Below are 72,089 nucleotides of genomic sequence, written 5' to 3' on the forward strand. Positions count from 1 at the left end.
ACACTACAGGCCAGAAGAGAATGGCAGGATATCTATCAAGTGCTCAATGAGAAAGGCTTTCAGCCAAGAATACTATATCCTGCTAGACTGTCATTCAGACTAGATGGAAGCATCAAAACCTTCTCAGACAAGCAACAGTTGAAGGAAGCAACCATCACCAAGCCTGCCTTGAAAGAAGTTCTGAAAGGTTTCCTATAAACAACCAGACCACCACAAATAGAACATATATCAAAACACTCTAAAACTCTACAAGAATGGCGTTAAAATATCTTCAATCTTTGATATCAATAAATGTCAATGGCCTGAATTCACCTATTAAAAGACACAGAGTAGGAAGATGGATCAGAAAACACAACCCAACAATATGTTGTCTACAGGAAACTCACCTAACGCAACAAGACAAACACAGACTTAAAGTGAAAGGATGGAAAACTATCATTCAAGCCAATGGCCCACAAAAAAGGGCAGGAACAGCTATTCTCATATCTGACATGATAGACTTTAAAATACATAAGATTTAAAAAGATAGGAATGGACACTACTTAATGCTCAGAGGATCAGTCAATCAAGAGGACTTAACAATTATTAATATCTATGCACCCCATGAGAAGCCATCTAAATACATCAAACTTCTACTGAAAGAGCTACAGCAATATATTAACAGTAACACAATCATAGTAGGGGACTTCAACAACCCACTATCTCAACTTGACAGATCATCCAGGAAGAAAATCAGTAAAGACATAAGGGAGCTAAATGAAGAGATAGATAACCTAGAACTATTGGACATTTTCAGAGTCATTCAGAGCAAGTTGTGGTATATATACACAATGGAATACTACTCAGCTGTAAAAAATGGTGACTTCACCGTTTTCAGCCGATCTTGGATGGACCTTGAAAAAATCATGTTGAGTGAAATAAGTCAGAAACAGAAGGATGAATATGGGATGATCTCACTCTCAGGCCGAAGTTGAAAAACAAGATTAGAAAAGAAAACACAAGTCTAACCTGAAATGGAATTGGAGTCTTTTACCAAAGTAAAAGACTCTGGGGTGGGTGGGTGGGTGGGGAGAATACAGGTCCATGAAAAATGATGAATGAAATAGTGGGGGTTGTATTGCTAAATGGGAATCTGGGGAATGTTATGCATATAAAAAAAAAAAAAGAAGTAGAAACGCAAAGCAGAAATTGACTGAGTTTGGAGTATGGCACCAAAGTAAGAAAGCAGAAGTATACTAGAGTTTGCAGTGAGTACCTCCCTAATACTTCCTCTCCACTTTTCCAAGCTTTGGGTCCATGATTGCTCAACAATTTGTTTGGCTTTGTATGTTAACTCTCTTTTCAGTCACCAGGTTCCAGGTATCATCAGGATGCCGACCAGACTTCCCTGGATTGAAGACACCACCAATGTGTCCTGGAGCTCAGCTTCCCCAGAGACCCATCCTACTAGGGAAAGAGAGAGGCAGACTGGGAGTATGGACCGACCAGTCAACGCCCATGTTCAGCAAGGAAGCAATTACAGAAGCCAGACCTTCTACCTTCTGCAACCCTCAATGACCCTGGGTCCATGCTCCCAGAGGGATAGAGAATGGGAAAGCTATTGGGGGAGGGGGTGGGATATGGAGATTGGGCGGTGGGAATTGTGTGGAGTTGTACCCCTCCTACCCTATGGTTTTGTTAATTAATCCTTTCTTAAATAAAAAAAAAAACAATAATAACTATAACAACAACAACAACAAAAAAAACAAGGGCAACAAAAGGGAAAAAAATTTTTTAAAGTTGGTGTATTTCACCAAAGTAAAAGACTGGGGGGTGGGGGGGAGAGTACAGCTCCAAAAAGGATGACAGAGGACCTAGTGGGGGTTGTATTGTTATGTGGAAAACTGAGAAATGTTATGTACAAACTATTGTATTTACTGTCTATTGTAAAACATTAATCCCCCAATAAAGAAATTTAAAAATAAAAAAATAAAAAAAATAAAAAAAAAAAAAAAGAAAAGATAGGAGGAGTGAGGGCAAGAACCAGACATCACTCTGGTACATGAGCTGCTAGGGACTGAACTCAGAACCTCATGCTTGAGAGTCCAATGACTCATGCACTGAGCTATCTCTCAGACAACTCTATTGATTCATGTTTTAAAATAAATTATTTAAAAAACTTTTTAAAAGCATCTATTTATTTTCCCTTTTGTTGCCCTTGTTTTTTTATTGTTGTTGTGGTTATTATTATTGTTGTTACTGATATCGTCTTTGTTAGATAAGACAGAGAGAAATGGAGGGAGGAGGGGAAAACAGGGGGGAGAGAAAGACAGATACCTGCAGACCTGCTTTACTGCCTGTGAAGTGACCCCCCCTACAGGTGGGGATCCGGAGGCTCCAACCTGGATCCAGGATCCTTACTCTGGTCCTTGCTCTTCTTGCCATGTGTGCTTAACCTGCTGCGCTACCGCTCGACCCCTTTAAAAACTTTTTAAAAATTATCTTTATTTATTGGATAGAGACCGCCAGAAATTGAAAGAGTAGGGGAAGACAGGGAGAGGGGACCAGGCAGTGGTGCACCTAGTTAAGCGCACATAGAACTAAGCACAAGGACCCACACAAGGATTCGGGTTCAAGCACCCAGATCCCCACAGGCCGTAAAGTAGGTCTGCAGGTGTCTATCTTTCTCTCTCCTTCTCTATCTTCCCTGCCCCTCTCAATTTCTCTCTGTCGTGTCCAATAAAATGGAAAAAATGGCTACCAGGAACAGTGTATTTGTAGTGTCAGCACTGAGCCCTAGTGATAACCATGGAAGCAGTAAATAAATAAAAATAAAAAATAAAATAAAAAGGGAGAGAGAAAGAGACACCTGCAGCACTGTTTTGATACTCATAAAGTTTTCCCCCAGCAGGTGGGGACCAGGATCTCAAACCCAGGTCCTTGTATGTTGGAATACGTGCACTCAACCAGGTGCATCACCACCTGGTCCCTCCCTATCCATTCATTTTTTAATGAGAAGGAAGGGTCGGGTGGTGGCACAGCCAGCTGAATACACATGTTACCGTGCACAAGGATCCTAGCCCTACCTGCAGGGGAGAAACTTCCCAAGCGATGAAGGAGTGCTACCAGTGACTCTCTGTTTCTGTCCCTCTCTCTATTTTTTTTTAACCAGAGCACTGATCTGATGAGGGGGGGTTGATCCTGGGACTTCAGAGCTTCAGGCTTGAGTCTCTGCATAACCATTATGCTATCTGCTTCCACTGTCCTCTCTTTCTCTATTTCCCCCTTCCCTATCAACTTCTGTCTTATTAAAGAAAAGAGAGAGAAAAATGGCTACTTAGGAGCAGTAGATTTGTCTCATAAGCACCTAGGCCTAGTGATACCCTAGGTGGCAAAAAAAAAAAAAAAAAAAAATCAAGAGAGTGATTAAGAGAGAGAGAGAGCAAAGAAAAGAGGGGAGAACTAGAACATCACTCTGGACATACAAAACTAGGAACCACATGCTTGAAAGTTCACTATACAGTTCACCACCTCCTGGGCTACTTCCTTGTTTCTTATTGTTGATAGAGATAGAGAAGGCAGAAAGAGAACATGAAAGAGACCACAGTAGGCTGAGAAGAAGGCATAATGGTTATGTCAAAGAACTTCAAGGTGGGGGGAATGGACGGTAGCACAGCAGGTTAAACACACATGGTGCAAAGCACAAGGACTGAATCAACGATCCAGGTTTGAGCCTTCAGCTCCCCACCTGCGGGGGGGGGGGGGTTTGCTTTGCAAGAGGTGAAGCAGGTCTGTAGGTGTCTTTCTCCCTTTCTGTCTCCCCTCCTCTCTTGATTTATCTCTGTTCTATCCAGCAACAACAACAGCTATAATAACAACCACAACAAAGGCAACAGCAAGGGCAACAAAATGAAGAAAACAGCCTCCAAGAGCAGTGGATTCATAGTGCAGGCACCAAGCCCCAGTGATAATCCTGGAGGCAAAAAAAAAAAAAAAAAAAGACAGCTTCATGCCTAAGACTCTTCTAGCGTTTACCCTTCTTCCGTAGCGAGTCAACAGCGTCAGGTTGAGCCTGATGTAAAGTTTCGAGACCTCCTTTGAATCTGGAGAGGTGGCAGTCGTTGACTATGTGGGTCATAGTCTGTCTGGAGCCGCAAGGGCAGTTCGGGTCGTCTCTGGCTCCCCAGCGATGGAACATAGGGGCACACCGGCCATGGCCTGTTCGATAGCGATTGAGGAGGGCCCAGTCATAACGTGCTAGGTCAAAGCCGGGTTGACGCTTGCAGGGGTCTGTGATGAGGTGTTTGTTCTTGACCTCAGCTGACTGCCAACTCTGTTTCCAAGAGTCTGGAACAGAGAAGTTCAGTGTAGGCGTAGGGGACCAGATTGGGTGACGAGACGTCAAGCGTTGGACAGGGTGGGCGAAGATATCCGCGTATATTGGCAGGTCCAGTCGAGCGTAGACGTGGGAAATGAACTTAGATGATGCCGCATCCCGACGAATATCTGGCGGGGCGTTGTTGCTAAGAACTGGCAGCCATGGAACCGGGGTGGAACGGCTGGTTCCAGAAATTATCCTCATGGAAGAATATAATTTGGAAGACTCTGAAGTGTCAGGTTTGATCCCCAGAACCACCATAAACCAGAGCTGAACAGTTCTCTCTGTATCTCTCATTCAAAAAAAAAGACCACAGCACCCAGACTTCTTTCAGTGTGTGGAGGCTGGACTTAAGCCTGGGTTGCACACATGGTATAAAAGAGCATACTCTCCGAGGGAGCTATTTTGCCAGTCCTCTTTGATACTTCTTCCTTTTATTTTTTTAATAAATATTTTTTTTATATTTATTTTTATTTATCCCCTTTTGTTGCCCTTGTTGTTTTATTGTTGTAGTTATTAATGTTGTCATTGTTGTTGGATAGGACAGAGAGAAATGGAGAGGGGAGGGGGAAGACAGAGAGAGGGAGAGAAAGATAGACAGCTGCAAGACCTGTTACACCGCTTGTGAAGCAACACCCCTGCAGGTGGGGAGCCAGGGCTTGAACCAGGATCCTTAAGCGGGTCCTTGTGCTTAGCGCCACCTCTGCTTAACCCGCTGCACTACAGCCCGACTCCCACTTCTTCCTTTTCTTTTGATACTTCTTAGATACTAAGTATACTTCCACTGACTCTTCCACTCTTCCTTGAATGTCCCCTTTGCCCAGATATCTTTGTGACTGACTCATTTCCTTCAAATGTTTACTCAAGTCACCTCAAATAAGCCTACTCTGACTCCCAAGTGTATAACTGAGATGTGGCACCACCCCTTTTCCTGATTTCCTCCTCTGCTATCATATCCCTCTAACAGACTATAGAATTTACTAATTTTTAAAGTATTTATCTTAAGGAGACACAGAAAGATGATAGATATACAGATAGCTCTGGCTATAGTGGTGGTGGACCTCAGAGCCTCAGGTATGAAAGTTTTCTGCATAACTATCATGCTGTCTCCCTTGCTGGACCTTTAACTTTAAGAAAATATTTTTCAGGGAGTCGAGCAGTTGCACAGCAGGATAAGCGCACATGGCACAAAGCGCAAGGACCTGCATAAGGATCCCTGTTCCAGCCCCTGACTCCCCACCTGCAGGGGAGTTGCTTCACAAGTGGTGAAGCAGGTCTGCAGGTATCTATCTTTCTCTCCCCCTCTCTGTCTTCCCCTCCAAGCTCCATTTCTCTCTGTCTTATTCAACAATAACATCAATAACAATAATTACAACAATAAAACAAGGGCAACAAAAAGGAATATATAAATAAATATTAAATTTTTTTCTGGGGGCAGTGGTGCACCTGATTAACGAACTCATTACAGTGAGTAAGGATCCAGATTCAAATCCCTGGTCTCCACCTGCAGGGGGAAAGCTTCATAAGTGGTGAGGCGGGGCTTCAAGGTGTGTCTCTCCCTCTCTATCTTCCCTGCCTCACAATTTCTCTCTGTCTATATCTAATAATAAATAAATAAATAACATTAAAACATTTTAAAGAAAACTTATTTTTTAAAAAACTTTTTTTTTTTTTACCTCCAGGATTATTGCTGGGGATCCATTCCTGCTCTACAAGTCCACTACTCCTGGAGGCTGTTTTTTTATTTGTGTTGCCCTTGTTGTTATTACTGTTGTTGGATAGGATAGAGTGAAATCAAGAGAGGAGGGGAAAACAGAGAGGGGAAGAGAAAGACACCTGCAGACCTGCCTCACCGCCTATGAAGTGATGCCCCTGTAGGTAGGGACCAGGGGCTCGAACAAGGATCCTTATGCTGTTCCTTGTGCTTCGCACCATGTGCGTTTACTCTCTCTGCTATTGACAGGCCCCCAAAACATTTTCTTTTAAAATTTATTTGTACTGCAACCAGGGTTATCACTGGTGTTTGTTGCCTACACAACAATTTCCTAGCTCCTGGTAACTGATTTTCTTTCCTTCTCCCAACTTTATTATTTTTTAAAATATTTATTTATTTATTTCCTTTTGTTGCCCTTGTTGTCTTTTATTGTAGTTATTGATGTCGTCATTGTTGGATAGAACAGAGAGAAATGGAGCTTGGAGGGGAGACAGAGAGGGGGAGAGAAAGATAGACACCTGCAGACCTGCTTCACTGCTTGTGAAGCAACACCCCTGCAGGTGGGGAGCTGGAGGCTCGAACCGGGATCCTTATGCTGGTCCTTGCACTTTGCACAGCCTGTGCATAACCTGCTGCACTACTGCCTGACTCCCTCTCCCAACTTTCTTTCTTTCTCTCTTTTTGTTGATAGATACAGAGAATATACACATAGGGAAGGAGGCGATGGGGGGGGTGACATAGAGAGAGACACTTGCAGCATTGCTTCATTGTTTATGAGGCTTCCCCAGTACAGGCACAGACGGGGGCCTTGAGCCTAGATCCTTATGCATGGTAACTTGTGCACTCTACCATATTTATTTTTATTAATATATATACATATATTAATAAAATATAATATATGTAATATAATATATAGCTGGGAAGATAGCATAATGTTTATGCAAAAAGACTTTCATACCTGAGGGACCAAGGACCCCAAATTTAATCCCTGGTACCACCATAAACCAGAGCAGAGCGGTGCAGTGGTTAAATATATGCATACATACATATATAAAGGAGGGCTGGGTAGATAGCATAATGGTTATGCAAAATACTGTCATGCTTAAGGCTCTCTGGTCCCAGGTTCAATCCCCAGTACCACTGTATGTTAGAATTGAGCAATGCTCCTGTTTTAAAAAAGAAAAAGCTAATAAAAATAATGATTAGTAACTTACTTAAGTGCTTTCTCTGTGTAATTTGCCATATATCATGATAGAAATGGCTAACAAGGGGGTCGGGTTGTAGTGCAGAGGGTTAAGTACAAGAACAGCTGGCTTCCCACCTGCAGGGGGGGGGTGGATTGCTTCACAAGCAATGAAGCAAGTCTGCAGGTGTCTATCTTTCTTTCTTTTTTTAAAAAATTTATTTCTTTATTGGGGAATTAATGTTTTATATTCAACAGTAAATACAGTAGTTTGTACATGCATAACATTCCCCAGTTTCCCATTTAACAATACAACCACCACTAGTGTTGTATGCTCTCCCCCTGCCAAGAAAATTGGTTCAGTCCTGCCAGTTTTCGCGGCCCGCTTGTCCCCGCCCCGAGGAACCCAGAGAGAGTTCCAGAGTTCCAGAGTTGGAGAGTGCTTGGCGCCGCCATGTGAGAAGGAGGCAGGAGAGTTTTGTTTGGTGATTAGTTTGGTTTAGTTTATGAATCGTTGTTCTTGAATAAAGAAATACAGCTTCCCTGCCCAGCCGTGTGTCCTCCAGTCTCTGTTACCCGCCTGTGAAGCTAGCCCGGCCAGCTGGAGCCTCCGAATTTTAACATCAAATGTTGCCCACGTGGACCTGACCTGCGCATCTCTCAGATAAGTGAAGACAATTTGGCTACCTATGTACTATGGCCTTCTCTTCTGCTTGTGAAGAGATCTCCAAAGGCCTCTGCCCTTTCTTCACGAGACTGTTTTGCTGTTTCTGGAACATTTATCTCTGGACCACTCTGTGGTTTCCACTCGCTCGGGCGAACTCAGAACAGCCAGCGGAGTCAGGAGGAGACAGTGGGCGGGAGGCGAGTAGCAGAGCTGCTGTTTCCACCTGGTTAAACAGCCAGCCAGCTGGCTGCGCCCAGACAACCCCGCGCACCATGCCCGCAGCCCTGCAGCCCCACAGCCCGCAGGAGGCTGACGCCAGCACACAGGAGCCCGACTCCAGCACGCAAGAGCCCGATGCCACCACAGGAGCCTGGTGCCAACACGCTAGAGCCCAATGCCAACATGCAGGAGCCTGATGCCAACACGCAAGAGCCCAAGGCCAGCCCACAAGAGCCGGCTCTCCACCGCGTGGCGCAGGGCACTGGACTCGTGATCCCTCCACACTGCTCGGCCACTGCGAGTAGGACAGCAGACATGGCAGGGCCATGGGGCAGGGCCGTGGCAGCCTATCATGGCCGCCACCCCAGGACACCTCGGCCTGCGCCTTCTACAAGGCTGGCCTGCCCGCCCTTGGGCTATGAATTCTATACAGATCCCGGACCTCCCGGACCCCTGGGCTCCCTGCTGAAACTGGGCACCCTGGCCGAGATCTCCAGCTCCGGTCTGAAGGCAGACAAGCTAGAGTACGCAGAGATTCGTGCAGAGATCGCAACCTGCAATTCCTTGAAGTGGAGCTGTGCAGGAGGCCACCTCCGGATGGTGACCCCCCCAACAACTAAGACAGTACAGATTTAAATTCGTGTTTAAAATGACATGTCTTCGTAACAAAGGTTTCTCTCCTTGTGTATTAATGACCATGTTTATGTGTGTGTTTAAAGTTTGGTAAACAGTAACTTTAAGGCTAAATTCTTACTAGTCAAAGTTAAATGAAAAAGGTTTTCAACGTAATTCTCATAAAGATAAAATTAACTTACATTTAAAGTCTGAGGTAAAAATTAGTTAACAATCAATATATTTTAACTAAGTTGGTCTAAACAAGATCTGCGCACACCTAGGGTGTGTCTCTATCTTGAATGGGTATAACAAAAGGTTAAATAGAGTTGTTGATATGTAAAACTCTCGATTACCTTCTCTATTAGAAATGGTAGATTACACAATGGCTATGCTAATTATTCTCATGCCTGAGGTTTTCTTTCCTGTGTACACCTAGGGTGTGTCTCCATCTTGAATGGGTGTAACAAAAGGTTAAAAAGAGGTTGTTATGTAAAAGTCTCAAATTCCTTCTCTATTAGAAATTTTAGATTGTGCTGTGGTTATGCTAATAACAAGTTTTGTTTCATAGTAAGTAAATTGCAGCCAGTTGCCTTTGGGACTCTAGGCCGTTCCCCATCCCCATACAAATGCCTGTCAAGGCAAGTACGCCCCCCAGAGGCAAGAAGTGTTTTTTTTTTTAAGCTGATAAAGTTTTATCCACAGAGGCAAAAAAATGCCCCCCCTCAGGCCTTCCCTTGGCAGCACACTGGTTCTTGTTACTTGCTTACATGTTTCTCCATGTTTGTGCCAGTTTCTTTTTTAAAAATGCCTGTATGATATAGGTTCTGTACACCCCACACCCCTGATACTGTGGTCATTTAGTTAAAAGAAAAGGGGGAATTGTTGTATGCTCTCCCCCTGCCAAGAAAATTGGTTCACTCCTGCTAGTTTTCACGGGCCCGCTTGTCCCCGCCCCGAGGAACCCAGAGAGAGTTCCAGAGTTCCAGAGTTGGAGAGTGCTTGGCGCTGCTGCGGGGGAAGGAGTCAGGAGAGTTCTGTTTGGTGATTAGTTTGTCTTAGTTTATAAATCATTGTTCTTGAATAAAGAAATACAGCTCCCAGCCCAGCCGTATGTCTCTGGTCGTCTCTGTTACCCGCCCGTGAAGCTAGCCCAGCCAGCTGGAGCCTCCGAATTTTAACAACACACTAGGTCCTCTATCATCCTTCATGGACCTGTATTCTGCCCACCCACCCACCGCAGAGTCTTTTACTTTGGTGTGATATGCCAATTACATTTCAGGTTCTACTTGTGTTTTCTTTTCTGATCTTGCTTTTCAACTTCTGCCTGAGAGTGAGATCATCTCATATTCATCCTTCTGTTTCTGACTTATTTCACTCAACATGATTTTTTCAAGGTCCATCCAAGATTGGCTGAAAACAGTGAAGTCACCATTTTTTACAGCTGAGTAGTATTCCATTGTGGAGGTGTCTATCTTTTTTCCCCCCTTTCTGTCTTCCCTTCCTCTCTCGATTTCTCTCTGTCCTATCCAACAATGATGACAGCAATAACAACAACAATAACAACAACAAGGGCAACAAAAAGGAAAAAATACTCTCCAGGAGCAGTAGATTCAAGTGCAGGCACTGAGCCCCAGCAACAACCCTAGAGGCAATAAATAAGTAAATATAAAGAAATGGCTAACAAATTCTGTTCTATATGTATTATCTCAATCAATCTTTATCAAGAACTACATGGAGAAAAAAAAATGCAGGGCTTAAAAACAGGCAGGAGAGACCAGGAGGTGTTACCACGTGCAAGGACCTGGGTTTAAGCCAACCCTCCCCTCCTCCTCACCTGCAGGGGGGATACTTCATAAAATGTGAAGCAGGTCTGCAGGTCTCTCTGTCTCATTCTCTCTCTCTCTTTCTCCCTCTCTCTCTCTCTATCTTATCTATCTTCCCCTCTCAATTTCTCTCTGTCCTATCAAATAAAATAGAAAGGAAGAAAGAAAGGAAGGAAGGGAGGGAGGGAGGAAGGGAGAGAAAGGATCAGGATTTGGATTAAGGTAATAGCAAAGTGGAGTCAGATGTGGGAATATTTTTGCAACTCCTTTTTAATATACCTTATTTGCTTTATTTATTTAAAAAATTATTAATGACATTATGGATAGATAGCATAATGGTTATGCGAAGAGACTCTCAAGCCTGAGTCTCCAAAATCCCAAGGTTCAGCCCCCCACACCACCTTAAGCCAGAGCCAAGCTCTGGTAAAAAAAAAAAAAAAATATATATATATATATATAGTGATGTAATATTGATCTACAAAATTATAAGATAGCAGGAGCACAACTCTACACAGTTCCATCAGAGTCTCAATCCCCAATCCCTCCACTGTAAACTACAGCAGTTCTCCCAAGATTGCAGAGCTGGGTTAACTGTTTCTACAGCTGTCTGTCTATATCACCCCCCCATCCCGCTTCATAGTCCCATCTTCTCTTCCTTTCCAAGTCACCTATTACTACACCCAAATGTCCCTCCCTTTTTCTTTTTCTCTTTCTAGGTCCTGATGGAGTTGGAATTCAGACCCCTCTGGCCATCTTCCCCCATCATTCCTCCCCCACTGGGATTATGGATCAAAATTATCTTTGGTGGTGTATTGCACCAAAAAAAAGACCCTGGGTGTAGGAGAGGGTCCAGGTCCTGGAGCATGAGGGTAGAAGATCTAGTGGGAGTTGAATTATTATGTGGAAAACTGAGAAATGTTACCCATGTACAAACTATTTTATTTTACTGTTGACTATAAACCATTTTCCCCAATAGAGAAATTAAAAAAAAAAAAAAAAAGAAATGCCGATAGAAACTTCTTTGGATTGCAGAAGTTCTGGCTTCTGTAATTGCTTCTCAGCTGGACATGGACATTGATAGGTCGATCCATACCCCCAGCCTGTTTCTGTCTTTCCCTAGTGGAGTAGGGATCTGGAGAGGGGAAGTTCCAGGACACATTGGTGAGGTCATCTGCTCAGGGAAGTCAGGATGGATTCATGAAAGGGTCTGCAACTTGGTGGCTGAGGCTGTGGATGTCTCAGTTGTAGCAGGTGAGTTTCGTTAAGTTCGATAGTTGTAGTTATTTGTTGTTTGGGGGGAGATCCGTTTTGTTCCCTGTTACTCCATGGCCACGGCTCCCAGAAGCCCTGTTTCATTTATTTTTAAATATTTAATTTTTTTAATGAGAGAGATACAGAGAGAAAGAGACACCAAAGCTCTGAATTATGATGGTGCTGGGGGTTACATTTAGGATCTGGAAACCTCAGACATGAGTCTTTTTTTTTTTTTTTTATAAAGTGGTAAGATTGACAAGACCATAGGATAAGAGGGGTACAATTCCACACAATTCCCACAAGAGTTCTGTATTCCATCCCCTCCCTTGAAAGCTTTCCTGTTCTTTATCCCTCTGGGAGCATGGACCCCGGAGGGCAGAAGGTGGAAGGTCTGGCTTCTGTAATTGCTTCCCTGCTGAACATGGGCATTATAGTCTTTTTGAGTAACAATTATATTACTCCCCTTGTTCCCCTCTCCCCCTTTTTTGGGTAAGGTTTATTTATTAGAGATTGGAGAGGAGAAAGAACTAGACTTCAGTCTGGCACATATGATGCCAGGGCTGGAACCTCATGCTCCAGAATCCAGCGCTCCACCCATTGTTCCACTTCCGGGTCTCCACTTCCAGGACTTAGGATCAACAAGATTAGGTGAAAGACAGGACCTGAGAACAGAGATAGATAGCATAATTATTGAAAGAGATTCTCATGCCTGAGGCTCCAAAGTCCCAGGTTCAATCCCCTGCACCACCATAAACCAGAGCTGAGCAGTGCTTTGGTATGAAGAAACGGGAGTCAAGGGAAAGGGACGAAATGACATCCTGGTTTTGACTGCTATGGATTAAAGAGTAATAAGGCCTAAGAGAAATATGAAACCCTAATTTGGGATGGGTTGGTTGAGATTGGATCATTTGTAGGACACTTCCATCTAGAAGGCAGGAACACAAGGGAGGGTTTTGAACCCTCCCTTGGTCTTGAAGAAAAGGTTTGAAGAGTTGGCATTGCCTCAGCACCAGAGCATAGGGACCCTGGAGACAAAGACCACAGGAACCTTCTTTGTCAGGGTGGTCCCTTTAAGAAGCGCGCTCCCAGCTTCTAGCCCGCCTTGTATGCAAATTGACGGCGAAGCAGGAGCGCGCGGCGGATACCCAGGACTGGGCTGCGGCGGTTAGTCCTCTCCCGGCCGCCATCGCCTCCGACATATTGCCTGCGGGAGCTGCGGCGGCGAAGCGGGTTGCGCTGCGGGAAGAGATGGGTGAGCAGAGCGGTCCGGCTTCGACCGGGGGACGGGCGGGTGCGGGGGCCGAGATGGCCTAGCTGCAGACTTCTCCCTGGCGCCGACAGGTCCCCGACGAGCGGAGAGATGAGGACGCAGAGGGACCCCGCCCCCCGCCCCGTCCTGCCTCTGCGGGGTGGGGCCTCCTCTGTGGGGGCGGGGTGAGGGGCGGGGCTTCTACAATGAGGGGCGGGTTTTCTGGGTTGGCAGCTGTGTGTAGGCGGGGCTTCTGGGTTGAGGACTTGAAGTGGGTGCAGAGTTTCTGAAGAGAGAGGAGCGCTGGCGTGGGCAGAACTTGGGCACGATGGTGCTTGTGTAGGACTTTCCGAGCCAGGTATGATAGTGTGTGAGCAGAGCTTTGGGGCTGGGGGCTGAGCTCCTAGACAAGTGCTTCTTGGAGACATTAAAAAGATTTATTTATTTATTTATTATTGGGCAGAGACAAATTGAGAGGGGAGGTGAAGAAAGAGAGAGAGAGAGAGACACCTGCAACACTACATCACCACTGCAGGTGGGGATCAGGGGCTTGAACAGGGGCCCTTGCTCACTGTAATGTGTGCTCTTAACCAGGTGCACCACCACCTAGCCCCATTATTTATTTATTTATTTATTGAATGGAGACAGAAATTGAGAGGGGAAATTGAGTTCTTGGAGGTTTGTGGGAAAAGCTTCTGAACTACAGCTAAGTAAGGTAAAGGAGTGACTTGGGAGAGCTGCTGTGAAGAGGTGTGAATATGACTGTACTTTTGACTGTGACTGGGGTGTTACCATAGGACCTTTGTGTAGGACACACACAAACACACACACACACACACACACACACACACACACACACACACACACACGTATGTATCGGGTACAGACAGGGAAATCCAGTGGGAGATAGGGAAGGAGAGGAAAAGAGAGACACCTGTAGTGCTGCTTCACCACTTGGGAAGCTTCTCCCTGCAGGTGGGAGCTGAGGGCTTGAACGCTGGTCCTGGCACATACTAAAGTGCCCTCAACCAGGTGCATCACCTTTCAGCCAATCCTTTGTGTAGGGCTTTTGTAAGTGAGGGGTCTGGGAGCTCGGACTAGACTGCTGAGCTTAGGAAAATAGGTTGTGGGTGCAGCTTTGCGGCCCGCAATCACAGCATTCTCCCAGAGCCCACTGTATGGCCTTATTCTGAGTCCTGATCATGAGTTACCAGGGTGGCCATTGTGCAGGTTTACATCCTGGAGGGAAAAACTGTCTCATGGGTAACTAGAATATTATGTACCAAGATTGTGCCTACAGAAAAAAAAAAAGATTTATTATTTATTTTTTTACCAGAGCACTGCTCAGCTCTGGTTTACGATGGTGTGGGTGATTGAATCTGGGACTTCGGAGCCTCATTCATGAGAGTCTCTTTACAGAACCATTATGCTGTCTACTCGTGCCCAGAAATTTGTTTCTTTTAAAGATATTTATTTGTTTTTTGCCTCCAGGGTTATCACTGGGGCTTAGTGATGACACTATGAATTCACTGCTCCTGGTGGCAATTTATCATTTTTATTTTTTGATTGGATAGGACAGAGAAAAATTGAAGGGAGGGGAAGATGGAGCCAGACAGAGAGACAGAAACAGAGAGACACCTGCAGACCTGCTTCACCGCTTGTGAAGCGACTCCTTTGCAGGTGAGGGGCCAGGGCCTCGAACTGGGATCCTTGCATTTTGTGCTATGTGTGTTTAACCAGGTAAACCTTCTGGCCCCTTATTTATTTATTATTTGATAGAGACAGACAGAAATTGAGAGATAGAGAAAGAGAGAGACAGACACTCGCAGCCCTGCTTCCTCACTTGTGAAGCTTTCCCCCTGCAGGTGAGGACCAAGGGCTTGAACCTAGGTCCTTGTGGCCTGTAATGTATGTGCTTAACCAGGTGTGCCACCACCTGGACCCCCTCTACAGAAATTTGTAGTATCAAAAAGTCACTCTGTACACCAGAGCTTAGTACCAAGACCCAGAGAAACTACCTGTGGTCCACATTGTTAGCTGAGTTTCTCAGTATGTGTAAAATTCACCTTGCTGGATTCATTCATAGTAGTGAAAAAGATAAGATTATTGACTTCACTGACTTTCCATTCTGTAGGAAAGACAGAGATAGCTCACCTGGTAGGGGACATGCACCTTGCCTTGTGCAGGACTGGAGGTCAAGCCTTAGCACCATATGGGAATGCTACAGCACAAGCAGAAGTTCTCATGCTGCATGCGTTCCCCCCCACACACACATATATTGTGAAAAAAGTAAGTCAGGAACATTGGAGGTGCACATGTGCAAGGCCTCAGCACCTCCCCCCACTCCCCTCCACACACAGTTAACAAATGAAGTTAAATGTCTGAGAGCAAATTGCTGTGGGGAGGGGAATAGTGGTGGGGCAGCCACTTTAATAGTGGTAGTCAGAAAGAAGAAAAAAAAGAGGGAAAAACAGTGGCTATACCAGGTAGAAATAGTAATAAGTGTAACTTAACTTTGGAAGAGAGGTCAGCAGCCTGGAAATGGTGCAGTGGCTAAAGCACTGGGCTTACATGCATGAGGTCCTGAGTTCAGTCCCCAAAGTGGCATTCACATGTACCAGAGAAATGGTCAGGTTTCTTTTCCATCTCTCTCTCTCTCTCTCTCTCTCTCTCTCTCGCTCTCTCTCCCTCGTATTTGATAAATAAAATACATTTAAAAGAGAAAAGGAGTGGTCCAGGAGGTGGTGCAGTGGCTAAAGCACTAGACTCTCAAGCATGAGGTCCTGAGTTCAGTCCCCTGCAGCACATGTACCACAGTGATATCTGGTTCTTTCTTTCTCTCCTATCTTTCTCATCAATAAATAAATTAATAAAATATTTTTTATAAAAAGGAAAAAGGAGAAAAAGAGATACCAGTTTGCTTAAAGCATGGAGGTAGAAGCAGAGAACGATAAGAAATGAAGTGGGAGAGATAGCAGCTAGAGGGGCCAGAGGTGGTGGTGCACCTGGTTGAACACACATGTTAGAATGTGCAAGGACCCAGGTTCGAGCCCCCAGTCCCTCCTGCAGGGGAGCAATTTTACAGGCGGTGAAGCAGTACTGCATGTGTCTCTTTTTCTCTTTCCCTTTCTATCACCCCCTTCCCTCTCGAATTCTGACCGTCTCTATCCAATAAATAAATAAAGATACTAATTTTAAAAAAGAGATGGCAGCTAGATGATAAGTCTGTAGGAGGAAGAAGTGATAAGAAGAGACCAAGTAACTGGTAACCAGTACCATTGATGTACTGATATATTCCTCTGGCTTGAAAAGCGACCTTATGTTGATCCCCACAGGAGGACGAAGAGGTCCCAATAGGACATCCTACTGTCGGAACCCTCTCTGTGAGCCAGGACCCTCAGGAGGCTCTGGTGGGGGCCACACCTCCAGTGCATCAGTCACCAGTGTTCGTTCCCGTGCCAGGTAAACCACCTCTCTGTCTCTTGCCCTTCATGATGGGTTGGTTCATGGGGCCAATGTGGACAGATCTCTCCTTTACTAGACTCTTTTATTTTATTTTTTCAAATATTTATTTATTCCCTTATATTGCCCTTGTTGTAGTAGTTATTGTTGTAGTTATTCTTGGTGTCGTCGTTGTTGGATAGGACAGAGAGAAATGGAGAGAGGAGGGGAAGACAGAGGGGGAGAGAAAGATAGACACCTGCTTCACTGCCTGTGAAGTGACTCCCCTGCAGGTGGGGAGCCAGGGTCTCGAACCAGGATCCTTGCGCTGTTCCTTGCGCTTTGTGCCATGTTCGCTTAGCCCACTGCGCCACCGCCAGACTCCCTACCAGACTCTTAAGATATGATATTCCAGGTACCAAATGGGGGCTTTAAGATCAGTGAGCCCCAGAAAAGGTCCAGAGGGTGGTTACTTGAACAAGTGCAATAGAACATAGTCAGTCCAAAGGCCTGGACTTACCTTCAACTGTGAGATGGACCTAATTATTCCTTCCTTTCTGAAGAGTGTTGGAAAGCCGGAAGACGATTAGAACTAGGAAAAGTGGACCCTATCCAAGGGTTCCAGGACTGGGGGAAGTAGGGGCTCTATAGTGGAGATGTGAGGTTTCTGCTGTCTTAGGGTTCAAAAAGACAACCGATGGTTAATGTTATCATCACATTATTTGGTAATTGGGTTAACTTTGAAAAGTCATTTTGTTAGGGTTTGCTGTACAGTATCCAGTATCTTTTATATAGCTGTGCTATTGGATGCTTCTATTCTACTTGGTCTAGGCTTTTGAGAGAGTCCGCATATCAAATACACAGCCTATATATTAAAAAGATTCAGTTTGTGTTTTGAAAAACTTTGAGACATACAGTTGATTTTTCCCCCTCATATTAATTAACTACTGATTTATATGTCTAATTTTGCTAGGAGTGTACATTAACACCATTTCCACCATCAAAAGACTGTGACCCATCCCTCCCACCCACTCCCACCCCCCACTGGCCCAGGAAGCTACATGTCTACCCCTCACCACAGGGTTTTTACTTTGGTGCCCTACTTACAATTTGATCAGGTCCTGCTTTTAGTTTCCCTTTCATATCTTCTTAGTCAGCTTCTGTTGATGAGTAGGATCATCCCATACTCATCTTTATCTTTATGACTTAGCTCACTTAACATAATTCCTTCTAGCTCTGTCCAAGATGGGTCAGAGAAGGTGGGTTCATTGTTCTTGATAGCTGCATAGTATTCCACTGTGTATATATACCACAGCTTTCTCAACCACTAATCTGTTGTTGGGCACCTGGATTGCTGCCAGGTTTTAGCTATTATGAATTGTGCTGCTATGAACATAGGAGTACACACCTCTTTTTGGTTGGGTGTTATGGAGTCCTTGGGGTATAACCCAGGAGAGGAATTACTGGATCATATGGAAGGTCCATGTCTAGCCTTCTGAGAGTTTTCCAGACTGCTCTCCACAGAGGCTGTACCAATTTGCATTCCCACCAGCAATGTAAAAGGGTTCCTCTGTCCCCACATCCTCTCCAGCATTTGTTGCTGCTGTCCTTTTTGATGTATGCCATTCTTACAGGAGTGAGGTGGTATCTTAGTATTGTCTTAATTTGCATTTCTCTGACAATCAGTGACCTAGAGCAGTTTCTCATATGTTTGTTAGCCTTTTGGATCTCCTCTGCAGTGAATGTTTTGTTCATGTCCTCTGCCCATTTTTGGATGGGGTCATTTGCTTTTTTGGTGCTAGTTTGCTGAGCTCTTTATATATTTTGGTAATTAGTTTCTTGTCTGATGTCTGGCATGTGAAGATCTTCTCCCATTCTGTGAGGGGTCTCTCTGTTTATTTAATAGTTTCTTTGGATGTGCAGAAGCTTTTCAATTTGATGTAGTCCCATTGGTTTGTTTCTGCTCTAGTCTTCCTTGCAATTGGGTTTGATTCATCAAAGATGTCCTTGAGGTGTAGGTGTGAAAGTGTTTTACCAATGTTTTCCTCTAAGTATTTGATTGTTTCTGGTCTGACATCTAGGTCTTTGATCTATTTGGAGTTGATTTTTGTTTCTGGTGAGATAAGGTGGTTCAGTTTCATTCTTCTGCATGTTACAACCCAGTTTTCCCAGCACCATTTATTGAAGAGAGCCTCCTTTTTCCATTTAATACTTTGGGCCCCCTTATCAAAGATTAGATGCCCATAGGTGTTGGGATTTATTTCTGGGCTTCAATTCTGTTCCACTGGTCTGTGTGCCTATTTTTGTTCCAGTACCATGCTGTTTTGATGATGATGGCTTTATAATATAGTTTAAGCTCTGGGAGTGTGATGTCTCCATTTCTGTTTCTTTTCCTCAAGATGGTTTTGGCAATTCTAGGTGTTTTCAGGTTCCAGATAAATGATTGTAGTGTTTGTTCTATTCTCTTAAAGAAGCTTGGTGGAACTTTGATGGGTATTGCATTAAATTTTTATATGGCTCTGGGGAGAAAATTCATTTTGATGATATTTATTCTTCCAATCCATGAGCATGGGATATCTTTCCATTTCTTGGTATCAGTTTCTATTTCCTTGAGTAGCGATTCATAGTTTCAGCATACAAGTCTTTCACTTCTTTGGTCACCTTTTTCCTAGATATTTGATTGATTTTGCTGAAACAGTAAGTGGGAGTGATTTCTGGATGTCTTTTTCAGATTTAGTGTTTGCATAAAGAAATGCCACTGATTTTTGTACATTGATTTTGTAGCCTGATACCTTGCTATATTGCCTAATAACTTCCAGTAATTTTCTGCTGGATTCTTTAGGTCTTTCTATGTATACTATCATATCATCTGCAAATAGTGAGAGCTTGACTTCTTCCCTTCCAATCTGTATTCCTTTGATTTCTTTCTCTTGCCTGATTGCTATGGCAAGAACTTCCAATACTATGTTGAAGAGTAATGGTGACAGTGGACAGCCCTGTCTAGTCCCCGATCTGAGGGGGAATGCTTTAAGCTTCTGTCCATTGAGTATGATGTTGGCTGTAGGTTTGCTATATATAGACTCCACTATCTTGAGGAATTTCCCATCTATTCCCATTTTTTGTAGAGTTTTGAGCATGAATGGGTGTTGGATCTTGTCAAAGGCTTTCTCTGCATCTATTGAAATAATCATGTGGTTTTTGGCTTTGCTTTTATTGATGTGGTGAATGACACTGATTGACTTACGGATGTTGAAGCAGCCTTGCATTCCTGGGATGAATCGCACTTGGTCGTGATGAACAATCCTTTTGATATGTTGCTGTATCCGGTTGGCCAAGATCTTGTTTAATATTTTGGCATCTATGTTCATCAGAGATATCTGTCTGTAGTTTTCCTTTTTTGTTCTGTCCCTATCAGCTTTTGGTATCAGGGTGATGTTGGCTTCATAGAAGGTAGAAGGGAGTATACCTGTTTCTTCAGTCTTATGGAATAGCTTATAAGTATGGGTATTAACTGTTTCCTGAAAGTTTTGTAGAATTCGTTTGTGAAGCCATCTGGTCCAGGACTTTTGTTGTTGGGGAGATTCTTAATAACGGTTTCAATTTCTTTGTCTGTGATTGGTGCATTTAGATTTTGTAGTTCTTCTTGGTTCAGTTTTGGAAGGGCATATGTTTCTAGGAATTGTTCCATTTCTTCCAGATTCTCTAGCTTGGTGGCATATAGTTCTTTATAGAAGTTTCGTAGGATTTTTTGGATTTCTGTGGTGTCAGTTGTGATATCTCCTCCATCAATCTTTTGTATGGTTCTTTTATTTTCGATGTGGTTTATTTCTGCTCTAACTATAGTGATTTCTGTCCTTCTGGTTGCTTTAGGGTTCCTTTGTTCCTCTTCCTCTAAGTCCTTGAGGTGTACAGTAAGGTCGTTCATTTGAGCTTCTTGGTGTTTAATATGTGATTGTATGGCTATAAGTTTCCCTCTCAGTACTGCTTTAGTTGTGTCCCAAATATTTTGATAGGTTGTGTCTTCATTTTCATTTGTTTCCAGGAACATTTGAATTTCCTGCTTGAGTGAGTCTCGGACCCAGTGGTTCTTAAGGAGTATGTTGTTTAGTTTCCAAATTCTGTGACTTCTAATAATTTTCTGTTTGTTGTTAAATGTTAGTTTTACTCCACTGTGGTCTGAGAAGATACTTGGGATGATTTCATTGCTCTTGAATTTATTGATTCTGTCTTTGTGGCCTAACATGTGATCTATCCTTGAGTATGTGTTATGTGGATTTGAAAAGAAGGTGTATTCCAGTTTTTTGGGGTGGAGGAGTCTGAAAATATCCAAGAGGTCTAGTCTGTCAATCTCTTCATTCAATTCTCTTGTATCTTTATTGGTTCTCTGCTTTGTTTGTCTGTCTAAGTGTGAGAGTGGGGTATTGAAGTCTCCCAGTATTATTGTATTACTATTGATGTATTTTTGAAATTCTTTCAGTAGGTGCTTAATGTATTTAGATGGTCCCTCATTGGGTGCATAGATGTTAATAATTGTTAAGTCTTCTTGGCTGATAGATCCTCTAATCATTATGTAATGTCCTTGCCTATCTTTTATTACTTTATTTAATTTAACATCTATCGTGTCTGAGATGAGAATGGTTGTTCCTGCCCTTTTTTGTGGTCCGTTAGCCTGTATGATAGTTTTCCATCCTGTCACTTTAAGTCTGTGTTTATCTTGTTGTGACAGATGGGATTCTTGCAAGCAGCATATGGTTGGGTTATGTTTTCTGATCCATCCCCCCACCCTGTGCCTTTTGATGGGTGAGTTTAAGCCATTGACGTTTATTGATATTATGGATTTAATGTATTGTAGTGCCATTGTTCAAAAAAATTGTTTGCTCTTATATATTGCAAGTATTATAGTGATGTTCTTGTTTATAAGAGGTCTTTTAGAACCTCTTTAAGGGCTGGCTTGGTGATGGTTGCCTCCTTTAACTGTTGTTTGTCTAAGAAGGTTTTGATCCATCCATCTAGTTTGAATGAAACTCTAGCAGGATATATTATCCTTGGTTGAAACCCTTTTTCATTCAGGGCTTGATAGATATCTTGCCATTCCCTTCTGGCTTTTAGAGTTTGAGTGGAGAAGTCTACAGATAATCTATGGGTTTTCCCTTGTATGTGACTTTTTGTTTCTCTCTTGCAGACTTCAGGATCCTTTCTTTATCCTTACTTCTTCTCATTGTGACTACGATGTGTCTTGGTGTCTTCAGGTCTGGGTTGATTCTGTTTGGGACTCTCTGGGCCTCTTGAATCTTGATGTCCTTTCTGTTATTCAGGTCTGTTATTCATCCTCTGTCTGACTAATCCTGTTTTCTGCTTCTGTTAGTCTGCTTTCCCTTGCCTCAGCTTCTTTCTTCATTACAGCTATTTCAGCTTTCAGTTCTCTAATTGCCTCAAGATAATCAGTATTTTCCTTGGGGGTCTCAACTGTTGTTTCCCTAATACTGCCATTCCTTTCCTTCAGTGTTGTTTTCATTTCTGTGATTAATAAGTTTATTATTGCTTGCATACTTTTCTTATCTATGGTTACTTCTGGCTGATTTGTAGTTTCTTCTGGACTCCTGTCTTCATTCATTGGAGTAGCAGTTTTATTTGTTTTTGATCTACCCATTTTTTTGATTTATGTGTTTCTTTTTTATGCTCTGTTGTTCCTCAGTTGTTGTGTCTTGAGTACAAGTAACACTGTACGAAATACCTTTATGACAATTGCACTCACCAACCTCAGGAATTACAGTAGCAACTGAAGCAATATTGAAGTAGTTTAATCATTACCAGTTAGCCAAACAATTTCTCCAGTCTGTGAAAAAATAGTAACCAAATCCCAGTGAAGAAAGAGAAAAGAAAGAAAGGATAGCAAGAATAGACAGTTATGCAAATCTACTATCCACTGTATACTCTAGGGGTAACAAGAGGGGAAAGTGAACTAGAGCAGAGATACACACATAGAGAGTCCACTCTGAGTCCGATTTCTTCCCCCAAATAATTCACAAATTCAGAAAGGCAAAGAAGAAGGAAGAAGTATATGACAAGATTAAAAAAAAAGAGAGAGAGACAAGAGAGAGAAAAGGGAAAAGATAAGAAAAAGAGCTGTAATTAAAGAGCAGTGAAAGGAAATTCCCAAATGTGTATCAGTGAATTCAAAAAAGCACACTGTTTGGTGGTGTGGGGGGCTTGGGGCTGTGACTTTGGAAGCTGTAGGATTAAGGAAGAAAGGATGACAAGAATGAGAAAAAGAAAAAGAAAAATAGAGAAAGAGAGAGAAAAAAAAAAGAAAAAGATAAGAAAAAGAACAGTCATAAAAGGGCAGTGAAAGGAAAGGTTTTTTTTTTAAGTATTTATTTTTAATTATTTAATTAGCTTGCGGGGTGAGGTGGGGGGCTTGACTACTAAGAAAGAAAAAAGGCCAGAGGTTTCAGAAGCATATAGACTTAGAATTAATGATACTCCCTGGTGGGACAGGAATTTGGTAAAGAAAAGGAGCTCCTAGCAGGGCATCCTGCTAGGAGCTGGTCCCCAGGGACTTGTTATGGGAGGGGGCAGGGAAGGAGGTATGCTTGAAAATTAAAATGAAGAAAAAAAATTTTCCCCCTTTTTTTCCCTACTCTAATTCTTAACCCAAATTGAGTTATAGTCACTCCCTTGGTGTCACCGCTAGGACCCCTTATTGGCTGGCCTGCTAAAGGCAGAAAATCCTACCGTTTCCAGGAGATGTGGTCAGAGCTCAGCCACTAGCAGCTTCTCAGTCCGCCATCTTCCGGAAACCCTCCCCCCCCCAAGCTTTTTTAAAGGATTTCTCAAAAATAAAAACTAGCTCCAAGTCCTTTTGATCCAATGAGAGCTGTACTCAAGATGTCCTCGCATCTGCCCTCAGGGTCGCAGTGGTCCCTGGAGACTCCCAAGAGAAAGCCCCCGAGCTACAGTGCTCCCTCCTGGTCCTCTGCCAGCCGCCCAGCAGCGCTCTGCAACCGGCCAAGGAGCCGACTTCCTTGGGTGAGGACAGTGCCTGGAGCACCCGCCTTGCTCGCGCCGCCTGGGAAGTCTGGAGCAGCCCACTCGCTAGTCCGCACCACCTCTACTCTAATTCTTAACCCAAATTAAGTTATAGTCACCTCCTTGGTGTCACTGCTAGGACCACTTATTGACTGGCCTACTAAAGGCAGAAAATCCTACCGTTTCCAGCAGATGTGATCAGAGCTCAAGCCACTAGCAGCTTCTCAGTCCGCCATCTTCCAGGAACCCCTGTTATATATTTTTATCTCCAATTCTCCTCCCTGCCCTTTTTCTGCTTATGTCTCTGTCTCTTTGCCCCTCTGACTTTCTTCTCTTTCTCTCTGTCTTTAGGAAAAGATTTCAGGAGTCAGGCTGTAGCGCAGTGGGTTAAGCGCAGGTGGCGCAAAGCACAAGGACCGGCATAAAGATCCCGGTTTGAGCCCCGGCTCCCCACCTGCAGGGGAGTCACTTCAAAGGCAGTGAAGCAGGTCTGCAGGTGTCTATCTTTCTCTCTCCTCCTGTCTTCCCCTCCTCTCTCCATTTATCTCTGTCCTGTACAACAACAACAACAATAATAACTACAACAATAAAAACAACAAGGGCAACAAAAGGGAATAAATAAATAAAAATAAATATTTTTAAGAAAGAAAAGATTTCAACTTCATCTTTCAACTTTATATTGAGATTTTTTCAGCAGTCATATTTTTCATCTCGAAGGCCTCTTTCTGGTGTTTGGGTTGTTCTCAGAGCATTCTGTGCTTGTTTAAATTTTTTTATATTTATTTATTTATTCCCTTTTGTTGCCCTTGTTGTTTTATTGTTGTAGTTATTGTTGTTGTTGGATAGGACAGAGAGAAATGGAGAGAGGAGGAGAAGCTAGAGAGGGGGAGAGAAAGACAGACACCTGCAGACTGGCTTCACTGCCTGTGAAGCAACTCCCCTGCAGGTGAGGATCCAGGGGCTCGAACCGGGATCCTTCTGCCAGTCCTTGTGCTTTGAGCCAAGTGTGCTTAACCCACTGCGCTACTGCCCAACTCCCGCTTGTTTAAATTTTGTCTCATATTCTCTCAATTTTGCCTCTCTGCTGGAGGCTCGCTTTTTCTGTTTATGATGCTAATTTTTTAAATTTGTTGATAAGTCTACTTTTATTAATGTCAGGGTAATAGTTTTCTAATTTACTAGTTTTCACAAGTAAATTCTCTTTTTCTTTCCCTATGGTCCTATTCCCCTATCATTTACCCCCTGGGAGTATAGACCAAAATTCTTTATGGGATGCAGAAGGTGGAAGGTCTGGTGGCTTCTTTAATTGGTTTCTTCTCTGGACATGGGTGTTGGTAGGTCAAGCCATAACCCCAATCTATTTCTGTCTTTCCCATGTGGATGCTAATTTTCTAAGTACAGTTACCTTCTTTGGTTACCCATTTATATTTAAAAATGAAGGAATAAATTCTTTCTTTCTACCATTATATATATGTGAGTGGGGAATCTGACTGAGTTTAAGTATGTGGGCAGAACACATTGACTGGCAGAATTTGCTCTAGGGTAGATGGTTAAGATAATAGTTGTGCGATCCAGGAGGTGCTGCAGTGGATAAAGCACTGGACTATCAAGTATGAGGCCTCAAGTTGAATCCCTAGCAGCATATGTACCAGAGTGATGTCTGGTTCTTTCTTTCTCTCCTCCTATCTTTCTCATTCATACAGAAATAAAATGTTAAAAAAAAAAAAAGATGATAGTTGTTGGGCTGTGGGCCTCAATAGCTAAAAAAGCAGTTGGTAGCGTGGGGGGTATAGCATGATGGTTATGCAAAGAGACTTTGATGCCTGAGGCTCTCAAGTCCCAGGTTCAATCCCCTACACCACTATAAGCCAGAGCTAAGCAGTACTCTGGTTAAAAATAAAAAATAAAAAAAAGCAGTTGGCAAGGACCTAGTGTTACTCGAGAGGTCACCATTAGGTAACTCAGTCCTCTTCAGTTTCTTTAAAGATTCATCCTTTAGGGAGTAGGGTGGTAGTAGAGCAGGTTAAGCTCACGTGCCGCAAAGCAAAGCACTAGGAAGGATCCCAGTTTGAGGCCCCTGCTCCCACCTGCAGGGGAGTCGCTTCACAGGCCTTGAAGCAGGTCTGCAGGTGTCTATCTTTCTCTCCCTCTCTGTCTTCCCCTCCTCTCTCCATTTCTCTCTGTCCTATCCAACAACAAGACAATAGTAATAACAATAAGAACTACAACAATAAATCAACAAGGGCAACAAAAGGGAATAAATAAATATTTTAAAGAAAAGATTCCAGCCTTAAGTGCTCGCTTTGGCAGCACATATACTAAAATTGAAACAATACAGAGAAGATTAACATGGTCCATGCACAAGGATGATATAAAATTTGTGAAGTGTTCCATATTTTTATTTCCAGTAAAATCATACACCCTTAAAAAAAAAGAATAATCCTTCAGGGGAGGTTTGTGAAGCTGTAGAAGAACAAAAGAACTAATTCTTATGAGTTAATAAAAATCTTTGAGAGGCCGGGTGGTGGTTCACCTGATTGAACACATGTATTACAGTGCGCAAGGACCCGGGTTCGAGCCCCTGGTCCACATCTGCAAGGGGAAAGCTTTACTAGTGGTGAAGCAGAGTTGCAAGTGTCTCTCTGACTCTCTTCCTCTCTGTCACCCCCTTCCCTTTTGATTTCTGTTTGTCTATCCAATAAAAAATAAAAATCTTTGATCTCATGTGTTTAGCACCGATTCTCACTTCTGCCTTCCATCAGATATACCCAACCCAGTTTAAATCGGATCATTTCTTGAGCCACCTTGGACAGCCCTCTCATAGCATATTGTAGACCTTCTTCCCCAGTTAGTGATTTCTAGATGCCTGCACTTAACTGTGAACTAGACTGGTTGGAATTGAGATGTGCCGAAAGAGGGCCAGGTGGTGGCACAGCTGATTGACCGCACACATTACACTGCGCGTTCAAATCTCTGGTCTCCACTTGCAGGGGGAAAGCTTTGTGAGTGGTGAAGCAGGGCTGCAGATGACGCTGTTTCTTTCCCTCTCTGTTTCTCCCTTCCCCTCTCAATTTCTCTTTAACTCAATCCAATAATAATTAAATAAAAATACTAAAAATTTTGGTCCAGGAGGTGGCACAGTAGATAAAGCATTGGACTCTCAAGCATGAGGTCCTGAGTTCAATCCCTGGCAGCACAGGTACCAGAGTGATGTCTGGCTCTTTCTCTCTCCTCCTATGTTTCTCACTAATAAATAAATGAAATCTAAAAAAAAAAAGTTATTAAAAATTTACAAAATAGATTAAAAATATATATGTTAAAAATAAATAAAAAGAGATGTACCCTAAATGTAAATTATCCGCTGGACTTGGACTTAGTACAAAAAATAGTAAGGTGGCTGGGCAGTAGCTCAGTGGGTTCAGTGCATGTGGCGTGAATTGCAGGGTCTAGGGTAAGGAACTTCATTCGAGTCCCTGGCTCCCACCTGCAGGAGGGGGTCACTTCACAGGCAGTGAAGTAGGTCTGCAGGTGTCTAACATTCTCTCCCTGTCTCTATCATCCCCTCCTCTCTCAATTTCCCTCTGTTCTATCCAACAGTAATGATAGCAATAACAACAATAATAATAACAACAAAGACAACAAAAGGGAAAAAATAGCTTCCAGGAGCAGTGGATTCGTAGTGCAGGCACCAAGTTCCAGCAATAACCCTGGAGGGGAAAAAAAAAAAAGTAAATCGATATATATATAAAAAATAGAAAGTGTAGGGGATTGGGCGGTGGCACAGTGGGTTAAGCGCATGTGGGTTAAGCGCATGTAACACAAAGCACAAGGACCGGTGTAAGGATCCCAGTTTGAGCCCCCGGCTCCCCACCTGCAGGGGAGTCACTTCACAGGCAGTGAAGTAGGTCTGCAGGTGTCTAACATTCTCTCCCTGTCTCTATCATCCCCTCCTCTCTCAATTTCCCTTTGTTCTATCCAACAGTAATGATAGCAATAACAACAATAATAATAACAACAAAGTCAACAAAAGGGAAAAAATAGCTTCCAGGAGCAGTGGATTCGTTGTGCAGGCACCAAGTTCCAGCAATAACCCTGGAGGGGAAAAAAAAAAAAGTAAATCAATATATATATAAAAAATAGAAAGTGTAGGGGATTGGGCGGTGGCACAGTGGGTTAAGCGCATGTGGGTTAAGCGCATGTAGCACAAAGCACAAGGACCGGTGTAAGGATCCCAGTTTGAGCCCCCGGCTCCCCACCTGCAGGGGAGTCACTTCACAGGCAGTCAAGCAGGTCTGCAGGTGTCTATCTTTCTCTCCCCCTCCCTGTCTTCCCCTCCTCTCTCCATTTCTCTCTGTCCTATCCAACAACGAACAACATCAACAATGGTAATAATAATAACCACAACGAGGCTACAACAACAAGGGCAACAAAAGAGGGAAAAAATGGCCTCCAGGAGCGGTGGATTCATGGTGCAGGCACTGAGCCCAGCAATAACCCTGGAGGAAAAAAAAAGAAAAAAGAAAATTTCTCTCATAAAGAAAAAAAAATAGTAAGTGTGGTCTGGGAGGTGGCACAATGGATAAAGTGTTGGACTCTCGATTATGAAGTCCTAAGTTCAGTCCCCAGCAGCACATGTACCAGAGTGATGTCTGGTTCTTTCTCTCTCCTATCCCTCTCATTAATAAATAAATAAAATATTTTTTAAAAAGTAAGTAAGGTTTTTCATTAATAATGGCTAATGAGTGGTCTGGGAGGTGAATAAAACACTGGACTCTCAAGCACAAGGTCCCTAGTTCAATCCCTGGCAGCACGTGTACCAGAGTGATGTCTGGTTCTTTCTCTCTCCTATCTTTCTCATTAATAAATAAGTAAATATTTAAAAAATAATAATGGTTAAATGATTAGTGATAACATATTTGATTAAATAAATTAATTTTATCTCTTGTCAGTGTGACTACAAGAAATAAATATGTATGTGACTGACTTCTGTTGAATAGCACTGTTCTAGATGATGGCTTCTCATCTGTCACCATGTGTCCATCTGCTTCCTAAATTTGTCAAAATTGGGAGGCAGGCAGGTTAAGCGCACGGGGCGCAAAGTGCAAGGACTGGTGTAAGGATCACAGTTCAAGCCCCTGGCTCCCCACCTGCAGGGGAGTTGCTTCACAAACGGTGAAGCAGGTCTGCAGGGGTCTTTATTTCTTTTTTTAATTTTATTTATTTATTCCTTTTGTTGCCCTTGTTGTTTTGTTGTTGTAGTTATTATTGATGTCATTGTTGTTGGATAGGACAGAGAGAAATGGAGAGAGGAGGGGAAGACGGGGAGAGAAAGACAGACACCTGCAGACCTGCTTCACCGCCTGTGAAGTGACTCCCCTGCAGGTGGGGAGCCGGGGGCTCGAACGGGAATTCTTCCACTGGTCCTTGTGCTTAGCACCACCTGCGCTTAACCCGCCAAGCTACTGCCGGACTCCCTGGTGTCTATCTTTCTCTCCCCCTCTCTGTCTTCCCTCCTCTCTTCATTTCTCTCTGTCCTATCCAACAAGGATGACATCAATAACTATAATAAGTACAACAATAAAACAACAAGGGCAACAAAAGGGAATAAATAAATAAATTAAAAGATTTTATATTTCTTTGTTTTCTTGCTTGTTTGCTTTCCTCTCTTTTATTATTATTATTTAAAGTATTTGTTTATTAATGTGAGATGAAGAGAAAGAATCAGACATCACTGTGGTACATGTGCTGCCAGGAATTGAACCTGATACCTCCTGCTTGAGAATTCAGTGCTTATCCTCTGCGCCACCTCCTGGACTAGAACACTGCCGAGATAGCCTGAGGGTACTTCTTCCCGAGCTAGTGCTCTCTGGGTTGGAGAGAACTCAACTGGAGCCGATCTAGGCTGCTGCATGGGAGAGGGATCAGGAACTCGTGCCGCACTAACTTCGCAGGAGATATCTTTCTCTCTTTTCCCTTTATCTTTCCCCTTCCCTCCACTTCTCTGTTTCTATCAGTAAATAATAATAAAGTAAGAGATGGGAGTTGGGCAGTAGCGCAGCATGTTAAGCACACATGGCACAAAGCATAAGGACTGGTGTAAGGATCCCGGTTCGAGCATCCGGCTCCCCAACTACAGGGGGTTCGCTTCACAGGCGGTGAAGCAGGTCTGCAGGTGTCTATCTTTCTCTCCCCCTCTCTTTCTTCCCCTCCTCTCTCCATTTCTCTCTATCCTATCCAACAATGACAATGTGAATAACAACAACAATAACTACAACAATAAAACCACAAGGGCAACAAAAGGGAAAATAAATAAAAATATTAAAAAAAAGAAGAAGTGGTCCAGGAGGTGGCACAGTAGATAAAGCATTGGATTCTCAAGCATGAGGTCCCGAGTTCAATCCCCGGCAGCACACGTACCAGAGTGATGTCTGGTTCTTTCTGTGTCGCCTCCTTTCTCATGAATAAATAAATTATTTTTTAAAAAGAGAGAGAGAGAAGAGGAAAAGGAGACTAAAAGTTACCATAGCACCAAAGCTTCTCCCAGTGTAATGGGGGCCATCCTCAAGCCTGCATCATGTACATGGCAAGACAGGCATCTTCCCAGGTAACCCCAGAATGCGCATCTTACTGTGCTCGAGGCATCGGGTTTGAGCCCCAGCACTACATGGGAGCAATGTACAGCACCAGAGGAAACCTCACAGATAGTGGAGCCATGCTGTTTCTGCTCTCCCTCCTCCTCCCCTCCCCCTCTTCCTTCCCCTCTCCTCTGTCTTTTTAAAATTTTATTTATTTATTGAATAGAGACAGCCATAAATTGAGAGGGAAGGAGGAGAGATAGATAGGTAGGTAGGTAGGTAGATAGATAGGTATGTAGGTAGGTGGATAGATAGATAGAGATTGATAGATACCACAACACTTGGAAAGCTTCCCCCCAGCAGTTGGGGACCTGGGGCTCGAACCCGGTTCCTTGCACATTGTAATGTGTGCTTAGCCAGGTGCACCACTATCCAGCCCCTCTCCTCTCTCTAATATAAAAAGAACATCTGCTGTGGACTAAAGGTTGATATAATGATTAGAGTGCAGGACCTATAAGCGTAAGGTTCCCAGATAAATCCCTGGCATCATATGTGCCAGAGAGGTGCTCTGATTCTCTTTCCCTCTCAATAAGAATAAGACATTTGTTATGTTATATATTTGGTCATGAGTTACCTTCCTATGCAGAAAGAGCTGCCTCTGATATGTACAGCCACAAGAATGTGTATTTTGGGAGTGGGGCGGTAGCACAGCGGGTTAAGTGCAGGTGGCGCAAGGACCATTTAAGGATCCCAGTTCGTACCCCCAGCCCCACCTGCAGGGGAGTCGCCTCACAGGTGGTGAAGCAGGTCTGCAGGGGTCTGTCTTTCTCTTCCCCTCTCTGTCTTCCTCTCCTCTCTCCATTTCTCTCTGTCCTATCCAACAACAACAACATCGATAATAACTACAACAATAAAACAACAAGAGCAACGAAAGGGAATAAATAAATAAATAAATATTTTTTAAAAGTATTTGCATTTCTCTTTTGTGGCACTATGTACATTTTATTTTACTTTAGTTTTTCAGATGGAACAATGCTAAAACAGAAAGAAGCCACAACTCTGAAGTTTCTTTCAGAACAGTGGGAACCAGGATCAAGCCTGGATTACTCACATGGCAAAGCAGTGTACTATTTTGCTGGCCCTTTAATTCTCATAGTATTTGTTGAGTATCTATCAAGACAGTTCTGGATTTGAATCCCAGCTCTGTTACTTGCTCTAATTGTGTTATCTTTTGAGTATCCAGTTCACTTCCCTCAGCCCCAGGCTCCTGAAAAGAGCATAAAGGAGAGAGCCTGGAGGTTGCTCCCCTCTGGTAGAGTGAAAATTGTATCATAAACAAACTCCTGGGTTCAAGCCCCTGGCCATCACACAGAAACACCATGCAAAGTGGAAGCAAGACTTATTTAGGGGCACACTGGCTGAAGTGTGGGACTCTCATGCCCAGCATCCCATATGCCACAGTCATGCTCTGCTTCTCTCTCCCTGTCAGTCGTACTCTGCATTAATAAGCAATCTTTATTTTATTTATTAATTTTTTTGTAATTAAAAAATTTTTTTTATTGGAGAACAGCCAGAAATTAAGAGGGAAGAGAGAGACAGAGAGAGATAGAGAGACACCTGCAGCACTGCTTCACCACTTGCAAAGCTTTCCCTCTGCAGGTGGGAACAGGGAGCTCGAACCTGGGCCCTTGTGCACTCACCAGGTGCGCCACCACCAGGCCTCCTTTTTTTGTGTGTGCCTCCAGGGTTATTGCTGGGGCTCTGTGCCTGCACTAGGAATCCACTGCTCCTGGAGGCCATTTTTCCCCCATTTTGTTGCCCTTGTTGCCTTTGTTGTTACTGTTCTTATTGCTGTTGTTGTTGGACAGGACAGAGAGAAACTGAGGGGGAGAAAAAGACACCTACAGTCCTGCTGCACTACTTATGAGGTGACACCCCCCCACACCAATGGGGAGCCAGGGGCTTGAACCACCATCCTTATGCTGGTCCTTGTACTTTGCACTATGTGTACTTAACCTGGTACACTACTGCCCAGCCCCCTTTATTTAATTAATTAATTTATTTAAAAACTTATTCCCTTTTGTTGCCCTTGTTTTATTGTTGTAGTTGTTGTGATTGATGTCGTCATTGTTGGATAGGACAGAGAGAAATGGAGACAGGAGGGGAAGAGGGGGAGAGAAAGATACCTGAAGACCTGCTTCACCGCTGGTGGGGAGCTGGGGCTCAGACCAGGATCTTTACACTGGTTCTTGCACTTTGCACACCTGCGCTTAACCCACTGCACTACCACCCGACTCCCTATTTTATTTTTTTAAATATATTGTATTTAATTTTTAAAAGATTCTATTTATTTATTCATGAGCAATGATAGGAGAGAGAAAGAACCAGATATCACTCTGGTGCATGTGCTGTCAGGGATTGAACTTGGGACCTCATGCTTGAGAGTCCAAAGCCTTATCCACTGTACCACCTCCTAAACTATTTATTTTGTTTTAATGAGTGAGAGCAGGACAGAGAAAGGCCACAGCACTGCTCAGCTCTGATTTAAGGTAGTGTTGGGGGTTGAATCTGAGACCTTGGAACTTCAGGCATGAAAATCTTTTACATAACCATTATGATATTTCTCCAGCCCAATAAATAATCTTTAAAAAATAAAAGAGAGAGAGTCGGGCTGTAGTGCAGCAGGTTAAGTGCAGGTGGCACAAGGACCAGCGTAAGGATCCCAGTTCGAGCCCCCAGCTCCCCACCTGCAGGGGATTCAGTCACTTCACAAGCGGTGAAGCAGGTCTGGAAGTGTCTTTCTTCCCCCTCTGTCTTCCCTTCCTCTCCATTTCTCTCTATCTTATCCAACAATGACAACATTAATAACAACAACAGTAATAACTACAACAGTAAAACAAAAAGGGCAACAAAAGGGAAAAAAATAAAAGATGGGGTGGGGCGGTAGCACAGCGGGTTAAGCGCACATGGTACAAAGTGCAAGGACCTGCATAAAGATCTCAGTTGCAGCTCCTGGCTCCCCACCTGCAGTGGGTGGGGGGTGTTCCATAAACGGTGAAGCAGATCTGCAGGTATCTTATCTTTTTCTCTCTCTCTATCTTCCCCATCTCTCTTGATTTCTCTCTGTCCTACCCAACAACAACAACAGCAATAACAACAATAGTAGTAAAAACAAAGGCAAGAAAATTGGGAAAAATTGCCTCCAGGAGCAGTGGATTCATAGTGCAGGCACTGAGCCCCAGCAATAACCCTGGAGGAATAAATAAATAAATAAATAAATAAATAAAGATGGTGCGGGGGTAGATGACATGATTGTGCGAACAGATTCAGGCCTGTGGCTCCAAAGTCCAGGTTCAGTCCCTCACACCACCATAAGCCAGACATGATCAGTGCTCTGGTAAAAAAATAAAATTAAAAAAGGTGGGTGGTCCAGGAGGTGGCATAGTAGATAAAGCATTGGATTCTCAAGCATGAGGTCCTGAGTTTGATCCCCGGCAGCACATGAACAAGAATGATGATGTTTCTGGTTCTTTCTCTTCCTATCCCTCTCATTAATAAGTAAATAAAATGTTAAAAATAATAATAATAAGATGGGGCAGGGGAGATAGCATAATGGTTATACAAAGAGACTTTTTTTTATTTAAGAAATGATTAATTAACAAAACCATAGGGTAGGAGGGGTACAATTCCACACAGTTCCCACCACCCAATCTCCATATCCCACCCCCTCCCCAGTAGCTTTCCCATTCTCTATCCCTCTGGGAGGATGGACCCAGGGTCATTGAGGGTTGCAGAAGGTAGAAGGTCTGGCTTCTGTAATTGCTTCCTCGCTGAACATGGGCGTTGACTGGTCGGTCCATACTCCCAGTCTGCCTCTCTCTTTCCCCAGTAGGGTGGGTCTCTGGGGAATCGGAGCTCCAGGACACATTGGTGGGGTCTTCAATCCAGGAAACCTGGCTAGTATCCTGATGGAGTCTGGAACCTGGTGACTGAAAAGAGAGTTAACATACAAAGCCAAACAAATTGTTGAGCAATCATGGACCCAAAGCTTGGAATAGTGGAGAGGAAGTGTTAGGGAGGGTACTCACTGCAAACTCTAGTGTACTTCTGCTTTCTTACTTTGGTGCCATACTCCAAACTCAGTCAATTTCTGCTTTGCGTTTCTACGTCTTTTTTTTTTTTACATGCATAACATTCCCCAGATTCCCATTTAACAATACAACCCCCACTATTTCATTCATAATTTTTCATGGACCTGTATTCTCCCCATCCACCTACCCACCCCAGAGTCTTTTGCTTTGGTGTAATACTCCAATTCCATTTCAGGTTCGACTTGTGTTTTCTTTTCTAATCTTGTTTTTCAACTTCGGCCTGAGAGTGAGATCATCCCGTATTCATCCTTCTGTTTCTGACTTATTTCACTCAACATGATTTTTTCAAGGTCCATCCAAGATCGGCTGAAAACGGTGAAGTCATCATTTTTTACAGCTGAGTAGTATTCCATTGTGTATATAGACCACAACTTGCTCAGCCACTCATCTGTTGTTGGACACCTGGGTTGCTTCCAGGTTTTGGCTATTACAAATTGTGCTGCCATGAACATATGTGTACACAGATCTTTGTGGATGGATGTGTTGGGTTCCTTAGGATATATCCCCAGGAGGGGAATTGCAGGGTCATAGGGTAGGTCCATTTCTAGCCTTCTGAGAGTTCTCCAGACTGTTCTCCACAGAGGTTGGACCAATTGATATTCCCACCAGCAGTGCAGGAGGGTTCCTTTGACCCCACACCCTCTCCACCATTTGCTGCTGTTACCTTTTCTGATGTGTGACATTCTCACAGGAGTGAAGTGATATCTCATTATTGTCTTGATTTGCATTTCTCTGACAATCAGAGACTTGGAGCATTTTTTCATGTGTTTCTCAGCCTTTTGCATCTCTTCTGTGGTGAATATTCTGTCCAAGTCCTCCCCCCATTTTTGGATGGGGTTATTTGTTGTCTTGTTGTTGAGTCTGGCAAGCTCTTTATGTATGTTGGTTATTAAACTCTTATTTGATGTATGGCATGTAAAGATCTTCTCCCATTCTGTGAGGGGTCTCTTGATTTGGGTAGTGGTTTCTTTTGCTGTGAAGAAGCTTTTTAATTTGATGTAGTCCCATAGGTTTATACTTGCCTTAGTCTTCTTTGTAATTGGATTTGTTTCATTGAAAATGTCTTTAAAATTTATGCGGAAAAAAGTTCTTCCAATATTTTCCTCTAAGTATCTGATAGTTTCTGGTCTAACATCCCAGTCCTTGATCCACTTGGAATTTACTTTTGTATTTGGTGAAATACAGTGATTCAGTTTCATTCTTCTGCATGTTTCAACCCACTGTTTCCAACACAATTTGTTGAAGAGACTCTGATTTCCCCATATAATAGTCTGGGCCCCTTTGTCAAAGATTAGATGTCCATAGGTGTGGGGCCTCATTTCTGGGTTCTCAATTCTATTTCACTGGTCAGTGTGTCTGTTCATGTTCCAGTACCAAGCAGTTTTGATGACAATGGCTCTATAATACAGTTTGAGATCTGGCAGTGTGATGCCTCCGGTTCTGTTCTTTTTTCTCAAGATTGTTTTGGCAATTCTAGGTCTTTTCTGGTTCCAGATAAACATTTGTAGCATTTTTTCTATTCTCCTAAAATATGTGCTTGGGATCTTGATGGGGATAGCATTAAATTTGTAGATGGCTCTGGGTAATATATTCATTTTGATGATGTTAATTCTTCCAACCCATGAACATGGAACATCTTTCCACTTCTTTGTGTCTTTTTTCAATTTCTTTGAGTAGTGACTCATAATTTTCAGTATACAAATCTTTCACTACTTTGGTTAGGTTTACTCCTAGATATTTTATTGTTTTTGTTGCTATAGAAAAAGGAACTGATTTCTGGATTTCAATTTCTTCTAACTTAGTGTTTGCATAGAGAAATGCCACTGACTTATGAATGTTAAGTTTATAGCCTGACACATTACTGTATTGCCTGATGATTTCCAAAAGTTTCTCGCTGAATTCCTTAGGTTTTTCCATGTCATCTGCAAATAAGGAGAGTTTGACTTCTTCTCTTCCAATCTGTATGCCTTTAATTCCTTGCTCCTGCCTGATTGCTATGGCAAGAACTTCCAATACTATGTTGAATAGTAATGGTGATAGTGGGCAGCCCTGTCTAGTACCTGATCTGAGGGGAAATGCTTCCAGTTTTTCACCATTGAGTATGATGTTGGCTGTAGGTTTGCTATATATAGACTCCACTATCTTCAGGAATTTTCCATCTATTCCCATTTTTTGTAGTGTTTTGATGATAAAGGGATGTTGTATTTTGTCAAAGGCTTTCTCTGCATCTATTGATACGACCATGTGGTTTTTGGTCTTGCTTTTGTTGATGTGGTGGATCACATTGATTGATTTACATATATTAAACCAACCTTGCATGCCTGGGATAAACCCCACTTGGTCATGATGAACAATCTTTTTGATATACTGCTGTATCCGGGTGGCTAGAATTTTGTTCAATATTTTCGCATCTATGATCATCAGAGATATTGGTCTGTAGTTTCCTTTTTTGGTTGTGTCCCTGTCTGCTTTTGGTATCAGGGTGATGTTGGCTTCATAGAAGCTGGCAGGGAGTATTCCAGTGTCTTCAATCTTTTGGAAGACTTTTAAAAGTAGAGGTACTAGTTCTTCTTTGAAAGTTTTGTAGAATTCATTTGTAAAGCCATCTGGTCCAGGACTTTTATTTTTGGGAAGATTTTTGATAACTGTTTCAATTTCATTAGCTGTGATGGGCCTGTTCATGTTATCCACTTCCTCTTTACTTAGTTTTGGAAGTTGGTAGGTATCTAGGAAATCATTCATTTCTTCCAGGTTCTCTAGCTTGGTGGCATATAGTTGTTCATAGAAGCCTCGCATGATATGTTGAATTTCTGCAGTGTCTGTTGTGATATCTCCTCTTTCATTTACTATCCAATTTATTTGGGTTTTCTCCCTTTTTTGTTTTGTGAGTCTGGCTAAAGGCTTGTCGATTTTGTTTACTCTTTTGAAGAACCAACATTTACTTTCATTGATCTTTTGTATGGTTTTCCTATTCTCAATGTTATTTATTTCTGCCCTAACTTTAGTAATTCCGGTCCTTCTGGTTGCTTTAGGATTCCTTTGTTGTTCTTCTTCTAGATCTTTAAGATGTGCAATCAGGCTGTTTATTTCTGCCTTTTCTTGTTTCCTAATGTGTGCTTGAATAGCTATGAACTTCCCTCTTAGGACTGCTTTAGCTGTGTCCCAAATATTTTGATAGCTTGTGTCTTCATTTTCATTGAACTCCTGAAACATTTTGATTTCTTCCTGGATTTCCTCTTTGACCCAGAAGTTAAGAAGTGTACTGTTGAGCTTCCACATTTTGGGACTGTTACTAATCTTTTGTTGATTGTTAAGTGTTAGTTTAATTCCACTGTGGTCTGAGAAGATGCTTGGGATGATTTCAGTCCTCTTGAATAGGCTGATGCTGTCTTTGTGGCCTAACATATGGTCTATCCTTGAGAATGATCCATGTGGATTTGAGTAAAATGTGTATTCCATTTTCTTGGGATGAATGACTCTGAAAATGTCCAATAGTTCTAGTTTATCTATCTCTTCATTTAGCTCCCTTATGTCTTTACTGATTTTCTTCCTGGATGATCTGTCAAGTTGAGAGAGTGGGGTGTTGAAGTCCCCTACTATGATTGTGTTACTGTTAATATATTGCTGTAGCTCTTTCAGTAGAAGTTTGATGTATTTAGATTGCTTCTCATTGGGTGCATAGATATTAATAATTGTTAAGTCCTCTTGATTGACTGATCCTCTGAGCATTAAGTAGTGTTCATTCCTATCTTTTTTAATCTTATCTATTTTAAAGTCTATCATGTCAGATATGAGAATAGCTGTTCCTGCCCTTTTTTGTGGGCCATTGGCTTGAATGATAGTTTTCCATCCTTTCACTTTAAGTCTGTGTTTGTCTTGTTGCATTAGGTGAGTTTCCTGTAGACAGCATATTGTTGGGTTGTGTTTTCTGATCCATCTTCCTACTCTGTGTCTTTTAATAGGTGAATTTAGGCCATTGACATTTATTGATATCAAAGATTGAAGATATTTTAACGCCATTCTTGTAGAGTTTTTTGATATATGTCCTATTTGTGGTGGTCTGGTTGTTTATAGGAGACCTTTCAGAACTTCTTTCAGGGCAGGCTTGGTGACGGTTGCTTCCTTCAACTGTTGCTTGTCTGAGAAGGTTTTGATGCTTTCATATAGTCTGAATGACAGTCTAGCAGGATATAGTATTCTTGGCTGAAAGCCTTTCTCATTGAGCACTCGATAGATATCTTGCCATTCTCTTCTGGCCTGTAGTGTTTGTATGGAGAAGTCTGCTGCTAATCTTATGGGTTTTCCTTTGTAGGTGACTCTTTGTTTTTCTCTTGCAGCCTTGAGGATCCTTTCTTTATCCTTATTCCTTTCCATTCTAAGTATGACATGTCTTGGTGTCTTTAGGTCTGGGTTAATTCTGTTTGGGACCCTCTGGGCTTCTTGAATCTTTATGTCTTTGGTGTTGTTGAGACTAGAGAAATTTTCAGCTATTATGGCCTGGAGAATGCTTTCTTCCTCTCCTTCTCTTTCTTCCTCTGGTATTCCAATAATGCATATATTGTTTCTTTTGAAGTCATCCCATAGGACTCTGTTGTTGTTTTCAGCATCTCTTAATCTCTTTTTGAGATCTCTTACTTCTTTTTTAATTGTCTCTAATTCATCCTCAATCTTGCTAATTCTGTCTTCAGCGTCATAGATTCTATTCTCTCTGCCCTCTACTGCTTTCTGGAGTTCATCTATTTTGTTGCCCTGCTCTGATATTGTTTTAGCTTGTTCAGCTAGTTGCCTTCTTAGCTCAGAGATTTCAGCTTTCAGCTCTCTAATAACCATGAGATTATTAGAATTTTCTTCCATATTCTCATTTGTTGTTGCTGCATTTCTGATTACAATTTTTTCAAATTCTTTACTCACTCCTGTTATTATTTCCTTAGCTAATGTTTGGATGTTGAACTCGTTGTTTTGTGCTTCACCCTCTGGAGGACTTTTAGCTGGACTCTTGTCCTGGTTCGAGTCTCCAATATTTTTTCTTGTTGTTTTAACCATTTTATATATTATGTTATGAGTTCCATTTATCAGTAGTTTTCAAATTCTTGAAACTATTGCCTGGATTGACTTGGGTCTGAGTAATTTAATTAAAGGGTTTACCGTGGTGGAAGTTAACAGTTTTTTTTCAATCCCTGAGTTGAAGCTCAGTGGTGTAAAAGCCTCTTTTTTTTCTTCCCTGTAGGCTATGGATGCCTGAGGGCTTTTAAACTATCAATAGGCTTCTTAGTTTAATCACTGACTCCTAACCAAGAGATAAAGCAGGGTATGGCAGAGATAATCCAGTGGTTATGCAAAGAGACTTTCACAGCCCCTCAGCTATGCCACTGAGGTATAGGTCTTCTCCTGAGTTTCCTGGTTTGATCTCTGTCCCCTGGTGTCCCTCCCTGTTGCTGCTCCAGATTCTGAGGGTAGTAGCAATGGAGACTCAGAGTTGCACTTGGTGAGTCTCTGGGGAGTCCTTTCCTCCCTTAAGCTGTCCACTTGTTGTGGAGCAGACTGGAGGTGGTGTCTCCACTGATAAACTGCTGAATGTTAGCAGTCACTTAATCTCTCCTTAGGCCCCTCTCTCCTCTCTGTCACCAGACACGCGTGTTTGTACTCACGGGTGATTTACTGGGTTCCTGTGGTCATTCTAGTCATGTCTTGTTTCGGTCCGTTGGTAATCCTAGTTGATCCGGGAGAGGAGAGGAGAGGAGAGGAGAGGAGAGGAGAGGAGAGGAGAGGAGAGAAAGTGATCTGCTGCTCGTAGCTCTGCCTCTGGAAGTCGAATCCTGACAAAGAGACTTTTATGCCATAGACTTCAGAGTCCCAAGTTAAGTCCCCTGCACCGCTATAAAGCATAGCTGATCAGTGGTCTGGTAAAATAAATAAATAAATACTAAAAAATAAAAATAAACGATGTGAGAAGATGGCACAGTGGGTAAAGGACTTGATTTTCAAGTTTGAGCATTAAATATTAAAAATATTTCAGGATTTGAGTTCCGGAGGCGGAACAACGAGCAGATCGCTTTCTCTCCTCTCCTCTCCTCTCCTCTCCTCTCCTCTCCTCTCCTGGATCAACTAGGAATACCAAAGGAGACCACCTGGGACCAAAACAAGACAGGACTAGAATGATCACAGGAACCCAGTAAATCACCAGTGAGTACAAACACGTGTGGCTGGTGACAGAAGAGAGGAGCCTAAGGAGAGATTAAGTGATTCCTAACAGTTCAGAAGTTTATCAGTTTAGACACCACCTCCAGTCTGCTCCACCAACAAGAGGACAGTTGAAGGAAGGAGAGGACACCCCAGAGACTCACCAAGTGCAACTCTGAGTCTCCATTACTACTACCCTCAGAATCTGGAGCAGCAACAGGGAGGGACACCAGGGGACAGAGATCTAACCAGGAAACTCAGGAGAAGACCTATACCTCAGTGGCATAGCTGAGGGGCTGTGAAAGTCTCTTTGCATAATCACTGGATTATCTCTGCCACACCCTGCTTTATCTCTTGGTCAGGAGTCAGTGATTAAGCTAAGAAGCCTATTGATAGTTTAAAAGCCCTCAGACTCCCATAGCCTACAGGGAAGAAAAAAAAAAGAGGTTTCTAAACCATTGAGCTCCAGCTCAGGGATTAAAACAACTGTTAACTTCCAACACTGTGAACACTTTATTTAATTTACTTAGACACAAGTCAATCCAGGCAATAGTTTCAATAATTTGAAAAGTACTGATAAAGGTGTTAAAGAGCGAAATCAAACCACCATCCACTGCAAGGAAGCAAAATATGTTTATTCACGAATTGCAATCCGGGCCGAGATGGTGACTGGTGTCAGTCTACCAAGCTCGACCCTGAACAAAGCTCAAACCATACAATTTATAGGAATTCAGACTACACTCAGGGAGGGGGAACACATCACCTTATCTGCCTATATCCAAACATTTCAAACTTAGCAAAAGCCTGATCCATTCAGAGCAAAGCATGGGCTATTTCTAAACATCACACCAGACCAATAGGTCATTGCCAAAGTGGGGGTCACCACATTTTTTTGTTCTTTATTGGGACCACCGACCATCTGTTTGCAATCTATCAGGTCATCATTTGTCAGGCCATTTTTAACTGTCTGGTAACAGTATTCTGTTGCAGAGGTCATGATGAGTCCTGCTCGCTGCAGGGTCTGTCAAAATAATTGATGGCCTCTCAGGTTCTGTCGAGGGGAAAGGGGCAAGGAATTTTCCACCTCACTGGTCAGGAAGGCAAAAAGCAACTATATTTAAACTATTCTTAAAACTCAAACTTAAAAAGCAACTATAACTATTTTAGAGTTACTGCCTCTAACATTCCCCACTAGTCTTAGCTGGGAATCAAATCCTTGATTCATCTTCTTCTTCTTCTTCTTCTTCTTCTGAGCTATATTGCTCCTCGACATACTGAGACTCCAGGAGCATAACCTTCTCAGTTCTCCTTTTAATCAAGGAGATCAAAGACCTCCATAGACAAGGCCCCAGGGTAAGAAGTAGAAGTAGGGTGATCAGAGGCCCTGCCAGGGAACTAATTAGTGTTTTTAACCAAGAGGGCCAAGAAAATAGATTTGCGAACCAGCTGTCCTCGCTCAGGTCCCTTAGACGGTTATCTCTATCTTCTATTCTTTTCTTGACCTCACTTAAAGTTTTCTTCACCATTCCGGAGTGGTTGGCATAAAAGCAACAGGCCTCATTCAGGGCCACACATAACCCACCCTGTTTCATGAATAACAAATCAAGTCCCCTACGATTTTGCAGGACCACCTCGGCCAACGAAGATAGGGACCCTTCGAGAGATTCAATAGTGCCCTCTAGTGTGGCCATATCTTGATTGATCTGCTGATCTAACTGTACTAGAGTAGTCTCCTTAGCTAGGGCTGCAGCTCCCATTGCCGCTGTCCCTGCTATGGCTGTCCCCACGAGTATAGGAACTACTATCGGGACACGTTTCCGTCTTATTGGTCCGAGGTAGTCTGTTCCTTGCCGTTCAAGGTGAGCCCAACCTTCTTCGCCATGGGAATAGTATACATGGGGCAGGATATGGGCCAAAACACAGAGGTCCTCTTTGGTCATTCCGTAGGGGGTGATGCAGGGGGTCATGCCCGAAGTACAGGCCCACCAAGTCCCCTCAGGGGCTTTGAGGAGGGTCGCCCACTCTTGAGTCTTACTAACTTTAATGGTTAGGTTGCAATTTCCCCTGTACGGGGAGGATTCCAATTTATAGTTGGCTGTGATAATACAAGTTCCTGTTCCCTGGATATCTCCCAGTGTCATGTGGGGCTGTACTCCCCACTTACATTCTGGGCCCTTAGAGTTGCTAGAGGATAGAGCCAGCTTCCTTATGTCTCCCTTCTGGCTACCTATTCCTGCAGAGGCAGCCACACCTATGTAATAAGGAGGCTCAGGGTGTAAACACAGCCAGCAGTTTCTGGTTATGTTAGGGTCAGACTCATTCAAAAGGTAATACATTAATTCTACAGTTTTCACTAGTGGCTTCACCCTGGGATGCAAAGGTTCTGTGTCAGTCAGTTTAGTGCCACTTGGTGCAATGTCAGTCTGATCCCCATTAGTCTCATTCTCTTCACCCATCCGTAGAGAGGGGGAGAGAGTAGGTCGGGGGTCTTCTCCTAAAATGATGGGTCTCAAGGGCCCAATAGGATTCTGAGTCCATGGCAGCATCCGCAGTTGAATAGTGAATAATGTCCCAAAGTCCTTTTCAGAAAAAGGAATCTTAATGCCCCACATTCTCCCTCTCATCCATGAATCAGTCTCATTCCAAGTTTTAACCGTCACCTCCACAGGGTTACAGTCTCCAATATAGCAAGTACCTGGTTCGGTCGGGCCACCTGGTCGAATCACTCTTGTGACTTTCAGGTGCTTATCACCATCCCTCCCTGGAGATGCTGTCAGACATTCCCCCCACAACCCACAGAAAAAATATGGTTCTCCTCTGCAGTTGGTGGGGCTGTCTTCTTTGGGACATACATAATAGGGTCTGTCCCAAAGGCGAGCCTCCAGGTCAATGGAGCCACACCCCCCATCTATAGTAGTCCCTCCGGTTGCAGTCTGGCCGGCATAGATTACCCTGGTCCAGTTGGCATCAAATAGATCACACAGATCAAGAGTGAATATAGGCTGCCCGGCAGTTAGTTGATTGGCGACCATCTTTCCCTCTTTGTTTTTCAGCTCCCATACATACAGAGAGGACACTCGGGGGTGGGAGGCATGTGAGCTTGGGCAGTGGCAGAGGTAAAACAGAAGTGCACCAGGCAAAACACACACACAAGTTAGCAGGAGACCAAGCGGACCTTCATTGGGTCTGGGGTGGCTACGGCACACCATTTCCTCAGATTCTCTATTTCCGGGGGGTCCGCCACAAATTTCTTCAGGCGAGTATGATGAATCCAGTGTCGTTTCCCGGCAACCTTAGCAGTAGTTGGCGTACTCAGAATCACGGTGTATGGTCCTTCCCACCGGGCTTCGAGATGGTCAGGATGCAGCTTCTTCACCAGTACGGAATCACCAGGCTCGAACAAGGGGACTTGGCCTCGGCTTTCCTCCCTCCGGGTCCCAGGCTTTTCGTCCCGGACGGCGGCTCTGGCTTTTCCTCGCACCACCTGCAATGCCTGTAGGGACTTGAGGAGTCTGCCCCGTGACACTTCGGCCAATTTTTCAGTCTCAACCCGGGGCACCAAGGTTGGCAGTTTACCATACACAATCTCAAATGGAGTAAATCCAGACACGTATGGGGTATTCCTGCTTTTAAGCAAAGCAAAGGGTAAAAGGGAAATCCAGTCCCCGCCAGTCTCTATTTTTAACTTGGTTAAGCTTTCCTTAATAGTCCTATTCATTCTTTCTACTTGCCCCGAACTCTGGGGGCGGTAAATGCAATGTAATTTCCATTTAATTTTTAAAATTTCTGCCAATTGTTGGGTGACCTTGGCAATGAATGCCGGGCCATTATCCGACCCCAGTGAATAAGGGAGCCCAAACCTGGGGATAATTTCAAAGACCAGTTGTTTCACTACTACCTGGGAAGTCTCTTTCTTAGTGGGGAAGGCTTCGGTCCACCCTGAAAAGGTATCTACCATGACTAAGAGATACTTATATCCTCCTTGAGCCACAGGCATCTCAGTGAAGTCCAATTCCCAGTGTTCTCCAGGTTCCCCCCCCCGCCACCTGGTTCCTGGTCCTTTCACTTGTACTGGGTTAGCGTTGACTCTGGCACACGTTGCACAGCGACCTGCCACACTCTGGGAGATCCTGTGCAAACCAATTATCAAATAAAATTTACTGATCAGTTCAGCTAATTTGTTTCCCCCAAAATGGGTACCTTGGTGCGTTTGAGAGACCACCTGTCTTCCCAGTGGCTGGGGTAATAGAATCCTATCATCCGGGAGGACGATCCATCCTTCCTCATTTAATCTCCCCCCCAGTCTCCGGCTCATCTCCTCTTCCTGTTTCGAGTACACTGGTTTCTGTCCTTTTGTCACTTCTCCTGGTATAGGGGTAGCCACCACCAGTTGGGCCGTGGTCCCCACTAGTCTTTGGGCCGCTTCCCTAGCTGTCTGGTCTGCCAACCGATTGCCTCGCGAGACTTCTGAGTCATCCTTCTGGTGTCCCTTACAGTGGATGACAGCAACCCTCTCTGGCCCCCAAACAGCTGCTAGCAGGGCCAGTATCTCCTGAGCATGCTTGATAGCTTTTCCCCCAGCCGTCAGCAGTCCTCTCTCTTGATATAGTGCCCCATGGACATGGACGGTGGCAAAAGCATACCTGCTGTCGGTGTACACATTTATCTTTTTCCCTGCTCCCCACTTGAGTGCTTGAATGAGTGCTATCAGCTCCGCCTTTTGGGCTGATGTCCCTTGTGGCAAGGATGCAGCCCACAAGACCTCCCGGCTGGTGACCACCGCGGCACCTGCATACCGTACGCCGTCTTCCACAAAGCTGCTCCCATCCGTGTAGAGGGTTTCCTGTGCGTCTGGTAGCGGGACGTCCGTCAGGTCAGCTCTCAATGAGGTCAGGGCTTCCAAGATTTCTCCACAGTCATGGGTGGCGTCTTCCTCTGGGTTGGGGAGCAAGGTAGCTGGATTTAAGGCTGCAGTCTGTTTGAAAGTAATGCGGGGTGGGTCCAACAACAGTACCTGATAATGGGTGACCCGAGAATTGGTCATCCATCGGTCCGGAGGGGAGCGAAGTAAGCTGGCAAGATTGTGGGCTGTGGTGATTTCTAGGGTCTGCCCAAAAGTTAGTTTGGTAGTCTCTTTCACCAGTAGGGCGGCTGCTGCCACTGTCCTCAGACATCCAGGCCATCCGGCCGCTACTGGGTCCAGTCGTTTAGACAGGTAGGCGACAGGCTTCTTCCAGGGCCCCAGGGTTTGAGTGAGTACTCCCTTAGCCACACCAGCACTTTCTGCTACAAACAGCTGGAACGGTTTGTTCAGGTCTGGGAGACCTAGAGCTGGGGCACTTACCAGGGACTCCTTCAGTGCCTGGAAAGCCCTTTCCTCCATCTCAGTCCATTTCAAAGGAGTGTCGCCCCCTCCAGTGGCGGTGTAGAGGGGCTTTGCTAGTTCAGCGAACCCTGGGATCCATAGCCTACAGTAGCCTACCGCTCCCAGGAATTCCCGGACCTGTCTCTTGGTAGTGGGGGTCGGGATCTTTAGGATAGCCTGGACTCTTCCCTCAGACAGGGCCCTTCGTCCTTCTTTAATTTGGTAGCCCAGGTAGGTTACTTCTTGGGTACACAGCTGAACCTTTTTGGCCGATACCCGGTACCCCAAGTTCCCCAGTACCTCGAGTAGGTCTCTGGTTGCCATTTCGCAATCCTCTCGAGATAAGGCAGCGATCAGCAGATCGTCCACATATTGTAGGAGGCTGCACTCAGGGTGCTCACTTCGGAAGGTCAGTAGGTCCTTGCTTAGGGCTTCATCAAACAAGGTCGGAGAGTTTTTAAAACCTTGGGGAAGTCGGGTCCAAGTTAGTTGTCCTGACTCACCTTCCTCGGGGTCTGTCCATTCAAAGGCAAAGATAGGTTGGCTCTGTGGGGCCAAGGGGAGGCTGAAAAAGGCATCTTTCAAATCTAGGACGCTATACCAGGTTCGATCAGGCGACAGTAGACTGAGGAGAGTATAAGGGTTGGGAACTGTGGGATGAATGGTCTCTACCCTCTTATTTACCTCTCGCAGATCTTGCACTGGTCTGAAGTCGTTCGTTCCAGGCTTTCGGACCGGGAGAAGGGGTGTATTCCAGGCTGACTTGCAGGGCACCAAGATACCAGCCTCTTTTAGGCGTCTAATATGGTTCCTGATACCATGCTGGGCTTCCCGACTCATGGGATACTGCCGGACTCGGACTGGGGTGGCAGTGCTGACCAATTGGACTATTATGGGGGTCACATGTTTAGCCAACCCTGGGGGGTTGGTCTCGGCCCAAACTCTTGGAATCTCCCGCTTCCACCTTGTTAATAAGTCCGGGTTGCCTACATTCTGTGGTGCTTCATAGAGACGATATTCCTCCCTTACCGGCATGGTGAGCAAAATTCGGCCACCTGCTTGTACTATTGGTCCTTCATTTGTCTCAAAGGAAATGGTGGCCTGTAGCTTATGAAGGAGATCCCTACCTAATAGTGGCTCAGGGCACTCGGGTATCACCAGGAAAGAGTGAGTAATAGTCTTCAGGCCAGGGCCAGCGACTCTTCCTATGGACTTTGGATAACTCCTTGCTTCCCCAGTGGCTCCTATAATCTTAACCTTATCTCTTCCGGTGGGTCCAATTGGTTGTTGAAGTACTGAGTGGGTGGCCCCGGTATCCACCAAAAAATTAATTACTTTCCCCCCTACCGCGAGTTTTACCCTAGGCTCCCGGGGGCTGGAGGAGCCCTGACTTCCTCAATCTAAAACTAAGAGGGGGGCTTCCTTCCCCATTCTCTTTCCTTCCTCTTCTTTTCTTTTTGGACATTCTTTCCTCCAGTGCCCTTCTTCCTTGCATAGGGCACACTGAGTCTTTCTCAGTCCTCTCAGGGGTTTATCTTTTCCCTTCATCTGCCCTTTTTCTCTCACATACCTCCCTCTTTCCTCTCTATTTCCTATTTCCCTAGCCAAAAGGACCTGTGCCATCTTCTTATTCAGTTCCAGAGTGGCTTTCGCGGGGTCCTCTCTATTATCAAAAACCTTCTGTGCTACAGCCAACAGCTCCGAGAGAGATTTCCCCTCAAAACCCTCTAACTTCTGCAACTTCTTCCTAATATCTGGGGCGGATTGGGCCACAAACTGGAGGGCGACTGCCTGCACATTCTCAGGGGCTTTGGGATCTATGGGCGTCCAGGTTCGATATACCTGGTACAACCTCTCCAAGAAGGCAGTCGGACTCTCGTCTGCACCCTGCTTACACTCGGTCACCTTAGACAGATTGGTGGGTTTCCGACCCGCAGCCCGGATACCCCTTAATAGAGTCTGGCGGTACCTGGTGAGGGCCTCATACCCGGTGCTTGTGTTGGGGTCCCACTTAGGTCGGGATTGGGGGAACACCTCCTCCACCACGTCCTGGTCAGTGGGAGGCTCTCCCTTTTTATCCCGGACCTGCTTCTTTCCCTCGATTTTAATTCTCTCCCTTTCTTCTAGAGTGAATAGGGTACTCAGCAGCTGCTGACAATCATCCCAAGTAGGTTGATGAGTGTAAAAAACTGACTCAAGTAGAGTTGCCACCCCTTCTGGGTCTACAGAGAAAGGAGGGTTTTGATTCTTCCAATTATACAAGTCAGAAGTGCTAAACGGGACATAAGTTCGGAGGGGCCGTCCTGACATATCTAATTCCCCCATCTCCCGTAAAGGAAAAGTCCCGACTGGTGTGGACTCTGACCCAAACATAGTTCCTGCTCTGGTATGAGGTGGGCTCAGGACTCCTGATGGCAACCCAGAAGTGGAATCGGGTTCAGGAGTGGTAGCCCCTGAAGTGCCAGCATACGGTGGAGGGTTCTCATCCCTCCTCTTTTTCAGTCGTATGGGGGATTCGGGCTTAGTGGGGAGGACAGGAGGAGCTGTAGGCCTCCTAGGGAATCTATCCCCCTTCGTGCCCTTGATCACCAACACTCTCGACCTGCTTTTGACCTTCTTTTTTCCTTTGGAGTCGCCCTGACACTCCCGCAGATACCTTGGTTTATCATTAGCAATACTCATCCAGATCTCAATATATGGCATTTGGTCAGGGTGCCCGGGATTCCCAAAGATCACATCGTGCACTGCCGTGCACTTTCCCAGGTCGAGACTTCCCGTCTCAGGCCAGCCAACCTCAAAGGCTGGCCATTCCCTTTCACAGAACTTCCTCAGTGTGAAGGCGTCCACCTGGGCTCCAAACCCAGCAGCTCTCCTGGAAAAATCTGAAAAATTTTTAGTCAAGCATTCAAGGGGGGTTAGCGAGCTGGTTTTGGACTGACTCTGTCCCATCTCCTCGTCAAAGTGGAAAAGAAGGGAGACAAACACTGCAACAAGAATCACAGCAATTAGACCAAAGATTCCTCTCACTCTTCCTTGTACTTGCTGGCCAGCACACCATACACTCTCACACGTTCTCTCACTCTCAACCGTTTTTCCTGTTAACCCAAAGGGTGTCCACCTGGGACTTTCTCCCTTAACTAGACTGCGTGGAGCTTCTATAAATGAGGACTCCAGTTTTCCTACCCAAGAGTTCCTTATTATTATTATTTTTTGAAGCCTATTGGTGTCTGGACACAGAAAGACAGCTGACACAGAAAGAGACAAACAGTGGGTGTTGGAAAAAGAACTGACATCCGATGGATGCCAGACAATCAACTATGCTCGCCTGGCCGGGCCCCTCGCGGGACCTTAAGGAGTCTTAGCTTAGGAGTAGCTGTATAAACCCCGGCCTCGGTCTCAGCAGGCTGAGAATCTCCACTTAGCTGAAACGACTCCACGGACACGCAGGTTGGAGCCCAATCAAGCCCCGTAGTCTTTCGACCGTGAGGCATGCAACAGGCACACTAGCATTCACATCAAACCATTCATCCAGTCAAGGGAGGGCGATTACCTTTCCGGCCATCGCTACTAAGGCATCACAGGTTAGGCCTTCAGGAGTCACCGGAGAGTAGCTCCGGCCAGACCCGTCAGTTGCACTAACAAGGTCAACCTTTTCGCGAATCGCCAAAGAGGAGAGAAGACAGACACAACAAATGGCCACAAAAGACAGAACTAATATCCTGGGCTGTCGGACCCTATTTCAGATCCTTAGGGTGTGGACCCTGTTTCAGATCCAGTTATCACCCAACCCTGGGCTGTCGGACCCTGTTTCAGATCCTTAGGGTGCGGACCCTGTTTCAGATCCAGTTATCACCCAACCCAAGCAGCCTGGAAGTCGTCACTTCCCAGCGCTGCAGTCTGGGATTTCAATGCGGCGTCCCGCAATCCACAGACCCAGGCCCCGCGGGGACACACAAGCACACAAATGAAACGGTACCGTGCACAAAAATCAGGCCTGACTTACCGGCGCCGGGCAAAAGCTTCCAAGGTTTTTCCTAGGATCCGGACCCAGGATGGGGTGTCCTCAGGAGCCTCCGTCTGAGGATATCTCGCTGGGGCCTCCAAATGTTAAAGAGCGAAATCAAACCACCATCCACTGCAAGGAAGCAAAATATGTTTATTCACGAATTGCAATCCGGGCCGAGATGGTGACTGGTGTCAGTCTACCAAGCTCGACCCTGAACAAAGCTCAAACCATACAATTTATAGGAATTCAGACTACACTCAGGGAGGGGGAACACATCACCTTATCTGCCTATATCCAATCATTTCAAACTTAGCAAAAGCCTGATCCATTCAGAGCAAAGCATGGGCTATTTCTAAACATCACACCAGACCAATAGGTCATTGCCAAAGTGGGGGTCACCACATTTTTTTGTTCTTTATTGGGACCACCGACCATCTGTTTGCAATCTATCAGGTCATCATTTGTCAGGCCATTTTTAACTGTCTGGTAACAGTATTCTGTTGCAGAGGTCATGATGAGTCCTGCTCGCTGCAGGGTCTGTCAAAATAATTGATGGCCTCTCAGGTTCTGTCGAGGGGAAAGGGGCAAGGAATTTTCCACCTCACTGGTCAGGAAGGCAAAAAGCAACTATATTTAAACTATTCTTAAAACTCAAACTTAAAAAGCAACTATAACTATTTTAGAGTTACTGCCTCTAACAAAAGGGAACTCATAACATAATATATAAAATGGTTAAAACAACAGGAAAAAATATTGGAGAATTGAACCAGGACAAGAGTCCAGCTAAAAGTCCTCCAGAGGGTGAAGCACAAAATAACCAGTTCAACATCCAAACATTAGCTAAGGAAATAATAACAGGAGTGAGTAATAAATTAGAAAAAATTGTAATCAGAAATACAGGAACAACAAATGAGACTATGGAAGAAAATACTAATTATCTCATGGTTATTAGAGAGCTAAAAGCTGAAATCGCTGAGCTAAGAATGCAACTAGTTGAACAAGCTAAAACAGTATCAAGCAGGGCAACAAAATAGATGAACTCCAGAAAACAGTAGAGGGCAGAGAGAATAGAATCTATGACGCTGAAGACAGAATTAGCAAGATTGAGGATGAATTAGAGACAACTAAAAAAGAAGTAAGAGATCTCAAAAAGAGATTAAGAGATGCTGAAAACAACAACAGAGTCTTATGGGATGAATTCAAAAGAAACAATATACGCATTATTGGCATACCAGAGGAAGAAAGAGAAGGAGAGAAGGAAAGCATTTTCCAGGCCATAATAGCTGAAAATTTCTCTAGTCTAGACAACATTAAAGACATAAAGATTCAAGAAGCCCAGAGGGTCCCAAACAGAATTAACCCAGACCCAAAGACACCAAGACATATCATACTTAGAATGGAAATGAATAAGGATAAAGAAAGGATCTTCAAGGCTGCAAGAGAAAAACAAAGAGTCACCTACAAAGGAAAACCCATAAGATTAGCAGCAGACTTCTCCATACAAACACTACAGGCCAGAAGAGAATGGCAAGATATCTATCGAGTGCTCAATGAGAAAGGCTTTCAGCCAAGAATACTATATCCTGCTAGACTGTCATTCAGACGAGTTGGAGGCATCAAAACCTTCTCAGACAAGCAACAGTTGAAGGAAGCAACCGTCACCAAGCCTGCCCTGAAACAAGTTCTGAAAGGTCTCCTATAAACAATCAGATCACCACAAATAGGACATAGATCAAGACAGTCTAAAATTCCTCAAGAATGACGTTAAAATATCTTCAATCTTTGATATCAATAAATGTCAATGGCCTGAATTCACCTATTAAAAGACACAGAGTAGGAAGATGGATCAGAAAATACAACCCAACAATATGCTGTCTACAGGAAACCCACCTAACTCAACAAAACAAACATAGACTTAAAGTCAAAGAATGGAAAACTATTATACAAGCCAATGGCCCTCAAAAAAAGGCAGGAACAGCCATTCTCATATCTGACATGATAGACTTTAAAATAGATAAGATTAAAAAAGATAGGAATGGACACTACTTAATGCTCAGAGGATCAGTCAATCAAGAGGAGTTAACAATTATTAACATTTATGCACCCAATGAGAAGCCATCTAAATACATCAAACTCTACTGAAAGAGCTACAGCAATATATTAACAGTAACACAATCATAGTAGGGGACTTCAACACCCCACTCTCTCAACTTGACAGATCATCCAGGCAGAAAATCAGTAAAGACATAAGGGAGCTAAATGAAGAGATAGAAAACTAGAACTATTGGACATTTTCAGAGTCATTCATCCCAAGAAACTGGAATACACATTTTACTCAAATCCACATGGGTCATTCTCAAGGATAGACCATATGTTAGGCCACAAAGACAGCATCAGCAAATTCAAGAGCATTGAAATCATCCCAAGCATCTTTTCAGACCACAGTGGAATGAAACTAACACTTAACAATCAACAAAAGATTAGTAACAGTCCCAAAATGTGGAAGCTCAACAGTACACTTCTTAACAACCTCTGGGTCAAAGAGGAAATCCAGGAAGAAATCAAAATGTTTCGAGATTTCAATGAAAATGGTGACTTCACCATTTTCAGCCAATCTTGGATGGACCTTGAAAAAAATCATGTTGAGTGAAATAAGTCAGAAACAGAAAGATGAATATGGGATGATCTCACTCTCAGGCAGATGTTGAAAAACAAGATCAGAAAAGAAAACACAAGTAGAACCTGAAATGGAATTGGCATACTGCACCAAAGTAAAAGACTCTGGGGTGGGTGGGTGGGGAGAACACAGGTCCTTGAAGGATGATAAATGACATAGTGGGGGTTGTATTGTTAAATGGGAAACTGGGGGATGTTATGCATGTACAAACTATTGTATTTACTGTTGAATGTAAAACATTAATTCCCCAATAAAGAAATAACTTTTAAAAAATATTAAAAAGATTTAATGAGAGGAGAGGAGAGAGAACCAGAGTAATCACTCTGGCATACATGATGCTAGAGCTTGAACTGGGGACTTCAAACTTGAAGGTTCAGTATTTATTCACTGTACCACTTCCTAGGCTGCCTCACCCTCTATCATTTATATATATATATATATCCATCCTCCAGGGTTATTGCTGGGGCTCAGTGCCTGCACTACAAATCCATTGCTCCAGGTGGCCATCTTTTTTTCCCCATTGTTGTTGTTGGATAGGACAGAGAGAAATTGAGAGAGGAGGCCAAGACAGAGAGGAGGAAAGAAAGACACCTGCAGACCTGCTTCACCATTTGCAAAGCAAACCCCCTGCAGTTGGAGAGCTGGGAGCTCAAACCGGGATCCTTATGCCAGTCCTTGGGTTTTGTGCCCCGTTCTTAATCCGCTGCGCTACCACTCGACTCCCTAATTAATTAATTAATAAGCCCTACTGGCAAAAATAAAAAGAAATAAAGAGGCACAAAATGGGCCAGCCACATAACTCATTTGGAAACTGTGCTGCTTTGTTATGTGCAACCCAGGTTCAAACTGCCCTACCATCCTGAAGGCAGCTTCAGTGCTTTGGTCTCTTTCTGTCTCTCTCTTTTTCCCCCTCTCTTGAAAGAAAAAAAAGAAGTACAACATAACAGTACTTGAACCGTCAAAATAATTCATTTGAATAGTGCCCTGTTTTGCCATGTGCATGACCCAAGTTTGAGCCCAGCCCTTAACCACATTGAAGGAAACTTCAGTGTTGTGGCATGTGTGTGTGTCTCTCTCTGTTTGCCCCTCCTTTCCTTCTCTGCCTATCGCTGTATAATAGTAAAATAACATTACCAAGTATGTAGTGTTCTTAGTAAGAAGAAATACATGTAAAGCTCTCATTCCTGTGTCTGCAACATAGTCTGTGCCTGTTGCATGTGGGCTGTTAAGATTATTGTTGGTGCTAGACTCCGAAGGCAGGGACTCATCTCTTGCTTCCTGTTGTATCCCTAATGCTTGGCATGCACTCTGTTAATACATGTGTTGAGTGACTCATTACTAGATGGCAGGATGAATGAATGGAAAGGGGGATAAATTCTTCCCTCTGAGCATCCCAGAAAGCTAAGGCTCAGGGAGAAAGAAAATTCTCTCAGTGGCTAAGAGTTGGGATCCTGGCCTGTGAGCAGGCCTTCCCTCACCACTGTCTTCCCCAGCAGGTTTGGAATGTACATTCCGTTCCTGCAGCTGAACTGTGACCTTCGAAAGACAAACCTCTTCAGCAACATGGTCTCCATGGGTCCTCAGGAGGCTGTCAGTGGACTGGCAAGGAGCCGGGACTACCTGCTGACACTATGGGAAACGTGGAAACAGCACACTTGACAGTTGTATGGCCCAGAGGCCATGCCCACCTATGCCTGCTGCCTGTCTCCCAGCCTCATCCACAGTGAGGTGGAATACCTCAAGATGGACTTCAACTGGCGCATGAAGGAAGTGCTGGTCAGCTCCATGCTGAGTGCCTATCATGTGGCATTTGTACCTGTCTGGTTCTTCAAGGTGTGTAGCTCAACCCAGGGAAGGGTGGGGTTGGGTCTTCCCCTAGTGCCTGCCCCAAGTGAGTCTTCCTGCTTGCGTAAATAGCTCCACTGTTTTTGATGAGGTTCCCATCTGTTCTCTTGAGGGCTAGAATGACCACTGACTATTGTATCGTAGATAAAACAGATTTATTAAAAAGCAAGTGCCCTGCATAAGGTTCTGTGGTCAGTGAGGGGAACATGGCATTCCTTTTAATGAAAACTGAAAACAAAGAGCAATGACTTTTTCAGTGTGACTGTTTTAGCAGAGATGTCACAAATGCCCTGCCTTATTATTAAGTTTGAAAGCCAGAGTTCACCCAGATCTGAGTGACTCCCAAATGCCGATGTAATCTCTCTCTCTCTCCCTCTCTTTCTTCCTCTCTCTCTCTCTCTCTCTCTCATATTTGTATAGCATTCTGGGAGAGCGCCTCCTCAGCTGACAGTAGGTTCCAAGTTTGGGCTGCATTGGATGATTGTCAAGTTGAGAGGACTTAATGTCTGTTGTATGCCTACCACATGCTAGAATTTTCATGAGTAATTTACTTTCTCTAATCCTCTCACAAGAAGATGGTTGTGGGCTGGGGAGATAGCATAATGGTTATGCAAAATGCCTTTCATGGCTGAGGCATTGATGGTTCAAGGTTCAATCCCCTGTACCAACATAAGCCAGAGCTGCGCAGTACTCTGGTAAAAAAATTAAAATAGGGAGTTGGGTGGTAGTGCAGTGGGTTAAGCGCAGGTGTTGCAAAGCGCAAGGACAGGTATAAGGATCCCAGTTTGAGGCCCCGGCATCCCACCTGCATGGGAGTATCTTCACAGGTGGTGAAGCGGGTCTGCAGGTATCTATCTTTCTCTTCCCCTCTCATCTTCCCCTCCTCTCTCCATTTCTCTCTATCCTATACAATAATGACGACATCAATAACAACAACAGTAATAGCTATAACAGTAAAACAAGGGCAACAAAAGAATAAATAAATGAATAATAAAATAGGGGGCCAGCTGGTGGCACAGCAGGTTAAGTGAACATGGACTAAAGCGCAAGGATTGGTGTATGGATCCTGGTTCCAGCCCCCAGCTCCTCATCTACTGGGGGATCGCTTCACAAACAATGAAGCACATCTGCAGTTGTCTATCTTTCTTTCCCCCCTGTCTTCCCCTCCTCTCTCGATATCTCTCTGTCCTATCCAATAACAGAAATAACAATAATAACAAGGGCCACAGAAATGGGGGGGAAATGGCCCTGAGGAGCAGTGGATTTCGCAGTGCTGGCACCAAGCCCCAGCAATAACCCTGGAGGCAAAAAAAATAAATAAATAATAATAATAAGTTGATAGTTATTCTTATCCTCCTTTTACAAATGTGTAAATTAGATCACAGAGGAAGTTAGATGACTTAGCCAGGGCCACATGGTTAATGAGCAGAGGGCTAAGATTTGAACTCATGTCTACTAACTATAGAGCCTGTGCTTTATCTCTGAACGGTAGGCAGTAGGAATAGTTTTTCTTTGTAAAAGTCTTGAGTAGTGGGCTTGGGATCTAACACCATGATTAAACCTTCTCTGGTTTAATTGATTGATCCATGATTTAGGCTACCCCAAGGTCACTCTAGAACTGCCCCTATCACCAAGGCAGATAGAATCAGGGAAGGGGAGAGAATGAAACTGTTGTGAGTATCCCTCGTCTTACCCACCTTCCACTGCCCGCAGAACACACATTACTATGACAAGCGCTGGTCCTGTGAGCTCTTCCTGCTGGTGTCCATCAGTACATCAGTGATCCTCATGCAGCACCTGCTGCCTGCCAACTACTGTGACCTGCTGCACAAGGCCACTGCCCACCTGGGCTGCTGGCAGAAGGTGGACCCAGCACTGTGTTCCAATGTGCTGCAGCACCCGTGCATTGCCCTCCCCATCTCTGCCCAACTCTAGCTGGCCAGTATCTGGAGTCACCTACTACCCCTTGCCAATCAGCCAGCTTATCATTATTGAGCATGTCTAGTAATGTGAGACCTCCCGGCCAGCACTGGAAGTGACAGGACTACTGAACAGTGACTAGAGATCAGAGAAAAAGTGCCAGGAGCCATTTCTCTGCTTGATAGGTGATAAGCTTTGAGACAATGAAACCCCTCAAGACAAGTGTTAATTCCCCCCTGGGCAGGCCATTTCCCCTTAGGTAAACCATTTATCAGTAATCAAGTGAGTCAACACACAGTTTGGTTTCCGCTATTTGTTGCAAGGAACATTCCGCTTTGACGTGTTCTCCCCCTCCCCCCTCCTCCAGCATTCCCTCTCCTTCCCCAAAGCCTTATAATGCCTGTGAACACAATAAAATTTTGCAGCTTGATCAGAAACCTGTCTTGCTGTCATTCTCTTGTGTCTCGTGTCCCTTTCATTCTAGGTCTTTTTGGGTTCCTAGCCCCTGCTCACTGCCCTGCTGGTCGGGGCATTCTGGATCCCGGAACGTGGGGCAAAGAAGCCTTCTGGACCTAGGAACTCCGCTGATCGAGAGGATAGGCCTATCCGAATTCACAGAGTCACCGCGGCTGAGGGGGTGATGCAAAGACTCGCATAGATCGCTACGGAGCTACCCGACCGTGAGTCCCATCTGGAGGAGAGTGTCACAGCGGCTGAGGTAAGCAAAACCATGGGACATGAATTTAGCAAACAAGATTTATTTATTAAAGGACTCAAGGAGTCACTCAAGACACGAGGAACTAGGGTTAAAAAGAAAGAATTAAAGAAGTTTTTAGATTATATTGGAAATATTTGTCCCTGGTTCCCCCAGGAAGGCACTATAGATGAGAAACATTGGAGGAGAATTGGTGATTGTCTTAATGATCACTATCAGTCTTTTGGTCCTGAACGTGTACCTGTTTCTGCCTTTTGTTACTAGAATTTAATTAATGATATCTTAAAAATTTATAATAATCACCCTGATATTAAAAACCTTGTTACAGAGGGTGAAAAGGTCCTCCGGCAACTTTCACGTCCGCCGTCCAGGACAAAGTCCCCATTCCCATGCCCTTCTGTGATTATTGATCTTGATCCCCCAGTACCCAGTCAAAATAAAAGCCTCCCTACACCACCGCCCCTCCGTTTTGTGCTCCGGTCCGTGACTTGGCCAATAATACTGATTAGACCACTTTCTTTAAAACTGTAAAATGTACCTTAGCCCAGAAAAAGAATTTCAAAGATTTTTCTCTGCTCGGTGGCGGTAAACTAAGCCCACCTGTTCCGCCCGCACAGCCAATCATGGCACAGAGCTCCACTCCACAGATTGGCAAAGACTGCAGTCAATCATTCCCTAGCCACTAATGCTCCTCCTGGGGGGGGGGGGGGAGTAGATAGTCTGTGAGTTAGGAATCCAAAAACCAAAGCAGTTTTTCAAAGGGAAAATTTTCTTTTCACCAAGAATGTATGTTTTAAGTCTGTGCTAACCTTGTTTTCATTAATGTGTGTTAACCCCTAAGTAACTAAAGTTTGTTTTAAGTTTTAAATAAGATTTAGTTAAGCTAAATGTGGTTTTGAAGATCCCGACTCATAGAGTTGGCACACCTTTACCAAAGTAAAATATAAGACAGTTTCCTCCTTCTGATAGCTAATATCAGCATCAATTCATTAGTTAAAAGATTTTCTGAGATCTCTAGGCATGGTAAAATGCCTCTACAGTCTCTCTCACTCTTGAGAGAATTGTAAATCTTACCAGCACCCCAATACCAACTGCCACTGTTTGTTAATTTAATTCCATGCTTGAACTGACTTTCTAATAACCCCATCAGTGTAGAGCAGTGGCCTTGCCAAGAAAATAAAAAGGGTTAAACATATTCCTGTCCTGATAAAAAATTTTCATTTGGCAGATGTGATTCAACAAAATTATTTAGTGTAAAATGGTCATCTAAAAGAAATGTTAACAGTAAAAATTTATTTTAACATTTCAGCTATGAGGTTTATTTTAGCTTTTTAAGTTACCTATCCAAATCAAAATGAAAAGATCAATTAAGTTGTGTACCCACCATTGTTCATAGCTGCCCTAAGGGTGTGATAGCTTTGTGATAAACAAAGGTCCTAGCAAACAAAGGTTAACATTTTACTTAAAATTGTTTTCAAGACTGGCTTGGGTTAGTAAAAGATAACACAATAGTTATGTTAATTATTTACATGCCAGAGGCTTTTGCTCTGGTTTACCTCTTTATATCTTTCTGCTTTTAAAAATTATCTGGTTTGTTTTAAGACACTGCCAGAGGTTTATTCTTGATAAATTAAGGTAATACATTGTGCTTTTGGTCTGATAGAAGATTTGTTTTGGCAAATCCTGATTGAACAAAATTAATATTTTGAATATTTAAGTTATGAGGTTTTATTTTAGCCTTTTAAGTTGCCATATTAGAGTTCTAAGGAACAAAATCTATTAAGAGTTTTATATCTATGCTTACTCATGATAGCCTTGTGATGAGTAAAGATCTTAGTAAACTAAAGTTATAATATTGTACTTAAACTGTCTAATCAGTTTAAAATAATGCTAAAAAATGGTAAACATTTTATCATGTCAACACATTAGGTATTGACTTTCTATAACATATTGGTATATTTTAATAAAGAGCCTTCTAAAATCATAGAAAAAACCTCAAGCCAATTCTAACCATTAGATCATCAATTAACTTGGTAAAAGTTCTCTCCCTAAGTAAATAATTACAAGTACATCTGCACATGAAGAACTGACTGCTCATATGGTAAGATTTAAAACTAAACATTTTTAATTTTTTATTTATGGGTGTGTGATGACTTCTAAAGTCACTCATATCCTAAATTTTTTCTCATTTTTTTACAAACCTCTTAAAAATTTTAACGCTTGACCTGCCATAGTGAGAGCACTTTACTGGCTCCTGCATTGTTTAATTAAGATCCTGTTATTCAGACTTTTAAGATTAATCTCCATTGATAAAAGCCAATGCTCTCTGACAGATTGATGTAATTCACCTGCCCATGTTTAGTAAACAAAAACATTTTTTCTTTCTCAGTTGATATTTTTTCTAAATTTATGTGGGCTACAGCTCAAACAAGAAAAACTAAAACCCTTAAGCTTAATTAATAAAAAAAAAGAAGGGTAGTGCACCCCCCAGTATTCAGTTGGCTAAAGTGTCAATGAAGTAACATACTAAACCTTCTTAATATTTACAAAAATTCTAATTGTCCATTTATTATATCTCATTGACAAAGCCACCCACTTTTCCAGTCACAGAGACATATTTCCTTTTTCTCTTTTTTCAACACTGGATGTCCATGTTTGTTTTTCTTTTATTATGGTGGATGACATTGCTTTTGCAAAATCCACAGAGTCCCTGTTGGCAAGTCCTTCCCACAAAGGACGCCATGGCAGTATATAGTCCAGCTAACCTCACCAGCCTATCCAAGTCTTCTCTTTCTGCTGACCTGCCACTGCTGACTTCATCTTTGTATGCTTATTGACTGCTCACTTTTCTCAAAATATTCCTCGATGTTCAAGGAACCTCACCTTAACTTCTAATGTGTATGTACCTCCTCTGTGTTTTGGTACAACACCATCCTATATTTTCATGTCAATTCTTCTCTACCTGGTCCTTGCCTCCTAGTTTTGCTTGTTCCACAGCTGACCCTCTATGAAGAAGAAAAATTTCATCAGTTGGTGCTGACCAGAAGACCAGATGTGCTGTGTTTCTTCCCCTGGACATAACATCCACTGACTGCTTCCCTTAGACTTGCTGGTGGCATGCTAGGACACTCTATATATTCTTCCCATGAATTTTCTGACAAATGACAACAGGTTATAGACTCCACCACAAATAGTCTTAAGTCACAACAGAGCCCCTTATGAGACCCTTATTAGTCTTTTGTTAATGATTACCGTAAGACCCTCTATTTTTAATAAGATAACTGATTTTATAAAATGGCAGATTGACTCCTTGGCATCAAAACCTTTGCAAATACATTATCACAGACTTGATTTGGCTGACAGAGGCCTGGCTGAACCTGAGGATGACAGACCCCCTTTTCGGATGGCATAAAACTCAGAATTATGCATCGAGACATCCAACCTTGGCAGGGCAAGGACACCAGTAAGGGGTGTAAGGCAAAGCACTGCAGGGGGAGGACCCTATCATCCGCCTCTGAGTCCCCTGTGAAGCAAACCTGATTTGCATGGAGGTTGGTGTCAGCAACAAAATTTGTTTCCCTAGAAACTGTGGCTCTGCCTCCCCTCCCCAAAAAGACACCGAGAGCCTTATAAGATGCGGGAAGGTTGGTTTTGCACCCACTCCACGGGAGGAATCGGGTCAATACTTCTCCCCTTTGGTTATGTCCACCAAACCTGCTGTTAGGGTCTCCACTCCTCACCCCCAAATGCCAGCCTCAATTTAAATTATAACAAAGGGAGGATATGCCAGGAGCCATTTCTCTGCTTGATAGATGATAAGCTTTGAGACAATGGAACCCCTCAAGACAAGTGTTAATTCCCCCCTGGGCAGGCCATTTCCCCTTAGGTAAACCATTTATCAGTAATCAAGTGAGTCAACACAAGTGAGTCAACACACAGTTTGGTTTCCGCCATTTGTTGCAAGGAACATTCCGCTTTGAAGTGTTCTCCCCCTCCCCCCTCCTCCAGCATTCCCTCTCCTTCCCCAAAGCCTTATAATGCCTGTGAACACAATAAAATTTTGCAGCTTGATCAGAAACCTGTCTTGCTGTCATTCTCTCGTGTCTCGTGTCCCTTCCATTCTAGGTCTTTTTGGGTTCCTAGCCCCTGCTCACCGCCCTGCTGGTCGGGGCAAAAAAGGGAGGCAGTAAAGTCATAGGCCCACTGACTTCTCACTCATTTTTGAGACTGACTTTCCCATTCGTTGTTTCACTTCTCTCACCTCATTCATTTATCCATTCAATCACTAGGTCTCTTCCCTTTCAGCATTTACTTCTACTTCATCCATACCAGGCAGAGAAGATCTATAGAGGGTTTTTACTGTGTTTGTTTTTAGAGAGACAGAGAGAATCAACACAGCACCAAAGTTTCCTTCAGTGCAGTAGGGCCGGGCTTGAACCTGGGTTGCACACACGGCAAAGCAGCACCCTGTCCTAGTGAGCTATTTCACCACTTCTGTGGAGGATTTTGAACAATGAGGGGACCTATTCCAAACTGTACCTTAGAAACAGGGCCACTACATATGCCGTGCAGGAGGTCCCAGGTTCAATCCTCAGCACCAAATTGCCAGAGATGGGTAGTTCTCTGATTTGTCTCTGCCCGCTCCCCCCATGAAAATAATTACAAGAACTTATTTTTTGTTTAAATACTCACTTATTTTATAAAATACTTATTTATTTTTATTTTCCTACCAGAGCAGTGCTCAGCTCTGGTTTATGGTGGGGCAGGGGATTGAACCGAGGACTTCTGGAGCCTCAGGCCTGAGAGTCTTTCTGCATAACCATTATGCTATCTACCCGCGCCCATAAAATTATTTTTTAAGATTTTATTTATTTATTAATGAGAAATATAGGAGGGGAGAGAAAGAGCCAGACATCACTCTGGTAACTGTGCTGCCAGGGATTGAACTCAAGACCTCATGCTTGAGAGTCCTATGCTCCATCCTCTGTGCCACCTCCCAGACCACCATAAAATACTTCTTTAAGAATTTATTTGTTCATAAGAAAGATAGGCAGAGAAAGAACCAGACATCACTCTTGGTACTTGTGCTGCCGGGGATCGAACTCGGGACCTTATGGTTGAGAATCTAGAGTTTTATCCACTGCGCCACCTCCTGGACCACTAAAATACTTTTCTTTCTTTTATTATTGGGTAGAGACAGAAATTGAGATGGGAGGAAGAGGCAGAGAGGGAGAAACAGAGATACCTGCATCCCTGCTTCACCACTCATGAAGCTTTCCCCCCCTGCAGGTGGGGCCCAGGGACTTGAACTGAGCCCTTGGCACACTATAATGTGAACAATTAACCAGGTGTACCACCACCTGGCCCCAATTTACTTATTTATTTACTTATTTATTTTCTATTGAGGCATTTTATTTTCACTTATGTATTACATCCCTAGAAAAAGAATCCCAGGATTTTCCCTCCGGTGTGTTTTCGTTTTGCTTCTTCATAGTCCATGATGCCTGCTGAGTTTGTCAATACAATGAAACCAGACTGACGAGATGGGAGCAGGTTATTCTGCCATTTTTCTAGGTCTCTGAGCTGTACATCTAATCTGGGTCTGATCACCCCACACTTGTTTAACCTGCCAGTGAGGTTCACGACAATTCTGCCAGCTCTGTGATCATCAGTGATTTCAAATTCATGAATGTAACCGTGCTTCATCATCACAGTTATAAAACGGACAATGACTTTGGAGCAAGGAAGGTCTAATAAGAACCTGGTGTTTGCCTCTTTTTCCGGCATTGTTGGTACTCTTGAGAGCATCGGACAGAACATTGGAGACACAGCAAGATGGCGGAAAGAGGACAGGAGGGGCAAGCAAACATTATCTGCTTTTTCGGGGGGGGGGATTTTTTTTTCTTTCTTTCTTTCCTTTTGTTGCCCTTGTTGTTTTATTGTTGTAGTTATTATTGATGTTGTTGTTGTTATTGTTGTTGGATAGGACAGAGAGTAATGGAGAGAGGAGGGGAAGACAGAGGGGGAGAGAAAGACACCTGCAGACCTGCTTCATCACTTGTGAAGAGACTTCCCTGCTGGGTGGGGAGCTGGGGGCTTGAACCGGGATCCTTAAGCCACGCCACCTGCGCTTAACCTGCTGCACTACCGCCCGACTCCCAAAGTTATCTACTTCAAAAAAAAAAATTTATTGCACCAAAGTAAAAGACTTTGGGGTGGGGTTGGAGGCTGGGGGGAGAATACAGGTCTAAGAAGGATGACAGAGGACCTAGTGGTGATTGTATTGTTATATGGAAAACTGAAAAATTTTATGCATTTACAAACCATTGTGTTTACTGTTGGATGTAAAACATTAGTTCCCCAATAAAGAAAATTTTATTTATTGAGAGAGAGAGAGAGGCAGACAGACACACCAATGCACTACTCAGCTCTAGCTTATGGTGGTGCTAGGATCTGAACCAGGTACTTCAGTGCCACAGGCATGCCTTTTGCATAACCATTATGCTGTCTCCCAAGCCCTGAAAATAATTAATTAAAAAGAAAAAATAGCAGTGAGTGATAGGATGTGATGTTTTATTACCTGACGGTGAACCCTAACCAGGGTAGGAGAGCAGCAGGGAAGAAATGACTCAGATAAGGTCCTTGAGCAGTTCTCAGCCTTGTAGGGGATATAGACAGTGCATACAAATAGAATGAATCTCAGAGAAGAGGACTAGTTTTGTACTTTGCATTGTACCCAGAGTAGAGGTGGACATCACACTGCTCAGGAGCCCTGAGATGTTGAGCTCTCCTTCTACACCTGGCTCATCCCATCTGCGGGCCCAGCTTTTCTTTCTTTTTATTTTTTGATTATCTTTTTTTTTTTTGCTTTGTTTATTTATTCAAGAGAAAGATAGGCAGAGAAAGAAAGAACCAGACATCACTCTGGCACATGTGCTGCCGGGGATTGAACTCAGGACCTCATGCTTGAGAATCCAATGCTTTATCCACTGCACCACCTTCCAGACCACATTTTGATTATCTTTTCTTTCTTTATCTCTTAGGTAGAGACAGCCAGGAATTGAGAGGAAGGGGGAGGTAGAGAGGGAGAGAAACAGTGACACCTGCAGCACTACTTCACTTGTGAAGCTTCTCCCTGCAGGTGGCGACTGGGGTGCTTGAACCCAGGTCCTTGCACATGTGTGCTCAATCAGCTGTGCCACTACCTGGCCCCAAGGGCCTAGCTTTTCTATAGCTCTTTATCACAGTACCGCTCATCCACATTATACTAATTTTCCTGCATGTATTCCCCCAATTAGACTGGAAGCTCCTCAAGGCTGGGACCACTTCTGAATCACGTCTGTCTTGGGCAAACACAAGGCCTGGAAGAGAGGAGGCCCCTAGGACAAGTTTGTAGAGGTAGGCCCACCAAGCAGCAGTGATGCAAAGGGAGGCCACAGAGGCCAAGCCTCCTGGTGTTATGTTGGCTCTCCCTGCCAGACAGTGTGCGCAAGGACCGAGGTTCAAGTCCCCACCTGCTGGGGAAAAGCTTCATGAACAGTGAAGCAGGGCTGCGGGTGTCTGTCTCTGTCTCTCTCTGTCTCTCTCTCTGTCTCTCTCTCACCAGAGCACTGATCAGCTCTGGTTTATGGTGGTGCGAGGGATTGAATCTGGGACTTTGAAGCCTCAGGCATGACATCCTGTTTGCATAATAATTATGCTATCTAATCCCGCCCTTTTAATTTTTTTCTCTGTCCCTACCTCCCCTCCCTCTCTCTCTCTATTCAATAAAAAATAATTAAAGAGAGACGTCGGTGCGTCTTTCTGCCCGCCAGCACGTCATTTCACCCCTGCGTCAGTGCGTCATTACGTCATTACGCTCACTGGTGCGTCAGTGCGTCTTTCCGGTGGGCCTTTGGTGTGTCGGTTGGTGCGTCCGTTGATGCGTCGGTTGGTGCGGTGCGTCCTCCCTCCAGCCCGCTAGTCCGCTAGTCCGCTCGCCGCCATGATCATCCCCGTGCGCTGCTTCACCTGCGGGCAGATCTTCAGCAGCAAGTGGGAGGCCTGCCTGGGGCTGCTGCAGGCGGAGTACACGGAGGGGTGAGCGGGCCGGGCGCTCGCGGGGTCCTGGGGGCGGGGACAGCAGGGCGCCCCACTGACCCCGGAGTCTGAGGAGGGTCCCTGCACCCCGACCGGCGCCCAGGGCTGGGGGACCCCGCGCCGCACCCACAGCCGCCCTCCCCTCCCTCCCCTCAAAGGAAAAAAAAAAAAGAGAAAAATTGAGCATAGCTGCATAAGAGGATAAACCTGGTCTGTGATTCACCATAGTCTGCAGATAACTATCAGGGTCCTTTACGTGGCTACCCAGTTGGTGAATGGAGGTCCTGCTAGTTTTGTTTTTTTACTATTATTTATATATTTATTATTACAGAATGGCATGTTGACAGGGGTTTGAATCCACACCATTCCCACCTCCAGAGTTCTGAATCTTCACTCTCCCCACTGCAATCCACCGCAGTTCGCCTAAAGTTGTGGACATGGGCCAACCATCTTCTCTACAACTCTCTGTCCACATGTATACATAGTTGCCCCTTCTTTTTCTGATTCAATCCTCTCTTCCTCTCTAATCCACTCATAACATCGTAGCTACCTCCATATGCCCCTCTCCTTTTCCTTCTCTTTCTCTGGGTGCTGATGGAGCTGGAGTGCAGAGCCTCTTATCTTCATCCTAGCACTTCTCCCTTCTGGGAGTATGGATCAAGGTTGTTTATGGGGAGCAGAAGGTAGGAGTTCTGGCTTCTGTAGCTGCTTCTCTGCTGAGCACGGGCGTTGACAGGCCCATACCCCCAGTTTGTTGTTTGTTTTAATTTTCTCCAGGGTTATAGCTAGGGCCTGGTACTGGTAACATGAATCCACCAATCCTGGCAGCCATTTTTTTTCTTTCCCTTTCTGTTTTATTTTTACTTGACAGGACAGAGAAATTGAGAGGAAAGGAGAGATAAAGAAGGAGAGAGAAAGGCAGACATGCAGACCTGCTTCACCACTCTCAAAGAATACTCCCTACAGGTGAGAAATAGGGGCTTGAACCTTGATCCTTGTGTATGGTGATATGTGTGCTTAATTGAGTGTGCCACAATCCGGCCTCCATTCTTTTTTTTTTTTTTAATTCCCTTTTGTTGCCCTTGTTGTTTTATTGTAGTTATTTTTGTCATCATTGTTGGATAGGACAGAGAGAAATGGAGAGAGACACCTGCAGACCTGCTTCACCGCTTGTGAAGCGACTCCCCTGCAGGTGGGGAGCCAGGCTTGAACCGGGATCCTTACACCACGTGCGTTTAACCTGCTGGCTACTGCCTCCATTGTTTTTGTTACATTTGTTTTGTCTCTTACCATGCCTCAGCTCATACTCTCTTCTAGCCAGACTAGATATCTTTGGATCCTCAAATTGTATTTTTACTTTTGCTTTCGGGCTTTGCATATGATGTCTGACTAGTGTGTGTGTGTTTTTTTTTTTTTGTTCATTTGTTCTAGTTTTTTCCCCAACTTTTCCTGATTCCTTCCAATTCATTCTTTAGTATTTTGTTTCTTCCAGGAGCATTTTTCTGACTACTCAGTACAGGTTCATTGTCCCTTTTCCATGCTCCCACTATGCCATATTATCGCGATCATTCATTTTCTAGTGTATTTGCTTAGTTACTTGCCTATCTTTTGTCAGTCATTTAGCTATCTCTTTTCTCCTGGCTTACAAAATAAATACCACAACTTACAAAATAAATAAAAAGGGGAAAATAAATAATTAATCTTTTTAAAAAACAAAGAAGAAAAAGAAAGGGTAAAACACAGAGGGAAAGGGAAAGGGAAAGAAACCACAGCACGGAAGCTTCCTTCAATGTGGTGGGGGCTGGACTTGAACCTGGGTTGTGCACATGACAAAGTAGTGCACTACCCAGGTGAGCTATTTTGCCCCCTCCTTTTAAAAATTATTCCAGGAGATAGAACATTCAGAGTAGCACTCTGAAATATGGACTACCATAGAATGAGCATGACACCTCATGCTCTTAAGTCCAAAACTCTCCGTATGTACTGGAAAGTATGAAATTCTTTTATTTTTTAACTTATATTCATTTATGTGCTTATTCATGAGAGGAGAGAGAGAACCAGAGCACCACTCTGGCATCTGCTATACTGGGGACCAAATTTGGGTTATCATGCTTGAGAGGCCAATGCTTTGTCCACTGCAGCACTTCCTGGGCCACAGCATAGATACTCCTATGTCCAGCTTCATTCTGCATATTGCCTATGACACTCGTCTATGTTGCTACATGTAGCACAGTGGCTTTATAAATTTGTATTTAAATTTTTAAAAGATTTTATTTATTAATGAGAAACATAGGAGGAGAGAAAAAGTACGAGGCATCATCATGGTACATCTGCTGCCAGGGATTGAACTCAGGATCTCATGCTTGAGAGTCTTTATCCACTGCACCACCTCCCGGACCACAATTTTTTTTCTTTCTTTTTTTTTTATTGGGAAATTAATGCTTTATATTCAACAGTAAGTACAATAGTTTGTACATGCATAACATCCCCCAGTTTCCCATATAATAATACAGCCCTCACTAGGTCCTCGATCTTGCTAATTCTGTCTTCAGCCTCATTGATTCTAGTCTCTCTGCCCTCTACTGTTTTCTGGAGTTCATCTATTTTGTTTCCCTGTTCTGATACTGTTTTAGCTTGTTCATCTAGTTGCATTCTTAGTGATTTCAGCTTTCAGCTCTCTAATAACCATGAGACAATTAGTATTTTCTTTCATAGTCTCATTTGTTGTTCCTGTATTTATGATTAGAATTTTTTCAAATTCTTTATTCACTCCTGTGATTATTTCCTTAGCTAGTGTTTGGATGTTGAACTCATTATTTTGTGCTTCACCCTTTGAGAGGCTTTTAGCTGGACTGTTGTCCTGGTTCATTTCTCCAATATTTCTTCTTGTTGGTTTACCCATTTTATATATTATTTTATGAGTTCACTCTCTAAGTACTTTTCAAATTACTGATCACTATTTCCTGGATTGACTTGTGTGTAAGTATGTTAATTAAAGGGTTCACAGTGGTGGAAGTTAACAGTTGTTTGAATAGGATTTTAATCCCTGAGTTGGAGCTCAGTGGTTGAAAAGCCTCTTTTTTTTTTTCATCAAAATTAATAAATTGAAAAAGACACAAAGAATTGGTAAGATATTCCATGTTCATGGGTTGGAAGAATTCACATCATCAAAATGAATATACTACCCAGAGCCATCTACAAATTTAATGCTATCCCCATCAAGATCCCAAGCATATTTTTTAGGAGAATAGAACAAATGCTACAAATGTTTATCTGAAACCAGAAAAGACCTAGAATTGCCAAGACAATCTTGAGAAAAAAGAACAGAACCAGAGGCATCACACTCCCAGATCTCAAACTGTATTATAGGGCCATTGTCATCAAAACTGCTTGGTACTGGAACATGAATAGACACACTGACCAGTGGAATAGAATTGAGAGCGCAGAAGTGAGGCCCCAAACCTATGGACATCTAATCTTTGACAAAGGGGCCCAGATTATTAAATGGGGAAAGCAGAGTCTCTTCAACAAATGGTGTTGGAAACAATGGGTTGAAACATGCAGTGGAATGAAACTGAATCACTGTATTTCACCAAATACAAAAGTAAATTCCAAGTGGATCAAGGACTTGGATGTTAGACCAGAAACTATCAGATACTTTGAGGAAAATATTGGCAGAACTCTTTTCTGCATAAAGACATCTTCAATGAAACGAATCCAATTACAAAGAAGACTAAGGCAAGTATAAACCTATGGGACTACATCAAATTAAAAAGCTTCTGCACAGCAAAAGAAACCACTACCCAAACCAAGAGACCCCCTCACAGAATGGGAGAAGATCTTTACATGCCACACATCAGACAAGAGTATAATAACCAACATATAGAAAGAGCTTGCCAAACTCAACAAGACAACAAGTAACCCCATCCAAAAATGGGTGGAGGACTTGGACAGAATATTCACCACAGAAGAGATCCAAAAGGCCGAGAAACACATGAAAAAATGCTCCAAGTCTCCGATTGTCAGAGAAATGCAAATCAAGACAACAATGAGATACCACTTCACTCCTGTGAGAATGTCATACATCAGAAAAAGGTAACAGCAGCAAATGCTGGAGAGGGTGTGGGGTCAAAGGAACCCTGCTACACTGCTGGTGGGAATGTCAGTTGGTCCAACCTTCTGGAGAACTCTCAGAAAGCTAGAAATGACCTTGCAATGACCTACCCTATGACCTTGCAATTCCTTTCCTGGGGATATCTCCTAAGGAACCCAACACACCCATCCAAAAAGATCTGTGTACACATATGTTCTTGGCAGCACAATTTGTAATAGCCAAAACCTGGAAGCAACCCAGGTGTCCAACAACAGATGAGTGGCTGAGCAAGTTGTGGTATGAGCAAGCTCTGACTTCACCGTTTTCAGCCAATCTTGGATGAACCTTGAAAAATCCATGTTAAATGAAATAAGTCAGAAACAGAAGGATAAATATGGGATGATCTCACTCTCAGGCAGAAGTTGAAAAACAAGATCAGATAAGAAAACACAAGTAGAACCTGAAATGGAATTGGCGTATCGCACTGGGATGGGTGGGTGGGGAGAATACGGGTCCATGAAGGATGATAGAGGACCTAGTGGGGGTTGTATTGTTATATGGGAAACTGGGGAATGTAATGTATATACAAACTATTGTATTTACTGTTGAATGTAAAACATTAATTCCCCAATAAATAAAAAAGAAAGAAAGAAAAATTCATGTTAAGTGAAATAAGTCAGAAACACAAAGATGAATATGGGATGATCTCACTCTCAGGCAGAGGTTGAAAAACAAGATGAGAAAAGAAAACACAAGTAGAACCTGAAATGGAATTGGCATATCGCACTGGGGTGGGTGGGTGGGGAGAATACAGATCCATGAAGGATGATAGAGGACCTAGTGGGGGTTGTATTGTTATATAGGAAACTGGGGAATGTTATGCATGTGCAAACTATTTTATTTACTGTTGAATTTAAAGCATTAATTCCCCAATAAAGAAAAAAAAAATGAAAAAAGAAAAGAAAACTGAAAAATGTAACACATGTACAAAAAAAAGTCCACACTTTATACACAGTGAAAATTTATAAAAGGATAATTGAGAAAGAAAACAATATCTAGTCAGATGATTAAATGAAACTGATCAATTATCACAAATTCAATGAATCTCAAAACAAAAAAAAAAAAAAGACAGCTTCATGCCTAAGACTCTGAAGTGTCAGGATTGTTCCCCAGAACCACCATAAACCAGAGCTGGACAGTTCTCTCTGTATCTCTCATTCAAAAAAAAAAAAAAAAACCACACACCCAGACTTCTTTCAGTGGGTGGAGGCTGGACTTAACCCTGGGTTGCACACATGGTATAAAAGAACATGCTCTCCGAGGGAGCTATTTTGCCAGTCCTCTTTGATACTTCTTCCTTTTCTTTTGATACTTATTAGATACACACTGAGTATGCCATGCCTAAGTATACTTCCACTGACTCTTCCACTCTTCCTTGAATGTCCCCTTTGCCCAGATATCTGTGTGACTGACTCATTTCCTTCAAATGTTTACTCAAGTCACCTCAAATAAGCCTACTCTGACTCCCAATAAGCCTATACTCTGACTCAGTATAACTGAGATGTGGCACCACCCCATTTCCTGTTTTCCTCCTCTGCAATCATATCCCTCTAACAGACTATAGAATTTACTAAGTTTCAAAGTACTTATCTTAAGGAGACACAGAAAGATGATAGATATACAGACAGCTCTGGCTATAGTGGTGGTGGACCTCAGAGCCTCAGGTATGAAAGTTTTCTGCATAACTATCATGCTGTCTCCCTTGCCGGCCCTTTAACTTTAAAAAATATTTTTCAGTGAGTCAGGCAGTAGCGTAGCAGGTTAACCACACATGGTACAAAGCGCAAGGACTTGCATAAGGATCCCTGTTCGAGCCCCTGACTCCCTACCTGCAGGGGAGTCACTTCACAAGCGGTGAAGCAGGTCATCAGGTGTCTTTCTCTCCCCCCCTCTGTCTTTCCCTCCAAGCTCCATTTCTCTCTGTCTTATTCAACAACAACATCAATAACAATAATTACAACAATGAAACAAGGGCAACAAAAAGGAATAAATAAATTTTTTTTTCTGGGGGTCGGGCAGTGGTGCACCTGATTAGTGCACTCATTACAGTAAATAAGGATCCAGATTCAAATCCCTGTTCCCCACCTGCAGGGGGAAAGCTTCATAAATGGTGAAGCAGGGCTTCAAGGTGTGTCTCTCCCTCTATATCTCCCCTGCCTCACAATTTCTCTCTGTCTCTAATAATAAATAATAAATAATATTAAAAATTTTTTAAAAAAGAAAACTTACTTTGAAAAAAACTTTTTTTTTTACCTCCAGGATTATTGCTGGGGATCCATTCCTGCTCTACAAGTCCACTGCTCCTGGAGGCTGTTTTTTCTCATTTGTGTGATAGTATAGAGAGAAATCAAGAGAGGAGGGGAAGACAGAGAGGGGAAGAGAGAGACACCTGCAGACCTGCTTCACCGCCTATGAAGTGACTCCCCTGTAGGTAGGGACCAGGGACTCGAATCAGGATCCTTATGCTATTCCTTGTGCTTTGCACCATGTGCGTTTACCCTCTCTGGTATTCACAGGCCCCCAAAACATTTTCTTTTAAAATTTATTTGTACTGCAACCAGGGTTATCACTGGTGTTTGTTGCCTACACAATGATTTCCTAGCTCCTGGTAACTGATTTTCTTTCCTTCTCTCAACTTTTTTTTTAATATTTATTTATTTATTCCCTTTTGTTGCCCTTGTCTTTTATTGTAGTTATTGATGTCATCATTGTTGGATAGAACAGAGAGAAATGGAGCTTGGAGGGGAAGACAGGGGGAGAGAAAGATAGATACCTGCAGACCTGTTTCACCGCTTGTGAAGCAACACCCCTGCAGGTGGGGAGCTGGAAGCTCGAACCGGGATGCTTATAACGGGTCCTTGTGCTTTGCGCT

At 43.5% G+C, this 72,089-nt stretch overlaps 1 non-coding gene and 2 pseudogenes across 1 annotated transcript; 2 read left to right on the top strand and 1 right to left on the bottom strand.

The window, feature by feature from the left end:
* The first annotated feature begins 12,868 nt into the window (after positions 1–12,868).
* Positions 12,869–56,557, top strand: LOC132542794 (transmembrane protein 39B-like; annotated as a pseudogene).
* On the top strand, positions 25,846–25,951 carry LOC132532491 (U6 spliceosomal RNA). The gene has a single exon (XR_009544445.1). It is a non-coding gene; the product is annotated as a U6 spliceosomal RNA (small nuclear RNA).
* A 5,798-nt stretch (positions 56,558–62,355) lies between the features above and the next one.
* LOC132542368 (small ribosomal subunit protein uS8-like) lies at positions 62,356–62,815 on the bottom strand (annotated as a pseudogene).
* Positions 62,816–72,089: the final 9,274 nt, after the last annotated feature.

This window comes from Erinaceus europaeus, chromosome 13 (genome assembly GCF_950295315.1).
Source record: "Erinaceus europaeus chromosome 13, mEriEur2.1, whole genome shotgun sequence".
Taxonomy (NCBI): domain Eukaryota; kingdom Metazoa; phylum Chordata; class Mammalia; order Eulipotyphla; family Erinaceidae; genus Erinaceus; species Erinaceus europaeus.